This window comes from Diadema antillarum, unplaced genomic scaffold (assembly GCF_040938485.1).
Source record: "Diadema antillarum isolate AM-2024a unplaced genomic scaffold, OU_Dant_1.0 seq00002365_RagTag, whole genome shotgun sequence".
Taxonomy (NCBI): domain Eukaryota; kingdom Metazoa; phylum Echinodermata; class Echinoidea; order Diadematoida; family Diadematidae; genus Diadema; species Diadema antillarum.
In genome coordinates this window covers 123,866-195,954 of record NW_027272979.1, presented here as the reverse complement: position 1 = coordinate 195,954, position 72,089 = coordinate 123,866, and the positions used below count along the sequence as shown (strand labels likewise).

General features: G+C 37.4%; 1 protein-coding gene across 1 annotated transcript; it reads right to left on the bottom strand.

Annotated features, from left to right (window-relative positions):
- Positions 1-19,360: 19,360 nt before the first annotated feature.
- Positions 19,361-69,242, bottom strand: LOC139714656 (uncharacterized). Its single transcript, XM_071626335.1, has 14 exons — positions 68,865-69,242; positions 59,870-60,106; positions 50,576-50,685; positions 49,669-49,760; positions 40,590-40,622; positions 38,215-38,307; positions 36,728-36,844; positions 32,162-32,188; positions 31,576-31,812; positions 30,392-30,450; positions 27,169-27,281; positions 25,754-25,884; positions 23,955-24,225; positions 19,361-19,640 (listed from the first exon to the last, which is right to left on the bottom strand). Exons 1-14 carry the CDS (start codon positions 69,144-69,146, stop codon positions 19,361-19,363), a joined length of 2,082 nt encoding a protein of 693 aa, XP_071482436.1. The 5' UTR covers positions 69,147-69,242.
- Between the last annotated feature and the right edge of the window lie 2,847 nt (positions 69,243-72,089).

Below are 72,089 nucleotides of genomic sequence, written 5' to 3'. Positions count from 1 at the left end.
ATTTCAACTTTTATCTCATCAATCCATCAGCTATCATATCCTCATCTTTCCAGTGAACAGTTTTCTTCAGTTGTTGTATAGCAGCACGATTAGGAATCCGAGACAGTGCGAGCGAAGACATCTGCTTCAATAAATCCTTTTTCTCAGCATCGGAATTTCTCGAGTTCCTTGCAGAAAGAAAAAAAAAAGGCTTTTCACCTTTCAATTTAGTGCATATATTTGTTTTGATTGTTATTTTTGGTTGTTGGCCTTTCTTCCATGAACCACCGTCGTCACTGACGACTAGATTGTGGCTGCAACATCTTTAAACTAAAAGTATATATATATATATATATATATATATATATATATATATATATACATATACATTATTATATATGAGAGACATATTATCTTTATTTTGCATATCTGCGAGAACTTGGCATATTCGCAATCTGTATGCGTATTTGTTCTGATTTAACGACTATTGTAAAGAAAGACAAAGAGGCAAGAAGTGATGAAAGCTTACGTGACATTTTCCCAAAAGAAAGGTAGTTTTATAATATGATTTTTCTCAACAACAACGATGAAAACTAAACGAAAAGTTCACTGAGTATTGGGTGTGCGAGTATGAAACAACACGAAATTCCCAACCATCCGGTAAAGGTTCAAGTCACTTTCTAAAGAGGATAATTCGCCTGAGAGGCTCCTTTTTCTTATGTTCTTCTCCAGGGGCGAAAATCCGGGGACTAATTTTTACCGTCGAATCGCTGGTGTTATGGGACACCCCGTTATAGAATTCCGAGGAAGGCTCGCATTGTCTCGGGGAAGATTCTCTCTGGTTCCCGTGGGGGAAAAATCCTGAATGCGCGCTAACTCTACGAAATCATACCCTTCCTTCAACTCCGATAAGACGATGAACTGTCTATGCGAGTGCACCCCCCCCCCTTCCAAATTGTCTTGTTACCTTTTAATTCGCCCCCGCGTCTTGTCTCGAAGCTATCTGAATCTTCTTAATAGCAAATCGGGAGTCACTCCGGTGTCATCTTTAAAGGGATGGTATAGTATTTGTTGAGGTGAGGATTCAGCCTTTAACATTTTGCAAGATACTTAGAAACTACGTAGTGAAATTCTCAGACAAATTCAAAGATTCAAAGATGATGAAATTCGGGTTTACAATGGCTGAGATATCCAAAAACAAAATAAAATAAAGCAATCCTAATAAAAGGTGGGTCCTACCTTTTATTAGGATTGTTTGTATTGGATATCTCAGTCATTCCAGAACCAATTTTCATCAAATAAAATTTGAATTCCTCATAGATTCTCTTTCATATTTCATTATAGGTTTCTCATTATCTCAAAAAATCATCACACCAAAAAAAATTTAGAAACTTGTAGCCCCATCTCAGCCGGAACTGTACCATCCCTTTAAAGGCGGTGTCCTCGCAAACGGAAATAAGAGAAAAAAAAATGTCAAACAAACAACAGATGAGCAGCAAAATTAGTGAAAACAGTACAAGAAAGTATTGCAAGGGAAATTTCATCCTCAACCATTTTGATGTACGCATATCAAAATGGCCTATTAGGGCTGTTAGCAATGCGAAGGACTTCTCCTTACAATCTTTAAAACGCAAAATGTTAAGTTATTTTTCATGTATCTGTTATAAGAACGTTTTCATTTGGGTTCCTAGGCCCTAAATGGAATTAACCGTTTTTTTTGCTTGCTGAATGCGCACACAGTCTGTGATTGATGTATTACGTGATTAAGCCATGGAGCAGATGGATCTTGTAGAATCTTTGTAGAATAAGATAACTTTCATAATACGAGCAAAATTTAAAATGTTGCAATTACATTGCTTTTGCCATACGTAATCAACGTTTTCGTTAGGCATACAGGACGCCACGTGCGTTGACTTACTGACATTCAGGAAGTTCATGACATCCTTTGATGGACGCAATGGCCTTTCGAACATTACTCGAATGTCACAAATGTTTACTTGAACTTTCCACTTCTCCTCCCGCTGATTTCTTCCAAATAACTCTCTCTTTTTTTTGTGAGGTGTACAACCATGCACACACACACACACACATCAGATACAGACACAGACACAGACACACACACTCAGCAATGTATTATGGAAGAGTCAGAAGGAGCCGTTGAGCCATTGAGAGGATGGAAGGGGGAAAGAGGGATCTTTCGACTTCTCTATAATTCATAGAAGTACTTTCGCCAGCTTATGTATCGAACATATTATTCACAATGATGAGCAATTGCCCATTCGGCTGCGCACAGAGTGATGTGACCACTTTTCGTCGTCAGGCGCATCTTGATGAGGATTGTGCGCAACGCCGCATACTGTGTGCAGTATAATCTTGAGCAAAATTCACAGCCGCTGAGCTAGGCAAGGCAAACATCATCGGCTTTATTTGAGTGAATTGACCACAGGAAATCCACTCGACCCGGCCGGTACCTTCGTATTTTGCATCCTGTCTTCATCCTCTCCCCGCCTCCCTTTCGATTCGATTTTAAAATGCCATTTCCTTCTCCCCTGTCGATATTATTTGCACTGAGAGTGCACTGGGATTTACGTCTCTATAAATCACGCCTAAAGGGGGCGTTCTTTTTTCATGTTTTCGATAGATTTGTTTTATTTGATCGTTTTGTTTGATAAACTTACACATTAATATTTTGCTTCTCAAATGAACGGAAAAGAATATTATTATTGTGTAATCTAAACTGACACATAAAAATGATATATTCTACATGAGGCCGAATCCTTGGTTCCCACCAATACATGACACGTCGAATTTAATTCCATTAAATATATATATATATATATATATATATATATATATATATATATATATATATATATATATATATATAAATTTATATATATATGTATGTATGTATATATATATATATATATATATGAAAATTTGTAATCATTCGGGGTTTTTTTTATAATCTTGACAACGAGAAGACCAGGAAGCGCGAAATTAACAATTCCCGAACATGTCAGATTAACTGCTATTCGCGAAAATTCTGTACGCGAAAAATATGAGCGTAAAGACCGACATTGTTAAGTAGAAGGAATCCCTCGGGTGAGATGCGATTGATATCAACTTACGACGGATGCGTTAGTGCTCAGCCAGCTGGTGTCTCAAAAATTGTCTGTCTTGTCAATACTTCCTCGCTTCTGTCTTTCATTCAGTTCTTTTTTTCCCCTTCCTGTCTTAGCCAGGTCCCTCTTTTCAGAATAGTCCTGACGAATCCCCTTAACGTTTCTTTTGAATACCTACCTCTTTGTCTTGCAGCATCTTTTAAATGAGCAGGGCACAACCCGTTCATGGGCTTGTAATAACAATTCGGCATCACTACCGTGGAAGCGTGAGCGCGGTATCGTTTACCCGTTTTACCATGTTTGCGTGCGAGACGATTCAACCCATTCTCGTGAAGTAGCCCCAGGCCTTAGCTTTTATGTCAGGTGCAAGATCGGTCACATCTTTTTTGTTTCCTCATCCCGTCGAATAGCTCTCGGGGCTTAGCTTGTCAAAACGATTCGCTCGCCGATCGCGCTGTCAATTCCAGGTGCTTCTTCGACTATACATGAGCTGCGAGAATGCTGAAACGTGTATTCCAATCAGGTTTGTCGATCGGCGACTCTCAATTTCAGTAATATCAGGTTATCTGATATCTTCTGAAAGGGGTCAATACAGTTAGATCAGGATAGAATACACTAAAATTGTCGCGCAAGAGGAAGACTTACTATCTTTGTCATTGCAAGAGCGAGAACGAAAAAACAAAAACAAAAACAAAACAGACATTGTCAAATGCGAATATGATATATTGGTGGCTGTATCAATTTCAGCTCAAAGTTTGACGCTTTCGTAGAGCTAATCGTGGTATATACTTTGATTTATTTCTATGTCGCTGTGTTTTGTTACTCCGGGCAACGTGTTCATCCATTTAGCAGAGTCTCTCAATTAGATTAGCTGAAAGAGATAAATGTGCAGATGCAATCCATATCTTCTTCTCCAGGGAATGAGTTTTGAGCTGATTTCAGTTTTTTCATCCTTTATGCCTTTCTTCTCTCTGAATTGAAAAAAAAAAAGTAACTCACGAAAGAAAGATAAGTATGTGAATCTAGTGTCATGGAAACAGAAATAATAGTCGTTATGTAGAGATTCTATATTCCTTGAATTGTTAGGGTTATGATACACATATCAACATATGATAAAAGCAAATTGTTTTCAATATAATGATATCTGCCAAATGTCTGCATAAAAGGTAAACAAGTATTTCCTTGATTTTCTTGTAGTGTAAGGCTGAACACACAGAATCTCACTATATTATTTACTGGCAGAATGGCTTTTCTATTTAGTGGGTGTATGTCGGCCACCGCAATAATAATATGCTTTTCATATGTTGATATAGACCTACGTATTTCATTACTATAATCTTTTTATTTTCTTCCCACCCAGTTTGGAGGTGAAATGGTCAACCGACTGAGCTCTCCTCGCTCTCTGACCCTTGTTATCGCCGCTGACGGTCTGCGAGGGGTGGCGGCCAACGCGCTGGGCATGAGCGACGAATTCATCCAGGAGTCCTGCAAGTCCTTCTGCGCCGTTTGCTCGATGGAGCGCGACGACCAGCCCAACCTGCCGACGCCGGAGACCCGCGTGTTCCGCCTCAAAACTCGACCTGTCCGCCTTCGGCGTCGAGTTCCGCGTGCCGGACATCAGCCGTGCCGTCTTCTACCTCAAGATCTTCGGCACCTTTCGTAATCGGTACATGAAGCTCATGTGTCATCGGGGGGATTCGAACCTTGTTCGACAGCTTCGGCTCATTCAGACCCAATGGTGAGTAAAGACATATTTTCCTTCAATTGGGAGGTGGAAGGGATGTCACGGAGCAGCTTATGGTCTTAATACCGGTTCCATGACATTATCTGATATTTCCTCGACAATTGCTCCTATGAAATATCTGCACGCTAAGCAATATATAAATTCTACCCACACACATAACCCTAACGCTAGTCCTAACCGTCACAGCAAACTAATCCTAAAACCATATCCCAACTCTAACCCTAACCGTGAGTCCTTGAAGAAAATAATACAATAAAATACAACTGTCGCAGGAGCAAATGTTGTGTCACCCTTTATATTGTATCTTATAATGGTTTCAAGATGCATGGTTGTCATCGTCGTAAAACGTTTTTTTTTTTTTCCAGTGATGATTCGGTGCTGCTACATCCACTAATGTTGCTGCCATCTATACTAGTATACTACCACTTCTACTTGCAATTATGTACTACCGCTACTTTTACTTCTTCTGCTGATTACGGTAACTGTGATGCGGACGATTACGTCGGAAATTCAGGGTTTTTTTCTTCATTATGTGAAGTCTTCTCTTTCGTAGTATCTGTTACGCATCTGATCTGTTTCATGTTCTTTTTTATATGACTCGTGCCATCCCATACTTGCAGTTGATGCGCAATATATTCCAAGAGTCGTTCAACACGTACAAGACGAAGGGCGAGCGCAAGATGTCGGACGTAGAAGCGATGAAGTTACGCTGTAGCAGCCGACTAACCGAGGTCAAGATGTCATATCGACGAGAGCCGTTGGTGTACATTGAGGACGAGCACATGGTGGTGTCGATAGAGGGCGATGCAAGCAGAAGTTTCAACTACAGCTTAGGTGAGTTTTGCCCTAATAACCACGTGTTCACATTCATGTACTCACTTGGTCGAGCCATTCTGATAATTCTGGTCCTCTCCTCGGCAGTTCCTTTTGCATTCTTCTTTCCTTCGTCTTATCTCCTCATTCCTCCCACATCTCCTACTTTCTAAAATCATGATTTAGTTTCGAATAAGTTGAGAAGACAAATTGATGTATGAATGAGGTTTACATTTCTATAATCATTTATTTTCCCGATCTAGTTCCCTTTAATATTTTATGAATGATAATAACAAACATCATATTAAGCATTTTTAGTTTCAAAACTTCATAGGGGTATAGTGTCGAATTAAAAAGTTGCTTTGAAGTAGGTTTTGTTATCGTTATCGGTGTTTTTTGTTTGAGGACATGATGTCGATGATGTTTGCTGTTAAAATAGTTACAGTAATCATTATTAGAGGTACATGTAGAAGTAGAGAGAGAATACCAAATAAATCAGATCAATAGCGGATTCATAGTTTTTGTTTTTGTTTTGTTTTGTTTTGTGTGTGTTTTTGTTGTGGGAGGCTATGTGAACAGAAGAAAATATATTCGATGTATCCAGCAATGAGGAGGGTCATAAAAACATGATAGGCTGGTATTTATCTCTAGTGGGAGCAGTCATTATTGTTCTTCAAAATCGAATGCTATTGTTACAACACCAAACAAACAAACAAACAAACAAAAACAAACACAGAAACAGGGGGGAGTTGAATTCCTCTTCGTTACGATTTTTTTTTTTCTTTTGTTTCATTCTCGACCACCGTCTTGAAGGCTTTGAGCTCAACACCGGTCTGCGCGGGCCTCGAGTGCCTCGACAAGTTCATCAACCAGTTGGTCCTCGCTGACGGCATGGACGACATCGTCAAGACCCTCTCCTTCAAGTCCAAGTGCACGCAGAGACTGAACGACGACATGATCAGGCACAAGTTGCACTCCGAGATGAATCGGCACCAAAACAAGAACGACTCCCCGACGAGCGCAAAGCCAACGAATAAGTTTTTGGACGATTCGTAGCATATTTGACAACTTGGATATTTGTTGTTTGTATATCAACCGCCTCTCTCCTCTCTTCCGCGGTTTTACACAACTCTCTGCCGTCGGACACTTTGCGGGAACCTCGTGGTAGCCGCCCTATCTTTATAAAGGCCTCGCACCCCGAACACGGTAACGGCAATGGTCCGATTATTTGCTATGGCGCGCCAGAAAGGAAACCATGTCTCGTCTTTCTTTTTTACAATCAATAATTCGGTACAAAATCACCCAAAATTTATAGTCTTATATAAAAATCAAAAGGCAACAAAATCACCAGGTTGAAGATTTATTTTGTGAAAAAAATTATTAGTGGGGTAGTGATATTTGTCACAGAACCAGACATGGTTCCATTAATTGGCGCATCATAGCAAAAAACCGGACCGTTGCCGTTACCGTGCTCGGTGTACCGAACCCTTTAGGCCTTTGAGGGATATCGGCGCATCAAGCAAATTTTCACCATTGTGGATTACCGTCTTGATAACGACGGAAAGGGGTCGTTTCGTCTATCTCTCTCTCTCTCTTCAAAAAACACACACCTATTTTATCCGCTTGTCACAGAGGAATAGAGGGCCTTCATGTCATGTTCTTAGAGGCTAGATTTCTTGTCTTTCATTGAATGAAATTGCCAAAGGCAAACATTTAGTTTTTATGCTTTCGTGTGAATGAACTCATTTGCAATCAACTGACGTTGTTGGATTTCTTTTCCATTTTTCATCCATTTTCGTAAATATGATGACATGCAGAAAGCACTCGCACAAGGGCAGATGTAGATGGCAGAGCAAAAATTGATTTGAATAACCAATGTACATTGTCTAATAGCGTTGTGTAAGAATGATTTACTGATGATAATGAAAATGAATACTTTAGCTCTTACCACACAGGTTGTAGTACTTGAGAAAGTCTTGGGATATGTGTAATTTCGTCTTCTTTTTTTTTACTTTACTGTTCTACTTTTTGTTCCTTTTTTGGTTCTTGTTTTTCAATTTCCGAATTCCAAATACTGTATAATGGGACAATGATTTCACCGATTTTTACGGAGAAACTTTGAGATCGTCTCGAAAATTTTCATCGTTCTAGTTCAGTGACATATGGACGAGTTGGTCGAATACCGCGCACAAAATTGGCAATGGCGATGACAGTCATTGCCACCCGTGTATAAGATCTTGTTACCAAGATATTTGCAGAGGTTGTCTCGATAATTTTTGGTCATAATAAAGACGGATTTGTGAAGTAAAGTAGGGAAGCCACTTCTCTGCTCTCATGTCTCACCCAGGATAGTTTATGAGATGAAAATCGTAAAAACTTGGAAGCTGACTGAATAACCTGACTCAATATTCAACTGATTTGATCATTGGAAAGATGAATATAGTGGACATGATGGAGTTCCGATGTAAAGATTTATTTAATTGATGCCATTTATCCATAAAAACACTTTTCTCAAGCTTAAACGCTTCTGACATCTGACTGTGCCTTCATATAAAATCGTGCAAATTATAGTCGATAGTCGACAAATTCGGCACCATAGTCATAAGCGAAACACCTGGTAAATTGTTCACAAACTTAATAGGCTATACTTGATAATTGTATTGGTGTCTGTGTCCGTTACTATCGTTGAGTTGAGAAGTCTAAAGCGCCATGTTCATGTTGTATGGGACGTGTTACACTTCACAATGTTTTGTTTGTAATAATCACGTGTTTAGCTTGCTCTTTGTCATATAAGATATTGTCGTTTGGGCCTTATAAAGCTGTCTAAACCTCACGATTGTAGCGCGAATGCAAGGCATAATGATACAGCATTTTCTGTTTTTACTTGTGGATATATAGGTCCTACGTAATGATGTCTGTCATGCTGTCATGTCTAATAGAAACAAATGATAAAGCCATTCTGTTCCATGAGCTTTCACAGAAAAATGTGATGCAAAACTGATCTGTGTCAATATGATGCCTCACCAACTGATGTCTCTCTTTAATATTCATAATTTCCTGCATACTTTGACACGAACAAAAAGAACATGATTGTAACGGATGAAAGTCCTCTGGATGTTTAATCCCAAAGCAAAACTTGGTGATTCGTTGTTGCGCCAAGGCTGATATCGCTGCGCGACAGGGAGGGGGCTCATTTCGCAAGCTGTTCCTCTGCGTTATGGGATCATCCTACCCGGAAACTGTTGCTATATTCTCTCCCAAGAATCGGATGCTGAATGTTATTACATATCCGTTTCCTGCGTGGGGGCGCGGAGTGAAAGATGTCATACATCCATGTAAGTACTACAAGATACTGCCGAAGAAGCCAGGGAAGTAGCCTGACAAGTAATTTACTACATGTACCTTGCAAATGGCCTCTGAAATTTTGACCTTTTTACTGACGAGTCCTTTCCCCCGTTTTCATGGTGTTAATGTACACGTTGAGGATTATGTCAATGGGAAATACGACATTTGCAGTATGAAGGCCTATTTCTTTTAATTTTGTGATGTCACTATTGTACTTCTTTTGTAACCGTAGTGTGGTTGAGACTTGAATGATAGTACTCGTGAAATGGCATCTAAAGAATTGGTATTTTTTTACACAATTCCGTAGATTAACTCTCTTCATTGTAAACTTTGTATTTGCAAGCTTTTCAAGATTTGCTGCGGAAGCGGAGGAAGACTTCTTGGGGCACCATTGCACAACAGTTCAAAAAGATTCCTAATAATTAATAATATAATATAATTTTTATTTGTCTTTTTAATATTGAGAAATCGTAATGTCGTCAAATGCTTGGTGAATGAGTAACATGGTCGTTAGTTGCAGGTTAGGTATTGGGCAGAGATGTCCCAGACTTCCACAATAACGTATCTCACGAAGCCCCAAGAACAAACTGGAAAACTTGTACAAAGTCAATTTAATCCACCGTGTAAAAGGGAATGTTATACATTAAAGGTTGCTAATGGGCTGTGTACAAAACTTGCACTCATTTTTTTATTTTATTTTACTGTGCCGATACTTTCATCTGAAACGGGCTTGCAGAACAGAACACACGGCGTAAATTACACTCTCGCACATTATTATTATACACACATACATTCAAGTATCAATGCGTACAATACTAGTAATCGTATAACACCAGCATAAATGTGTCTTTTAGGCCTATAGGGCCTTCCACATGGAGACCCCTTATATACATCACTTTCATGCACCCAACTTCCAAAGTATCATAGAAAAGGACTGATAATACTCTTTGTTTCTAATGACAGAAATCGCTTTGATAAGTGCTTCCTTATAAGTGCGACCGTATGATCTGCAGATCTGCAGATCTCTTATGAGACGAGCTGTGTGTCGTCTGGCTGGTATAGAGCGTGTTGATGACACAACCATCAGACCTGCTCAAATTTCTTCTAGGTTCTCTCTTGGCTGTATGGCATTCACTAACGAATGCCTTTCTTGAAGGCTGGCTGCATTGTATCAGGACTCTAAACAGGTAAGCCCTGTCATAATTTCGTTGCCAATTTGGTGTTTGACAGTGAGGACCGGTTGTAGTTGAGTAATGTATACACGCATTAATGATTGAATGTGACCTTTTTTCCTTTCTTTTCTTTTTTTTTTTTTTTTACTATGGGGGAACGGATGAGCTGCTATGAAGTTTTCCTTATTGTACAATGCTTTTTACTTTGTAATATCAACGATTGTTGAATGATACATGCAAAGGTGGCTGCTTTGTGAGTCTGTTCGCTTGAAAAAAAAAACAACGACTTTTGTTTTTCGTTTTCCAATTCTAATTTTTGTCTCGACAAAGTTTGGAGACCTTGCATGGTATTTCCAAAGGTGATTGATGGTTTATCCTGCTACACATTTGCAAGAATATTCTATAGAAATACATAGCAATCATTGTTGGAACCTCCGCCCATGTACAGTGGACTAGTTTCGGGGTTCTCTGAAGAGAACTTGCCAATTTTGAACGAGACCAGCACGAATCTTATGGCACGCTGGCGTCATACTGTTCCGAAACTGAGCAAAGACGGACACCCAATAACGGCAATGTTCAAATTCGGCTCTTGATCGTGTCAACATCGGGTCGTTCGACCGCCGAGGAAGTTTCTCAGGATCCAGCATTAACTTCGTGAACAGTGGTAAAATCTTCGTGAAGCTATCGTGTTTCCTTCGTGTCCCCTTCGGGTAAACTTCGTAATAAAGATTCACATCGTCGTGTAGCCTTCGCATGTGGTTCCGATGTCATCGTGTGACTTTCTCTAGACATCGTACATTGATTGGCTATTGACCAAGTTCGGGACCAACTTCGTGTGAAATGAAGAATTGCATATTCTTATCGCCATTTTGTGTCAATTTCGGGACACTGTAACGACAAGGAGCGCACCTCCTCGGTGACGGTATTAAGCTTGAATAGGGTCGGGTATACGTGCTGATCGTACTCCGATTCTTGTAGAGATCAGTGATAGCAGATGTGTTAAATGTGTGAATCCGTGTGTGGTAGCAAACTCGCCATCAAGATGACGTGCATTCTGTCGGGTTCATGCAGTCTTGAACCCTGCCATGTTAAGCGCTACCAGTACACATGTAAGGACAGTGATACATCACTGCTCCGTGTCTGTTTAATAGTCTATTGGATGTCTCAGTCAACATATTTAATTTTTTGATAGATATTGACTTTTTTTTAAATATATATAATGAATCAGTCTTCGGTATACGGATGTCACGGACATGCACGGCCTGTGTTCTTATGGAGTTCTGTCATTGTCTGTATTATTTATATGTGTTCCCCTATCATAATTAATATGTATTTGTCTCATGGCCCTGTAAACTTGTATGTATCATTAAATTATTGACATCAGTAGATGATATGATACTAGTAGTATAAATGGTGAAAAAGATGTTCGTGTTTCTTTTTCGTGATGGCCTAAGTTATTGATTTGGATTTGTACGACAGAAGACTTAGTAATTTAATAAATTGATGCGATGTATTTCTGCAAGTGCTTTGTGTTTTTGTCTGTTTTTAATTTCCGTCCTGAAAGATACGAAAATGAATATTTAAAGCAAGGCAGAAATACTGATGCTTCGAATTAAATCATGAAAGTGGAGCAAATACAGTACTGCAAACTATTACTCTGTAACTTGCTAAACATGTGAGATCCCTACAAATTAATACAGGTCTTTAATCGATTTATTGACAGGGCTTGCAATGCTAGTACCCCCATTCACGAAAGAAACAGAAATACCACGAGATAAACATGGTGAATACAGATTTGACGACTGACATGCTTGAATAGCTCATAGAAGATGTATTACTTCAGAAGATTCAATGAAATATTATCGTTCGAAAATTGATTTTTTTTTCCTTAAATTTGATTTTGAAATGACTGAGATATCAAGAAAGTGACTCGCCTTTTATCAGGACAACTTTGTTTTCGGGTACCTCTGCCATGTCAAAGCCGATATTCATGAAATAAACCAGGTATAGAATATGAAAGAGCTTAAAATCCTAAGAGGAGTTCAACATTTATTGTGATGAAAATCGGTTGTCCCTCCCCTACAAATATTTCTTTATTGTTTAATGTATCACCGTCATATTTGGCACATAGGCAGAGCAAAGCATACTATACATGACCCAACATTTGAAAATTTCTCAAGGTCAACGATTGAGGGCACTATTCACCAAAATATAAAGAAGTGCATAGGAAATAAGCTGAAACCATGATTTTTCTTTATGATTTCCTTATCCCAGGATTATGTCTTCTACACACCAATCATTTTCATATTTACCACGACAGAAAAGCAAGACAAACTTAACTATTAATTTTGTTGTGGTTGAATTTTCTCAAGTTCAACACATGATGGCGCTATTCGTTACAATATAAAGAAATATAAGAGACCCTATGAAATATTGTTTGGGATGGGTACATAATGGGTATCAAATTTTATATTTCCGTAATATTAGAGTTTTGATTTCGCAGATTCATACATGTATGATAAACAAGATGATACTGCAGGCAAAATGTATATGATAACGTGATAAGATTTAAAATGATACACAATAAAAGGGGAGTCTGGAAAATACTGTATTTTTTCAATTACAGTATACCTCTCTTACATATCTATTGCTTCAAGCCTGTGTCATATGAAAAATAAAGAGAACAATAAGAAGACCATTTCAGGGTCATTCACAACCATAATTTCATTGTACTTCATAATGAAGTACAACTAATCATAATTTGTTCCTTTAGCAAAGTACAGCCAAGAAAACCCCATTTCATCCACTAAGTGAAATTGGAAAAGAAAAACATGGAAAATCTGACGGACATGGTTGTCAGTTTACGGTTGGCATGGTAACCAGGAATATCGGACATAGTTAGATTATATACTTATCAAAATGTTTGCAACAAAATTTTAGGAAAAGTCACCAAATGTGGTTGAAATTGGGTTAAGGGCGTAAATGAAAATAATATGGTAATGGGCACAATACCCGCCCTATACGGTTAAGGCTAACTTTAACATGCATAGAGGCATTGTACTTTTCTTCAATATTTATGATATTCAAAGTCCAGATGCAGAGCTGGAGAAGCGAGAGTTACACAAAACGCTGCACGATGACTTTAATGCGCTGTGCAGCGTCCGTACCGAAAAAAAAAAAAAAATAGCACGCAACACACCCACGCGGCACAATCATTTGACATTTAACTCTCAACCACGTATTAACGGCTTTACCAAAATGCAAATATCTAGAAACCGAGAGTTCAGTTTTCTTAGAAACAGTGCTTTATTTTCGAAAGGGAGAGAGATAAACGGAAATATAAAAAGTCCAAGTACAAAGAGGGTTGAAGTGCGTACGTCCGTATAAAACACAGGTATAGTTTTAAAATCAGCCAATAGACATTTGTGGATCACTTGATACATAAAATTATCAAAAATATTATTTCCATGATACATCATGTATTAAAGTAGCACAATCAGTTTCCTGCTAAAAAATCCGTTCACATTGTTCAGCAAGCTGTGACGTGACTCAACGGTTAAAGAGTATGAACGTTCTCGCCTACATCATAACGCATGTGTTGTCTGTTTGTTGTAGTAAATGGCACCACTGCAAAATTGCGCTTGCAAAAGCAGTGATTTCTTCTTCTTCTTCTTCTTCTTCTTGAGCTCCTCTTGCAAGTGACCGGGCAAGGCTCGATTGTTGCCATGGAAACAAAATGAATAATTAGGCTATAGCGGCTATGGCAATTAGGCTGCATTGACAAATATCACTGGAAATAACAAGCAAAGGTCAATACATAGACATAGCGCATTGCCGCCACCCCACATCCCCACACAACGCTGCAGTAAGAATTGAAACGTGTATATATTCTGTAATATTCCAATAAAAACTATGAGAGTAGCAAAAATACACCAAAACTGGTATAAAAAACTTAACAAATTTTGACGAATATTAGTTATACTTTTTTGGTGGTTTTCGCTCATCTATCATGATTATAATAGTCACACACACAAAGAAGACGTTGCAATATAAATGCAGCTAAACAGGAATACAAACGACCATTTCCGAGGATAATGGCTGAAGTGGAATCGAAATGATATCGACTTGTGCTAGACAATCAATTAGAATAACTTAAATGAAATTTATGTGAAATTATCATCATGTGCGTTTGATTACATACTTCTGGTATTAAAAGTGTAATCAAAACGTGACAAGAATTGCGTTGTTCAGGAAGACGGAATATAGGAATCTCTTGATTGGTCACTTTGAACATGTTGAAAGACTTTAGTATATCTACATTATGTACAGTATTTGAAATATATAATCATATAAAATAAATCTACCTAACTAGCACCATCATTATATACACACGTGTGAATTCGTTTGAACGTTTCACTTACATGTTATGCACTTGTTTCACAAGAAATCTGCCATCATTATCCTGCCAATCGACATAGAAAGTCTCATATTACCGATCATATAACTTTTTTATGTCGTGGAAAGAAATGATGTCGCGGCTACAACAGGAAGCAATACGGCACGCTGAATTTTGTATACATGCGTATATAAATAACAAATAATCGTTATATTCAATAACTTCACGAGTAGACCACATTCCCTAAATTAGCTTACGAACAAAGCAATGACCTAGCAATATGTCTTTAAAGAATATGACAAACCTTGCACCACGTGCCGTATACGTACACTCAGCAAAATAGAAAGTAAACGCTTTTTCAAGTTTAGATTTCTCAGAGAATATTTGGCTGAAAGCTAATGTATTATATACCATTATTGAAGGTAATTTAATTGGCTATCAAATTAGGAAATTGTAAATAATGTTTGGTTCTTGAAATTGTCACTTGGATTCTTAAATCACTAGATTAAAAGAAATAAATAAAGAAATTTTGATCATTTAATCATCTTTATGCTTTTTATTCCCTATGTCATTTGAAGTTTGACTTGACAGAAAATTCTTATTTTTCCCCTTTAGTTTCTCACTTTGTTTTTCTCAGAGGTTTTAAAGAGATAAAGAGATCAAAAACTTATTTTTCCTATTCCATTCATGTCTCTCATTGTGTTAAACTGGTCTTTTGTTGTCAATGTTATCGTGAAGGGCACTTCACAATATGTCAATTTTTGCAATTTTTAATTTTGTGCCATGGATGACAAAAACGAATGTGCTCACTCACGCGTTAAGTTTTCTTTTTAATTAACTTTTTAGCTTAAAAGCCAATTAAATTCCCTTCAATATGGTATATAATACATTGGTTTTTATAAAAATCTTCTATGAAAAATATGACCTCGAAAAAGTGTTTATTTTCTTTTTTACTGAGTGTATATAGTTGGATAGATAGATAGATTTCTTTATTTGCATGATTTGTTTTTCAAATTTGTATAACGTATATAGCAAAGCGACAATTGAATCCACACCGATATAACTGGTGGCGTTGATGTTGGACCGGCTAAAGAGAGTTCCATGATATACCCCACCCCATCCCCAGAATTGGTATAAACAACATAGTCATTCAGACTAAAGCATGGCAAAAGAAATTTTGATAAGAAACAGATGATAATTACTGGCCATGATAATGAAAAAATGGTATACAATAACATTAACAATAAGTTATGCATGCGTTATCATAATCATTATAATTTGTATCGTCGATACAAATGTATCATGAAAATCATCTAGCTTAATTATCATTGTTATCAAAAGTAGAAGCAGTCGTAGTAGTAGTAATAGTGACAGTATTGTCATAAGATCACTATAACAATACCACATATCATTCATCACCCATTTCGATTATCTTTGTTGACAATTTTACGCATGATTTTGTGTGCTTTAATTCATTCTGGGGCCCAAGCTCAATGAATACACAGAACAGCAAACGATGTTGTCTAGCTTTCATCAGTCTGACGTATGTTGTATCTGGAGTTTGAAGTAATGTTTTGATAGCTTGATGCAAAAATAAATATAAACCAATAGTAGTGGAGAACAGGCTACGTGTGGCAAGTACAGTCCCTGACTATTCTTAGCTTACAATCACGTGATCACACATAGACCAGTAGTGCATAGATTTCAATTCAGCGTCGACACTGCATATCAATGGCGATCCATAGACAAGAAAGGTTATCACACAGTGAATATAATGTAATTCATATCATGTATGATAATCTCATACAACTATGGATTGCACTTCTTTAATCTGCGTATCATATTAATACCCCTGTGACGTTTTGACTAACAAAAAGTCAAATAGGAGTTGATATTGTCAATACAAGTATATATTATCTATTTCTACAACATAAAAAATTGGAAAAAAATACATGTCATATATAATTCATAACTTGTTTACAAACTTTGGAAGTTCGCGTCTGAAGATATACATTGACAACACACTGGCTTTCTTCTTTTTTTTCATAGATTTGTGAAAGAGCTAAATGAAAAGGTAAGACAATTGCAAATGCCTAGCACACCATGTTATCGTGTCTATAATTCTCAGAAGGCAAGAAGACATAATTATTATATTCTGTAAATTGGCAAGAGAGGGCGTGTAGACGCATTTTCTTCAACCTGAAAAAAGTCATACACAACAAAGATACTGAGTCAAGTAATTCCATCAGAAATAGCAGAAAACATAAAACTAATGTAATTCTTTGATTTTTGCATCCGTGATAGTGTTTGAACTTTGATAGAATGACTTTAAAATAAAAGTCATATCGAAAGATAGAAATGTTAATATATTATATTATCTCTTTACAACTTATTCTTGATAACATCGAAAGAAATACATCAACTTCAAAAATATATATATTACTATTCGTCTACTTACTTGTATTTCATGTCTGCTGCTGCAGATTAACAATGATAGCACACTGACTTTTTTGCATAGTTTTGTTAAAAGGTAGATGAAAAAGCAAGACAGCTGCAAGTTGCGTAGCACACTATGTTATTGTGACGATATTCTCAGAAGGCAAGGATAGATAATACATGTACTAATATTATGAAACTTGGCAAGAGAGCGCGTATGGATGCATTTTCTTCGACTTAAAGAAAAATAGAAATCATACACAACAAAGATACTGACGCAGCTGTTCTCATTAGAAAGAGCAGAAAACAGACAACTAAAATCTTGGACGTTGTTAATAAGAATATTACAGAGATTATGGCAAAATGCAAATGAACCGATCAGCGCGTCACATTGTGTGTGCCTGTATACCCACTTGGTGGAATTTAATTAAGTAACTAAACCGCATTGGACGGTACCTCCTCTCATACACCTTTTACATTGTATTAGTGCCCCTTCATCATACGCTGCGAATCCACCATATCTCTAAGACTTTATGAACAAGGTGAAGTATGTGACAATTGTAAAGCTTTGCGAGAATTAACACATATACACTCGACTCATTCACAAGACTGTCACAAGCAAAAATAAGATTAATTGTGTCTTTATCCTTCCCAACGAGAGCACGACTCTCAGCCACGTGGCGACAAGCGAAATGCACCATTTGGATGTGTATTGGGCATTTATCCCGAACAAACAGCTTCGTATTCGGGCAATAAATTGAACTGGCGGCATTCACTGGCGGCATCCACAATACCTCAACCACAATCGCAAACTGCGATATGTGTTACCACTCAGAATTGCTCGAATAAAATATTTAAAAAATTCATACTGAGACGGTTGATATTTGACGATATCAATATCTGACAACCACTGTGGGTGAAGTACATAAGGAAGTATGAAGCTATAAGTTTGGTGATTTCTACCTTTAAAATAACAACACTATACTGCCGTGAATCCTTTCAACTATTCAATTGTAAGCTGTCATAATTCATTTGCCATGTACTCTCGAAAGAGTGAGAAAAATCGCCTTCTTAATTCAAATCTTCACCGTATCGAAGTCATGTAGACAGCAGCTCCTTGCCTGGATAGGAGTGTACCGCTTCAAATGCTAATGAATGGAATGTCTTAGATTAACTATCATAGAGAAAACAAAAACAACTTTACGTAAATATTCCATTCACGTTCGTTTACTTTAAAGACCATTTCGTTTAAAGTTTAACAAATGATACATGGATGTATCAAGCGAAAGCTTGACACGACTTTAATCTTGAAAGCATATGCTTTATCTTTCAGTATAATTTTCCTCTGACTGAACTTGAACTGAACAAGTCGTAATGTGCGCTGATAAAAAGAAAACTATCAACTAATAGATGGCGCTTTCTTCGTTCTCAATATGACATCCTGTCGAAGCTCTTCAGTTCCTTTCCCTTATCTAGAATGACATCACGGATACGATATCATCTCCTTCTGCGGCATCCTGCACCCTAACCTTCATGGAAACTTGGCAAACTTTAACACAATCACTTGTACTCCATTTTCACAACCTGCTTGTTTCACATCCGGTTGTGAAATAAGATACATTTGTATATTTTTCGGGGGGGGGGGGATTGTGCAAAGATTTATAAAGATCTACGACCACTGGGTCGTACTTGTTTGTATAGACAGCATGGCCGGATGATTTCCGACAAAGCCTCTACTGCAGTGTAAAACACAAAATTTAAAAGCAGTTAAAAAAATCCCGACGACGTCACCAGACTACATTGATTTCACAGGGGCTCGGATCACTGAACGATAACATTCTTCGGTCACGACCATTTACGGACTTTGGGAAACTCATCTCATTTCATAAATTCAAACCAATAAGGAGAGCTACTAATACAGTTGCAACTATCAATAGGACCATTGAGTATCACAAGAACATTCTTCCTTATAAAGAAAGAGAAAAAAACGGCACAATGAATAATTGACTTCAGCAATATTTTCATTTGGTTTGCATTGAAATACATAGAATGAAATATTGGTGCATTGCATGATACGATATCAAGTCATGGAGCCCTGCTCGTTTCATTTCTATTTTTTATGTTTGAATACTCCCTCTGAAGAACATATTACGATTAATTCGAATTGAAACTTTGTTTCACAGTTGAGCCATACGTAGCCAGTATTCGTGGCATGGAATGAAGCTAATACATTGCGAGTCCGGTCTTGGAATTGTCCCTTCACGGCTGGATACACACGAAACTGAAGAACGCACAAACACTGACGGCACCACATCGCTTCAGGGTGAGTGGAAGAGCGGGCGAGCCGTCGTCAATGCGGGAACAGTTTGCCTTCCGACGTCTGCACCTGAAGCTTCCGCCGTAGCTGTTTCCTGGTCGTGATCAGCCACGACCTTCTCGACATCTTGAACAGGTTCGACGTCCTGGAGACCCTGTTCGTCGCCGACTCCATCCTCGCCGCTCGGTTGTGATAGATCTCGTCGCTGGCTGGATCGGCATCGTCGCACTCTGCGTGATCCAACACGCTCATGATCGAACCGCTCTTCGTTGAGCCGTGCACTCCCGGTCTCACAAAGTCCTTTTTCTTCAAGCTGCACACAATATAGCAGCCGCACATCACCAGGAAAATGAAAATGGTAAGAGCAGAAAATGAAAAGGTGCACGTTGTTCAGTTGATAAGTTAAGTCAAGGTCAATGATACGGGGATGTACAGCGCTAAGCCAGGTTGACGCTTTAGGTGAGTTACGTCAGAAAGGAAAAGGGCGGGTAAGAAAGGGAACGCGGACTGATGTTAGGGGTGGTGATGGTGTTATGGGGTTTTCTTTTTCGGTCAGGGATAGTTTTCTTTCATGCATATTGCATATGTGATGAAAGACTGATAGAGAGCTGGGATTTGCCGCGAGATGGGGATAAACTGAAAATTTGGAAGGAGGTAAAAGTTATCGCCGACAAACGAAAAAGATAAAGCGACTGCTGCATTTCACTGCTTCCCATTTTCGTCACCAATGACGACCAGGTTTCCTACAGAGCACACTCTGGCTATATGTCATCACTTGTCACGATTGGTCTCTTAAACGCGCTCCTGGGTCTCCGCCTGAAGGAGCGGGACGACCGTGAAGACCCAGGCCGGTCTTGCGAGCTGGAAATGGAGAGGGAAGGAGGAGAATATTCAAAAGAATATGGGGTAGGACTTGCAGGTCAGGAGAAAGAGAGAAAAGACACATTTTATCTTCTTTCGGTAAATTTGGAAAGATAATTCGATATGCTCCAATTCCTTTCTAACATTTTAGTCACTAGACGCATCAGTTACAAATAATGATTACATTAGCGCCCGGATACTAACATTTTCGTCAACCTCACGAGTATTGTGATTATACAATAACATTGAGTTCGAAATTGTTAAGAGAGGCTTTCAATTTGGTCTTCGTTAGCGAAGTGATGCGTCAGACTCGATGTTAATTAAGATAAATGGCAGTTTGATTAAGGAAAATTCATCATGGTTAATCGGGCTTTTCATCATTATTCGTTAGAGTTTGGAAAAGTATACCCAGACAACTGACGTTATTAAAGGGACTACGAAGTTAATCGTTATTTTTGCAGTCGTGCACGAGGACTCAAGAGTGACGCAAAGCGGGCTATAGTGTTTGAAAATACTCTGGTGATGAGTACAGCAAGCAGTGAGATGTTGACAAGAAACTATCACTTTCACAATCACTGTTTGCGTGAACAGGAGATAAAGACTTTCTACTTTGGGTTATTGGTGCTGTAGCTAGCAGTACTAGTAGGGTGAGGAGAAGGCATAGCATAGATTAACTTTTTTGCTTGTTGTTGTTTTAGCAATCGGGATTAGGTATTAACCCTTTGTATGCTTTGAGTGACGATCGGCACAGAAAGCCCCATAGCGTTGCACACACTGTCCAAAGTCCCTAGCATAGAAAGGGTTAAGCAAGAAGCGGGGGTATACGAGGGACACACGTGCACAGAAAATGCAAAGCAGAGTATACTATACGTTCGGCGTGTGTTTTCAAATCACATAAACACACACAATTACAAAAATACACACAACAACCACACACAATGAAATACTCGCGTGGCGTCAGTGCAATACAACACTAAACTACATTGGTTGTACTAGTAATCACACGCACAAGTTCAAAGAGTGTTCGAACTCCTACAAAATGTCTGGAGTTTGTACACATCCCGTCTGCGAGTGAGCGTCACAAAATGTGACGACATGAAGCTGATGATAATTATGGGTATCACACGCAACTCTTTTTTTTTTGGTTTGATATTTTGTGGGTTTTCCAACACGTGACGAGGTGATACTATAAAGGTAGAAAATCTTGTTTGTCCACAGAATGTGTTAATTTCATATCAAAGCGTGTGACACCCATTAAGAGGACAAAGACAGTAATTTACAAGTTAAATGGCAGTTGTCACATAAAAACGAAATCAAAGTACTCCGAATGACGAAGTACCATTTTCAATATGCATGAAATATCTCAATGCAAATGCTCTGATAATAACAACGAGAAAAAAAAAAAACAACGTTTGGTAGATCATAACAATTATCGCTAGATTCGAATGCAGGTGTATATACATTGTCCGAGTTCCGAAAGCTGTATGAAGGAAAAAATAATCGCAAGAATATGGCATGATCCATGACAATGTCTTGGCATTTTCTTTTCCACATGCTAATTACGAATTTCTGGTCAAAATAAGTTGAACAAAGCCATAATGTATGTTTCTTTTAGGATGAATTTGGCAAATGAAGCAAGGAATGATTGCAAACTGAAAACAAAAGGCTTTTAAATCAATCAACAGACGGTGAAAAAAATGAATAGAATTGTATGCTCCGTCTCATAAGTCCGTGATTGTATAATTCAAAATAGGAAAGGAAAAAGAAAGAGAATATGACATGATGTATTGCAAGCATAACCTGCAAGATGATTACCTTTATCACGTGCCAATAATATAATTTCTGGCCAAATAGGTGAAATGATAATCACTAAATGTCACGAAATGAAATTGGGTAATGTAGCAATGAAAAGATTTTAAAATACGAACACAACGAGTAATTTTGACGAACCAAAATTAATATGAACTGCATTCGGAACTGCAATGAAACGTGATTTATGTGCATATGAATATATACGTAAAATGAATGATGATTGCACCTCATGGAGGTTGCATGAAACTCAGAGTTGCAATAAATACGGATGAACCTGCAGTCAACCGCGTGAACTTGTTCCAATATATATATATATATATATATATATATATATATATATATATATAAGCTCTTAAAAGTGTGTGCAATGTGGCATTAATCAGCTCATGAAAACGGAAATATTCGGTAAGATTAGTATCTTATATTGGCAGAAAGTAAGAGGTTACAAGGGCAAAGAGTTCTATAATCGTGTAAGTTTCATGCACTAAATCATTACTAGCATAATACATGTACAACACATTGCAAACAACTAAGCTAAGTGCTTTTTTGTTGTTGTCTCCAAAACTTGCTTCGTTCACTTTTTTTCTATTTTGTCTTCCTCTTTTTTTACCTATTCCGACTTTCTGGTTTCCGTCACTGGGAGCTGGGTGTAACCTCACTGATAGCTTCCTAAGGTTTGAAATGATATACCATGACAACCACACAGTAATGCATGCAAAAGATCGATAAGGTAAATCATCCACGGCAAACTCATTGTATAACCATGTATTCTAGTCCTTTATGTCCTTGCAGGTCTATCATGATATCATAATCAAGTCGTTACACCGTGTGTTGTAAAACGGATCGGTGGTGCAAACCTCTTTGGGAATTTTAGTCACGGAGTAAAAACACAAAAAACACACGTTAAGTGTCTGGTGTGGGGGACTCGGAGGGCTGTGTATTGCGAACGTAGCTGAAGCCAGAGTAAAGTAATTGTACGGTTCCCAACTGATCCACCGTACACGGTTTGCCGCCTTCCGATCAAAGTGCCTCAGGTTTGAGCAGATACCGAGAGAGGATCGTCGAACTCGAAGTTTGTTTCAGCGTTGGTAACGTCGCCTCCTACTCTAAAAAGCTTTTAGTGTCAACTTCTTTACTAGGCAACTTTTTTCATACCCGACCTCTTTCTTCTTCTCTCTATTCACAAAGACGATGGCAAACGCCCTCAACTGACTGCACTGTAAAAACATCGGTGTTAGATTTAACACCACGGGTGTTAAATCTAACACTGGTCAAACTTCAATAAAGGACCACACCCACAGGTGTTAAAAATGTACTGTGATGGTGTTGAAAAGTGTTCACCTGACACTTCGTGGTGTTAATTTGACACTGTACCTGGTGTTATTTTGACACTGTACTGGTGTTAATTCAAAAATGACACCACATGGTGTTGATTTGATATTTGTTGGTGTTAATATCAATGTTTTAACACCCGTCCAGCTTCAATAAGAGACCACACCAGCTGGTGTTACTTTGGTGTAAATTTATTTTCACATTTTTTCAAAAATCTAGTATTCTAATGTAAAATTCTTGATCGTCTTGTTTAAATTAAAAATCAACAAGAAGTGCAGTTACTTAGAAACTCTTCAAAAAACAGTTTAAAATTTGGAAATGACACCCGGAGGTGTTAATTTAACACCTAAATTTAACACCAGCTCGGTGTTCACTATTTAACACCGGACTTTTTGCAGTGTGTGTTGTCTAATTCTGTCCAATGCCCAAACTCTAAATGATTCGAAAAGAAATCACGGACGCCCTTCCCAACCCCCGATTAAAAAAAAAAAAAAAAGCATGTCTGAACGCACGAAGAGCCCAAAGGATTAACTACATATTCTGATACACCTGTACAATCCCTGAAAATATGGAACAATACATTTGTCAATGAAAAACGGAGAAGAAAAAAAAATAGACCTACCATTTATGGATTGCCATGACGATAATGGTTATTGCCAATATTGACGTCACACCCGCAACGGTTGATAGCACTATCGTTAACGTCTTTTCGGCCTCGTCCGAGCGGTCACCCTCCCCGTCACCCGCCTCGGTCGTGGGCACGATCTCTTCGATCTCGCGCCCCTCGAGAGCAAACAACGTGAAGTTTGTTGTGACGCGCAACGAAGCTTTGATGCTGGCAAACTGGTAGCCTAGTGACGTCAGCAAGAGACCCTGCGTGAGGTAGCCCTTGTCTGAAAAAAGAAAAATTTAAAAAAAAATACATACAAATTACTTATCTCACGAGAGAGGTCCGATACAATTTTCTGCAACAGATGGAAATTCTGATGCCAGCTTCATACACCATGTCAAGTTTTACACAATTTCAGGGGCCAGATTTCTTTGGTGAAACGTTGCCTTCACTTGCTTAACTACGTTGTTGTTATTTTTTTGCCCGTACATAATTAAAAGACTGTTCCTCTGTTTTGAAAGGGACGAAAACTTTAAAAAAGAAAATGACTCATTAGTTTCTTAAGGGCCTAACACGGAAATAGATGTGTAGAATTAAGACTCTCATTGCACTAATGGTATTCCACTAGAAAAGCAAAGATGACCGAAATGATCATAACAATGACATCGACAAAGAACAAAAACAATGTTGGTAGCACCTTATAATTTTGACGACGATGATGATGTAAATGACGAAAGTGATAAGTAATGACAAACACGGACGACAGCTCCTGCTGAGTCTTGATCCCAGCAGAAAAGTGTAACTTGAACATCTTAATTTTTTTTTTTTTGGTGATATTCCGGGGGGGGGGGGGGGGGGGGGGGGACAAGGGCCGCTTAGTTAAAAACAAGCAAACAAACAAACAAGCAAAAAAAAAAAAAACTGTAATGTGGGTATTCATGGCTGGCCCGACTCCTTCCACTGATCACAAGGGTACGTCAGAAACCAAGGAAAAGTGTCGGTCAGCAAATTATTAAGCACATTAAAGAGTACACTCGAAGGTAACGGTCAACTCCAGTCGATATTCTTCGGCTGTGTGTGTATTTACATAGAGATCAGTTATTAAGCTGTACACAATTCATCACGGAGATTTTCGAATACAAAATCCGAGTCGGGCTAGCCTTCCCACTCCCATGGTATCCCCAAGCGACCGGGCTTTTAAAGGACACCAAAACCCTAATTTTAATGTGGATTGAGTGAAAGGCTAAGAAATATGACTTTGAAGACATCAATGAAAGTTCGAGGAAAAGTAGACAAGTCATTCAAAAAAAGTTATGAATTTTCAAAGTTTTGGTGCCGCCAATACCTGGAATACTGGTTAAGGAGACTATTCATGACTTCATGACATTATTATGGACAACAATATAAAGAAAACACAAGGAAAATTCCACAAGATTTCATTTTTCATGTTAAGGGTATTATCATTCCTTCTGCTCTCTGAAAGAGGTCAGTCAAGTGCTCTTTTATTACCCTAGAAAAGTGAAAATAATTATGTTGATTTTTTTCTTCATATTTTCTTTATATTGCTGTCCAAAATGACATCATGATTTGTAGTAGTCTTCTTATCCAGCAATGACGGCACACAAACTTTTAAAATTCATCACTTAAAGTGAATTGATCGTCCGATCTTCTTCAAATTTTCACTGATGTGGTCTACTAATATTGCTGCTTTCACTCAATCCACATTTGTAGTCATTATGATTTGGGGATTTGGTTTCCTTTAAGCTGCTCTGATCTCCTTGCCTAGGGTTCTTCCGCATATGTATGAATACCTGTGCATATTGGTGAGTTTCGCGGGGGGTGGACCAGCATATCAACTTTGAACTCGTTGTCGTTGATACGGACGGGGAACCCTTCGGCTGCGCGCACGTGACTTCCGTTGATATAGGCCGGTACTTTGGTCCTGATGAATGGGTGAAAAAGAGGCATTTAATATTTCATTAACACATAATTAATTGAAAGACTGTTTTACACGTGAAATTATTGGCAACGATAAGGGATCAATATAAAGAGAATATATCTACATCTACATCTATATCTATATCTATATCTATATCTATATCTATATCTATATCTATATCTATATCTATATATATATCTATATCTATATCTATACCTATATCAATATCTATACCTATAGCTACAGCTACAGCTATATCTTTATCTATATCTATATCTATATGCACATCTATACATATACCAATATAAGGTCTTATTTACTCAGGATAGACTCTTCAGTGTTGCCACTGCTCTACCAGAGGGCCCTGCTATTATTATTATTACCCTAGCGTTGCCAAGTACCCATTTGTACATCTGGGTCGAGAGGGACATAGTGGGTAAAAATATCTTGTCCAAGGACGTAAGCACTGGGCGGGATTCGAACTCGGGTCCTCCGATCGGGAGTCGGGAGTCTTATCCACTATGCCACAGCGCCCCCACAATATATTTATATCTATATCTATATGCACATCTTTGCATATATCAATATCTATATTCATATTTATATCTACATTTTTATCTATCTATCTATCTATATCTACCTACCAATCCTCTGTCTATCAATTTCTACACATACACATTTCTGTGTATTTGTCTTTGTGCGAACACAATACAGAGAGAGAGAGAGAGAGAGAGAGAAGAAACGATAGGTAAATATTGTTTATATCTTTCTATTTACATATCCGCCAACATAACATATAATATTAAAGACTAAAGTGTGTCCACTTTGATAGTGCCCAGGCAAACAATCACAGCATATCACTATAACCTGGACAATATTTTTCATTACTTTGCAGCAAGACGCAAAAATGTGGTGACAGTTGTAGAATCAAAGAATCAAAGACGATAAAAGACAGTAGAATAGATCGCATGTGATAGAAACACACAAGCCTACAGTGAAGTGTGTAAGGAATTATTGAGCATGATGAAGGTTTGATGGCAAAAGGAGTTAACTCCATTCTTGTTTATTTGAAATATTTGCAATTAAAGCTGCTAAAAATAGAGAAACAAAAAAGAAAATATGTGGGGTCTTTTTATAGTCACAACCTCAAGAATATTCCTTGGTATGTAAAAAGTGAGGAATCACTGGATTTTTTTTTCATTATACTGATGGATTTACTTTACAATGTTGTAAAAAGGTGTTAACTCGTTTTGTGACCAAACTCTTCTTATAAAGGAAGTGAGATACCTGTTTAAGAGAAGATTTCCCACTTGGAGACAGCACTTCGTGGGGTACTGTGAACAATAGGCGTTTAACGCCATTGCAATGAGTGCTTTCACCACAGATTTACTGGCTTCCCACTGTAGAAAGGAAAACAAAAATACATAGACAACAGACATGATACATGACGAATTACGCAGTAATAACTAAAGTTGTTATTGTCTTTTTTTTTTCATTGCACTCTCTTTCTCTTATCTATCGAAAATCTTTCACTAAAAATTTTCAAGCTTTAGTAAATCGATAAAAAATGAATCTCAGAAATGGAATTCTAGGTTTGGCGACTCTCGCTAATCATGGTCGACCCCATCCCCCACCAACCCACCGCACCCATCCCCCCCAAAAAAAAAAAAGCGCAATATCTTGTATAATATGGCAACATTGGTTTCCTGAGGATTGACAAAAAAGCAAAAAAGTATTGATTACCAAATCCTTATGAATCCTGAGAAATGAAGGAACTTTGCACATGCATATGGAAAATAAAAGCATGTTTTGACTTTTCGGTAATTACCCCATGAAGACGAGTAATCAAGAGGTATCTCTAGGAAAAAGAAAATTGAATCTACTCCATTTGCAGCTGTTACCATTACAAATACAATGGAAACACTTATAGCTGTCTCTGTTCAACAACAGACTCTTCGTTACAATTTGAAAATAAACCAAACTGTCTATACCAAACCAAGTTGGTGGCGCTGCTCCTTAAATATTGGTCTTGATATTCAGTCTGCTCTACAGCTGTGATTTGTATAATTGTCAAGATTCTAAGTTCCTGCTACAGGTGCATGCGTAGAAGTCCCCATTGACATTTGGCAGCTATGGGGATTAAGTGATCATTAACCTCCTTTTTTCCCCTCTGGTAATATAGGCATTTCCCCTGGCTTAGCGGAAGAGTGTTCCTCTTCAGATCTCTGTTGTCAATGGGACGTCTCAAGCGGAAACAGTCCGGATTTACAAATTAATCACCCCATACATCTACAGCCGGGGTGATGGCAAAGTTCGAATAAAAAAGAAAGAACAACAATGACAGCATCAGAATACGCCCTAGTAATTTGAGGTGCTAATGCAATGAAAAGAGTGGCGTGCGTGAGTAGGGAGAAGAAAGAGTATATAACGGTAAGGAAGTGACATTTCTACTAGGGTCTATCAAGAGCCGGAAAATGACACAGATGTCAGAAATTCGCCTAGAGGTTAATGTGAAATTCCAGCCTGTATTCGAGATGGCTGTAAAGGGATGCTATAGTTTTGGTTTAGATGAGAATTCATCTTTTAACTTTTTGCGATACAATAAACCACTCTTAAGAAATATTCATGAGATTAATTTTTAAAAAAAAATGAAAATCGGTCCAAAAACAACAGCCATTTCAAAACATATTTCATCAAATAAACTTTTAATCTATCTTAGAATTGTATGCTCTTTGATATTTTTTAAAGTGGTGTTTAATTATATCGCAAACAGTTGACACCTAAATCCCCACCTCAACCAAAACAATACAATATTAATCGAGTAGAGTCAAACAAAGGGAAAGTCGCAATTTCAACAGAATAAAACAAAGAATCAGCACGTTATGGACATAATTTATAAAGTTTCACCTGTTTTTATGGCATACTGTTATCAGTAACAACCACATAAATGCAAACGGTAAGAGGTTACGATTGGATATGTTCCCTCATCGATCCAGGCATAAATCTTCACCAAATAGACTACTAGTACCCTCTGCATTAGAATGTTATCAAGTAGAAATATTTTGGATTGAATTAAAATCAAAATTGAAGATTGTTGTTTCAATAGCCAATTAGCATCGTTGACTTGTAGGGTAGGCTTGTATAGTTGCTATGTCATAGACAGATAACATGAATTTCATTATATATATATATATATATATATATATATATATATATATATATAAGACATCTTCATCTGAACTTACTTGCAACTGTGGTTGAGAGTAATATCAACAATCAGTAAAAACTTGTGAAAGTCTAAAATTCCACAACTTTCTTGCTTTAAGTCCAGTATTTTGATGAGTTTTGAGATGAACAATTCTGTTCGTTCGTGGTGTTTGCTCAATAATAATTGTTATGGTCAAGTCATAAAATAATTTGGAATTTCTGATTGAGAGCTACCCGACTTGTAGATAGCGTAGGCCTTTACAAGTCCCCATAACTACATCACATCCGAAACCACCTACATCGTTTTGTCATTCCTACAACTGTGAACATTGATGTAAAGCGACCTGGCAATGCACGTATGATATCATTTATTATTTGTCAGGTCGTCAACTTGAAAGGCGAGTTTTGATTTCACCGCCACAACTACCTGGCCTAACAGTGCCTAACCAATTTTTCATACCTCTTTTTCCCCTTAAGATTATTATGTATACAAAGAATACACGTGGTCATGGATTCTATAACTGCTTCAGTTCTCCAGAACTCCAGTTCTGCAAAGACCAATGTGCTCGTGGACTTGAATCGACTTTTATGGCTTTCGCTACTCAACGCTCAAATGGGACAAGGACAGGCAAAGCAATTAGCGGAAGGAGAATTGTATTGTCTCGGAAGTAACGACAAGTAAAGTAGGCGGTAGCTCCAACGTCCCGACAGTCATGTACATGTGCATACAATGTTAAACAATTCGAATTAACACTCTTAAAACATCCGAGTCAGAACTGACCCGGAAAGGGTCCGTCGGGGTCACACCCCGTCCCGGGACAGAAATGAAAAGGAATGGGTCAGATATGACCCCATTCAGAGTCATGAATTGGGTCAGGGTGAACCCATTCCGGGTCTTCATGACCAAATTCCAAGTCATTTTTGACCCGGAACGGGTGTGTCCCCAACGGACCCGATTTTCGGTCAGTTTTGACCCGGATTTTTTTTAGAGTGAATGATCTGTGAGTTTCCTCAGTCACTCTGAGGTACAATGAAATTCACAACAGTTGTACAAAAAAATGACAATGGTGATAATAGTAACAGTAATAATAATAATGATAATAATAGCAATATCAATAGTGATAGTAATGATATTAATAAGGATACTAGTTCTACTATTGATAGTAACGATAATAATAATACAATATTGAATCGATATTCAATATTAACTGTGAGATTATACAAAAACAACAAACAACCCACTTTTGAAAAAGAAATGTGATAAAAAGGGAAAGGAAAAGCATTCCATATCAGTAATTTGTACCTGATTCATGTTCCCGTTCAGATAAAAAATGACGCCATGGTCCAGCTCTGTTGTAATGTCTGCAAAAATATAAAAGGTTAAAATCACAACAATCATATAAAACAAATATTGAAGAAGAAACTTGTCTATGAGTTAATGAAAGCACTCACATGTTTTTTAGACAAGCTGGTTTTGTCGTTAACAATGAAGGACAACCAAGAAAGACTCTGCGCGAGAAAAAAAATGAAAAAGAAAAAAGAAAGGAAGAAAGAAAAAGAAAAAACAAGGAAAAACAATTCAATGGGATTTTCTTTATTTTCAGAAATTATGACGGTTGATTAATAAAATATGTCTAGAACTCGAATGACAAATGCGCTTATAATGAATTAAAAATGTCTGTTCAAGATCAATGACATTCAGTTTAGTGTGCATCAATGACATCATAATCATCACATAAACGCAAACAAGGCAGGGTAAAAAGTAAAATGCATGAGTTGATAAAGCAACATTATTGTTACGACATCTAAGGAAAAAGTAAGTGGAAAGACGTCTTGAAAAGAAAACAGCAAAGCCTATATTGGTATGGGAAGGTTAAAGGAAACCAAAACCGAAAGAGAAATGTGGACTGAGTGAAAGTAGCAACATTAATAGAACACATCAGTGAAAGTTATAGGAAAATCGGACAATCAATGCAAAAGTTGTGAATTGTTAAAGATTTGGTGTTGGATGCTGGATGCTGGTGCTGTATGAGGAGACTACTAGAGTTCCTGACGTTATATGTGGACAATGATATAAAGAAAATATAAAGTGAATTCCACAAAAATTCATTTTTTTAATGAAAATTACACATTCCATCAACTTGATACTGACATATGTTATAGGTAGTAACTGTTCCCCCTGCTTTCTGAAAGCGGTTAGTCAATTGCTCTTTCATTATGCAAGAAAACTGAAAGCATGTCGAATTTCCCTTATAATCTTCTTTATAATTCTTGTCCACGCATGACTGATGTCATAAACTCAAGTAGTCTCCTCATCCAACGGTTCCAACACCAAATCTTTAAAAGTTCACAACTTTTGCATCGATTGTCCGATTTTCCTAAAACTTTCACTGATGTGTTCTACTAATGTTGCTGCTTTCACTCAATCAACATTTCTCTTTGGGTTTTGCGTTCCTTTACAGTTATTCATCACCTGTCGCAACTTACGCTGGCACTCGCGACCCTCGTAGCCTACAATGCAGGCGCAGCTGCAGTCGGTGCCGCGTACAATGCCGTTCTTGCACTCCCGGTCCACGCATGGAACTTCCGTGACCGTCGGCCGTTTGCGCCCCTGGCCACTTGCCGGACCTGGAGGCGTGGGCAGGTTGGAGCCCAGTACGGAGTTCGTGGCGAAGGAGTCCGTGACTGCTGGGGATGACGTCATCGGCGGATCCGTAGGGCGGACTTTTGAGACAGAGGAAAAAAATATGTAAGCATTATTTTTACTATAAATAAAGAAATCTCTTTATGAGACAAGATATTGATGTATCTTCCAAAGGAGGCGGCTACAAGCAACCGATAGAAATGCACGAGGGGGGGGGGGGGGGGAGGGGGTATACATTCATGGGAATGAGTGTACATTCTGGCTATCTATATGTCATTTAGAAACATCTTTCGATCAGTGTTTTCATTTCATCATTGCAAACAAAAAATAAGGAATTCATGTCAGCATGCAGAGGAAGGGCTCCCTCTATCGACAGTTCATTTCAAAGGTTATAGCCATCTGATCTACAGGACTGAGGGGCAGACTTACCACATGTAGTATTTCCGTCCGCCGGAGCTGTTGGAAAGTTGAGGAGCAATAAAAGATTGGTAAAGAATCACATTGAGTATCACTTTACATGAATAAATCGATCAATTATGTTCTGCTATAGGTAGTATCAAAATCACTACTGCAGTATTATGATAGCAGGCAAAGCCACTTGAATACCCACGTGATTATCTGATTTTTTTTCCCTGCATGCAATGATTTTAATGATAAGTTTATATTAACTCTATACAAGAATTTGAATACTACTACGGAGTATCTCTCGTTTCCGATATATTAAGTCCTGGCTGACAGTTTTGTTCAGGAAAATTTATTGTAATCAAGATTCTTTAAGAATTAATCTTTAAAAACTTAAAGATTTATGGATAGGTACGGGTGGATTATTATCACTTCCTGTTCCCCTTCTTCCTCCTCCACCACCCCCCCCCCAAAAAAAAAGAAGAAGAAACAAACAGAACTAAATATCAAAGTGTCAACTGAAAATTAAAAATCCAATAATTACGCATATAAGAACAAACGTATAATATTAATATCTGTAGAAATTTCGAAATCACTTTCATTTCGTAGCACGGATGTCCAGTATTACATTAAAATCCTGAACGGGCAAACAGAACAAATCATTGCTTTTCCATAAGCATGCAGAACAACCGATATGACGAAACAATTACGCATAGAGTCAATGTACCTTCATCAGTATAAGCACAAAAAGGACTCTAATCAAATTATAGGTTATGCACAGAGCTATAGACTTTCTGGGTTCTAAACAGATGAACACCATTGCCTATTTAGACTTTCATTGGTTACGTGTCTGTCTGATGGAGCGTGCTAACTGCGAGTTAACCCCCTATGGGCAGATGACGCAATCCTTTCATAATCATGGATTAACTAAGTTCATATTTGTATTCTCACTAGCCCTCACTCTGACAATGTGAGAAATGTGGCTGAAAACGAGAGTACTGCCATTATTGGCAGCTTCCGAAAAAAAAAATCTACCCGAGAGACAGTGAGAGGGTAAAAAATAATATTTCTGTTCATTAAAAGATTCCTCTGGTAATTTTAGAACATTAGTGGTTTGAATCATGGCAAAACCGCAATAGGTCATCGTACCTTTATATTCTCACAACATAACACTGCCTCTGGTTTCCATAGTGACAGCAACCACGGGGGGAGGGGCGTGAAAAAAAATGGGGGCTTGTTCGACTGGTTTTATCTATACTTGGAAACATCATACTCGATTAATCATAAGATACCCCGTGGAGAAGATGCCAGGAAATAATTAATCAGAAGGTCCTACACCTATAAAGTATACGCATGACATTCTACAATGCATCTTTCATGCAGGTTAGTGTCACAGCCAACAATGATTATGTTGTATATACCTTGTCACGCATATAAAACCACGCCTTTAATAGAGAGGCTCGATTAGGGGTTGAGGACTATTCTACAATAGTATCAGCGACCAAGTGTCTTATTGAAAAAAAAGGATCAGGTACAAGCGAAGAAAAAAAAGTATGAGAGATAACAAAAAATCAAGTATGAATTATATGCGTATTGTAGTCGTGTTTGCGAATTACAAGTCGCATTATATTTTTTTTCTTTACGCTCGAATTAAGCATGTCCTATGCAATAGTCTCCCGCAGTATAAAGGAGAAGAGTCACTCTGTATCAATTATTTAATTCTTTCCTTGTCTCATCTCTGACAACGGACCCCTGTGCAATTGACATTCCTTTCTTTTTTATGCTTTTAGTTCTACAGTTCTATGTTACCAGAGTATCGATTACCTCAGCAGAAAAAATGGGAGAACCACGTAGATTATTTTCCAAGAAAATTTTCATTTGTGAGAGTTGAAACGAAAACCACTGCAGCTCCTTGAATACACAGTTTCATACAGAGCACAAGAACTTTGCTTGTACTCCACTACACTGCCTACGCACAGATTTGATGCTTTCACGCAAACCGGAAAAGTGGAGACACTGATCGATAAGGTCAAAACCATTTCGAATCTCAAGACGAAGAACAATCAATCAAACATAATACTTCGTACTAAATGAAACATTCCCAGGGCCCTGTTTTTGAAGAGTTAAAATTGATAACATAGTTGATTTCAACTGTAAGTCTGTGGCAGCCTGTGTGGTAAGGAAATTTAAAATCGATCATAATCCCTTTCGATAAAACGGGGCCCAGGACCTGTAGATGTGAGTTGTCACTGTCTGTGATTAGGTTTACTGCTTGTGTTTTCAACTTTATCTCAATAAACAATGGAATTGTAAAATACAAACACGATAAACTGCCATGCACCATGGCTCACGAAGCTGTTCGCACTTGAAATTATATAAATTTGATAACAATGCATTTTCTTTATCATATTATCGTCAACATTATGACACTCTAATAAATAGACATGGGCCCTACATATTACTATCTGTACGGCATGATCCGTCTCCGTCTGAAAATCCACAAAATAATACATACAAAAATAAGGAAACTGATGCTTTGCGATTGTAGCGGGTATTCTCCATGGTGAATTATACATACATATGTGTGTATATATATATATATATATATATATATATATATGAGATATGATATATATATATATATGAGATATGAGAAAGGAAGGAGAAATCGGTGCGTAGCTTTGACATCATTATTCCTCTTACTGTTCCTCCTTTTTGGAAAAGCGTAAGAGTTGAAAAATTGGTCTCCGCCGGGGATCGAACCCGGGTCTTTGGCATGGCATATATATATATATATATATATATATATATATATAAACACAACGTTTATTTTATCTTATCTTTTCTAAAAGAAGAGGTTTATGAAACCCTTTGTAGCATTCCATGCATAGCACTTTCTATATTTTTCAACATTATAATTTATTGAAGACGTTTATTCATATGGTTCTGTAATGTTAATGGATTTCTTCATTATATACCTCTCAAACAAATAGTATATAGTATATGTATTATTTTACCTTGGCCTAAAAGAAATTACTGTCGAAGATCATTCCTATAAGTCAGCATAATAATGATAATCTTTTGCCTCCTTCAAGATTAACTTAAAACACAATCCTAAAGGGTCATCTTAGGTATAGCTAATGGCAAAATTTATCTATTATCAACGGTCATGATGGCTTATGTTGTATAGTCTCTACCGTACTGTACTTACTTCTTCACTGTCTACACTTAATTCTATCTCTTCTGTCAATGTAATTAAATTTCAAAAATTATTTCCAAAACTGGGCTTCATGGAAGACCAGATTTTAAAATCGTTGTCACTTCTGATGATGAGACTACCCGTTGTACATTGATGTATAGAACCATTTATCTTGCATGTATTCGTATCTGCTCATTTCTGACACAGAAATAAAAAAACCAATATATCATTCTAATAATTTTCATCATCTTAAAATATATTGATTATACCGATGTAGTGGAATGTATCATATAATATTATACCTTATTATCTAATATTATGTATCATATACATCATTATAAAAAGCTACTTCACTATAAAACTATTTCATTATGAAAAAAATATGTTGAAATAAATAATACTAATATCTATATTATATGTCATAGTTTATTATACAATTATCATATCATATTATATTGTTGCATTCACTTACAACAACATGATGCTTGCCCACAATCATGAAAGTAGTCTCTTCGATTGGCAACGCCAACGATAGTAACTTTGTTTGTGTGATTCCTGCACTCTCTATTGACGATTAAAGTGGTTTTCGACTCTCGATCAACACAATCGTGGTTAACTGCATGACAATCAGCCCTCCTCCCCGACACATCATGCTTGGCACAAACTATACGAAGATACACCTTGTTATATACACTGTAAAAACATCGGTGTTAGATTTAACACCTTGGGTGTTAAATCTAACAACGATCAAACTTCAATAAAGGACCACACCCACAGGTGTTAAAAATGCACTGTGATGGTGTTAAAAAGTGTTCACCTGACACTTCGTGGTGTTAATTTGACACTGTACCTGGTGTTATTTTGACACTGTACTGGTGTTAATTCAAAAATGACACCACATGGTGTTGATTTGATATTTGTTGGTGTTAATATCAATGGTTTAACACCCGTCCAGCTTCAATAAGGGACCACACCAGCTGGTGTTACTTTGGTGTAAATTTATTTTCACATTTTTTCAAAAATCTAGTATTTTAATGTAAAATTCTTGATCGTCTTGTTTAAATTAAAAATCAACAAGAAGTGCAGTTACTAAGAAACTCTTCAAAAAACAGTTTAAAATTTGGAAATGACACCCGGAGGTGTTAATTTAACACCATAAATGAGCACCGAAAATTTAACACCAGCTCGGTGTTCACTATTTAACACCGGACTTTTTGCAGTGTAGAAAGCTTCCGTATGTGCAGTGCGATGTTATAAATCACCTCGGAAACCTCAGATTTCTCCAACTGTGTCACGTTCAACAGGAATTTAAAAAATAAGGAAACATCGACAAAAAAAAAACAACAACAAAAAATAATAATGAATGAAACAAAAAGCAAAGGGAAGGGACGTACTGCAAACTTGGCACATCTTCGGACAGTTTCGAGGAATTTGCGGGTGTAGTTTACAAGTCCATTTGCCGGGCCAGCCGGGTGATTTCCCGCAGAGTGGATGATTATCCTTGCATTCTTCTAAACATTCAAAGACAACAACATCAAAAGATAATTAATTAAAAAATCACTCTTTCGTCATGCGCTTGAGTTTACATAATTTGATGCGATTCATAAACTTGCAAACCTCTGTAAGTCGACAAAATTAGCTGAAGGATTTTGGTAAAGGACATAAAAATATTTCTCTCGCAAATATTATGTGACTTTTCATTTTTTCGACAAAGCCATGCTTGCATAATATAAACCATCCTGTTCTTCCGTGTCGTGAGATAATTCGCTGTCACCCTAATTAACAGTGCATGCAACATTATACAACTCATAGTACTTGACACAGACAACGGCATGATAATTCAAAAGATTCTTACATTTTAGAAATTAGGAGTCCATTTACTTACTGACGACGCCAAGAAAATGCAAACAGATAGAAACTGAAAAGAGAACTGGGACAAGTCATCTAGGAATAGTTATTTAAAAACTAGATTATTTAGCCAATCACATTTGATCTGTCTCTTTAACACCACTGAACTTCTAAACCGTTGCCTTCTGATTCACAACACCTCACGCTGTTTAACGTTGGGCGGTCTGGAATGTGGATTTTTGCATGCCTCCATATTATATTCTTCCACGTCACCGTCAACAGTCTAACGTTACTAAATCACTTCAACAAGATTTGGTTACAGAACTTTACAGTGCAACCATGCAACACAATGCAGCATTTGATTTGGACTCCTTTAGTTCGGAAAAATTGGCTGTATCTCAAGTATCGGTTCATTCTTTACAACCTGAATAGAGGGATTGTAAAAAGACCAAGGGGGGGGGGGGGGAGGGGGAGGAGGGGAGGGTATAGGGTGGATTGTGTGTATGTGTGCGTGTGCGTGTGGTTTTGTGGATTTGCTTTGGTCATTTTTTTTTTTTTTGGGGGGGGGGGTGTAGTAAGAAATACATTAATTTAATGTGACTCTTGACTCCAAATCGTACAGAAGGGCAGAGAAGAATAAATATTCAGAAAATGTAAAAGCCCAGACTCAAAAGTGTTTACCGCTGTGTTGTTTATGCATTCACGGGAACATTGCGCAACTATAGTGGTGTGGTTGCGAAAACTGACAGATCTGCGTGATAATTCTGCTATTAAACGACCACGCATTTCAAGTGGCTCTTTCGAGATTCAAAATACGCTAGCATTATACCTTGGTCGTCAATGCGGATACCTGGACTATTAACATTATTAAAGTGGGGACAGAAAGATAAGGTTGCTGGAATTTTGTACTTTTTCCCCTTCATTTATATTTGCCGAAGTCCGTGGTGTTAAAGAGAAATGGAGTCAAATCGCATAGACGTGCATGCGTAAAATTCTCACACTATCACACGTGATAACATTTAAAATGACGTACTTGAACAATCGGTCCCGAAATAACCACTGGGGCAGGTACAAGTGCAGTTATTTTCGTTCAGCACACCGCCGCAGTGACAGACCTGTTTGCATTCTGTGAAAAACAACAACAACAATAACACAAATAAGCATGCACGTTATTGCTGCTTGCTATGGTATATAAGATTTGACGCTTCGAGTAAAACGCCAGTCATACATGTTCAAATTGTTTAAATTGACCTCACTCAACAGGTAGAGCAAAACCATTATTGCTGTAAAACCATCTTAAAAGTGGTATGAATCTGACTAAACTTAGACAATAAAAGAAAAACTCAGAGCAATGCTCAAGTTTTTTCACGTTTCTTCCTTGCAGGGATTTGCAGCCATAACGGTATTTGAAAAACAATTTGATGAGGTACTATCATTGCTCTACAAGTCGCTTTGTTAACGTGCCCGTAAATTTGCAAAATAAAACAACAAATCATACCTTTTTTGAAATGAGGAAAAATTAATGCAGAGGGGTAGTAACTTACAGTGACTAAAGAGTTAAAAGGACGTCAATAGGGTTTTAATCGCGTGATGTTCGTTTTGCCGAAAATTCATTAATCCAAAAATGATAATAAGGTTCGTCATTTCCAAGGTCCGTCCATCCGAAAGTAAAATGAGGTTCGTTAATCCGAAAATCAATGAAAGGTGGGTGCCAATGCACCTTTGGAATTACGAACCTTATTTCATTTTCGGATAAATGAACTATCGGAATAATGAACATCACCCGATAAATCATCGACCAAAGACGAGATCTCTCTTTAACCCATGACAGAGATGTGAGACAATCATGTCACGGTCTCATTCCATTTGCATAAAGTGGTTGATTGCGGCCGACAGCAAAACCGATAGAAAACGTGAGAAGCTTTCAGATTTTACAGCATTCTTATTTGCATTCTTCAGATTGTAATGAAATTTGTTTCATTGATTTTATCTTATTCACTGTCTTGTACATAAAGCGCCTTTTTATTTTGAGGAACGCTACAAATACAAAAGTGAAGTGGATGAGGTATTGATACAGGCCTAAACTCATTAACTTTATAGTATAGAATGCACTTTGTTTCTAACAAGAGAAAGGACAGGCTCTTAAAAAGAGCAATAAAGTAATTTACCGAATAAGTGTGTATTATGTTAACAGATCAATAACGCAATAGAATAGCATTTTATGAGTGCTGTTATCTATGGGATTCAGTAACAGACAAGTCAGATACGTAAAAAGCAATCAAGGTACTTAATTGAAAATTCCAAAGGGACTCCAAAGAAACAGAGAAACAACTTTGAAAAGAAAATAATTGAAGGTCAAAACATTTTCAAAACCTCTAATTTTAAAATGTTATTTATGTTTTAAAGGGTTTCCCTTTATGCGTATCGGTGATAAGCACAGGTAAATTAATAAAACTTCCCGCCATTATAATAACAATCATATTCACAAGAATAACAACAATATTCAAAAGATACATATAAACTTTTTTAAAGTTAACTACGTGCAAGACTATAAAGACAAAATTCTGCATTTTAAACGAAGTAAACAAAGCGCCTCAATTTCCCCTTGCAATGTCCCGCTCATCCGTACCTTTAAGAGTGTGTCAGAAATGTTGAACTCCAGAGCGTTCCCACACATCCGCAAAAAATAGTCCCCCATGACGCTATTTTTACATATTTCGGTGTTTACCTCTATTTCGAGACTGGACTGTAGGAAACAACCTCGGTATTGAAACAAATTCTCCTCTCCTCCTCCGTAATTATCTTCTATTCCCCGGCATTGACTTATCAAAGAACAAAATAACGCCCCCTCCTCCCGAATCTGTTTTTCCCCCGGCCCCTGACTTCCTCTCGGATGGAAAGAGTGCTTGGATACTGATGGCGGTACGTCAGTCCCTGTACCCTTGTATGTAACAAGCCATGCATGTTATTTTTATATTGTGTGTTTTTTTTTTAATCCTCTGACCATAGTGACTCACTGCCAATAATCAGGGTTGTGATGAAAGAGAATTAACTGTCGGACGATAAATAATACAAAGATGAGTAATGTACTGATTTAACAAATATTCTCTTAATCCAATCATGATGTGTGCGCATGATAGAGTAGTTACAAAGAATTCTGGAGATTTGAACAAAATTTAATGAATGTGGCATGGTCATGCTTACTTTTTTTTCTTTACTCTGCAGCAAAACGAGGTGGCAACCGTTATTCAAAGTATTCAGGCACATATCGGATATACTGAAAGAAGAATTTACCCTAGATCATTATCATGTGCACTCTAAGGGAAAAGGTATAAGGTTAGCATAAATTGGAAAGCAAGAAAAACAAATTTTATATTCGTCACGAGAAAGGAATGAAAGCCTACTTACCGCATGTAGATCCAGGCGATGTTGTGCAGTTTTCTGAAAAGTAAAATGGAAAATAGAAATGGAAATAGAAATGAAAAGTGATGAGAACCACCGAAATGATCGTTACGTAACTGATGGAGATGTGGTTGTCCATGAGAGTTCAAACAACCCATTAGTGCATCATGGCAACATTTTGGAAGAGATAAAGAAAAGCCATCAACAAGACAGTGTCTGTCTGACATAATCATAAGAACTCATCATCTCCAAAGGGTTTCAACACACACACACACACACACACACACACACACACACACACATATATATATAAGTAGGCATTGTTTATCTATTGATAAGTATTCATTTATCAATTTACTAAAGTATTTTTATATTTTTAATTATATATAGAGAGATTGACGAATGAATAGATACAAAATCGCATTTCCAAATCTGTCTAAATTTGTTAAATATGCCCTTCATCTTCGATATTTATAGAGCTGAACATTTGTTATGAGTTTGAAAGTTAATAGTATAATACTATGTTGTATATCGTATAATATACTGAGTACGTCTAAACTTTTAGAACGCTGGGTGACAAAATTACCTCATGTCACATCACGTTAACTATAATCTTCGGATGACATAGCGCAGCTCGTCAGGATACGGGGCGGGTGCGTCTATACGGGTTTTACGTCATTTTGCGGTAAGCCTAGCTGCTTCTTGGCGGAAACGTAGAAAATTACCGGAGTGCGCAATTACTTCCGGTGCAAGGGGCGAGAAACTTGCTCCTTCGTAAATGACTTGTAGCTAAGGTCCCTCCCTCCCTCTCCTCTTTTCCTTATCGCTACAAACTTAAGGAACTTATCTTTACGGTGCAACAGAGTCAAATATCCCAATTACGGCACTTCGTCCACTTCACGTACGACATTTCAATAGTGTGATGAACACTTTAGACGGATTTGCGAAAAAAAAAATGTGTATCCTTCTGCTTATCAATGAACCCCGCCTTTAATGTTCTGAGTAGTCACCATTATACCCATGCAGTATTAATTGCAAGGTGCGCTTTTACATTGCTTTATCGTAGAATGTCATTATTTGACGTTACACTGTAGAAGGCAAGCCTCACCTTCAATATCACTGCAGATTCTGATTGACATTGACTGTTTAAATTGACACCATCATCAATATAATCATAACTATGTCATGGTTGTGAATACTATTATCAAAAAGCAGAAGAATCGGCGTGTTGTGCATGCTCTTGTTGCATTGGCACTAACTCCGTTTTATGTGTTATATGTGTTAAAATATACACATACACGCAGCGGCAGATAAGTCTTGCAGAGTGAGTAATATATTACCGGTATTCTCAAAAGTAACTTCAATTGATTACTTCATTCATTCATCATTTTCAATCAATAAAACATGCATACATCAAAAAATTTAACAATAATACGATCAAATATGAGATGGCACTGTGACAGAGAAAACAAGGTTATTAATTAAAAGGGTTAATAAGAAGGTAATGGGCCTTTTTTTTAAAAAATAACTCCGGGAAAGTAAGTACAGTGCATTTTCTTTTCTTTCTGTTAACCATGATTGACAATATATAGCTATGAACAGGGAGGTGGGAAGATCTCTTCCCACCTCCCTGCTATGAATATTAGACTTCAATTGCCCCTTCATGCCACAGGCTGAATTTAGTCCATCATACCAAGCACAACGATGAAAATGATTGAGCAGTTTAAGCTACTTTTCAAAACCAAAACGAACAAAGAAACAAAACAAACAGTAAGGATGCTGAAACACGCACAAGCATTACTCGGTGCTTGAGGGTGGCAATACTCATTGTGACGAAACATGCATGTTTGTACTGAGCAGATGGATTATAGGTACCATTCCTGCGGGCACATGCTATGATTTTATAGGTGAGGCCTATATATGGTGAATTATGATCATGATCATGATTATGATCATGTCTTTATGTTACGAAGCAATGTCTGCAAAGTTGCCGTACAAGGTAATGAAGATAATGATAATGATGATGATAATGATGACAATAGTGATGATGATGATAATAATAATATCAATAATAATAATAATAATGATAATGATAATAATAATAATAACAATAATAATAATATTTATTATTATTATCATTATTATTATTATTATTATCATTATCATTATTGTTATTATTATTAAGAATAATATGATAATACATTATCATTATAGTACTGGACACACATTGTAGGTCATTAGCCGATTGCTGTCTCGTTTGAATTTTGAATAGGAAATGGTTAACGCAAGGGCGTGTCCGACAGAACAGTATATGCACATTATTTAGTGATTACATGCCTGAACTTTGATCAAAGTTTCTTCAACGTTTTAGAGTTTAAGATTAACAAGCAACTCTAGAATGATAACATTAATCAACTTTAAAATTTGGTAAGTTAACCATATGCCACAGGCACCTGTGTGTGTGTGTTTTTTTTTTTTGTTTTTTTTTTTAGCGTACCGAGGGCCGTTCAATTTCATCGATGATCATAATAAATTGAGATATCATGAATTCTCAATACAGTAAAGAACTATATACAAAGAAAGAGCGTGAAACTCGTGTACCCCTTTCAAAGTCCCTATTGTCAACTCCATTGTATTTCGAACGTGTGTTAGAAACGACCATGAGCGTTTTGTGCCTGTGCCAAAACTGTTTTACCATTATATGATAGAGAGAAGGGCAGGGGAAAGGGGGAAAAGAGTTGGTGAGTGGGGGTCCCGCGCCCTTTCTTTCCTCTCTGGGCATTCGTCTAGCCAAGCCCCTTCCTCCTCTTCCAGACTTGACAACGAAGCGAACCTGCCCCCCTCCCCCCCAAAGAAGTGTGTGTCCCACATATAAGAATGAATGTCAGTCGTTTTCTTGAGGGGTACAGATATACGAGAGCGCGCTTTAGTAGAACAGTTGGCCTCAACCCAATCATGTGTGCTATTGTTGAGGAGACAGCGAGTACTGAAAGGTTCCCCGGTCGTTGCTTCCTTTGCTAGAGCAGCTGTCAATGCGGCGGGAAATAAAGATGTGTGACATCATACAGGGGGTATCCAACTTGTTTTAATAGAACCCGTACCGTCCGTTGGGAACACGGAGTTTGTCTTACCAAATGCCAGCGGTCACCTTTTGTCTTCTACAGGGCCTGATTAAAGGGGGTAAATGTGCAATTATAGCCCACGCTAAAAACAACAACCTTTAAAAGTCTGTGTATCTCATATCCCTCAATTATTGCGTCAATTTGAAGGGAAACAAAATAAAAATGGCTACCTTGAAAACATAATTTCAACCCGTAATCAAAGTAGGGCCTACGCGGAACTCAGCGGTTACTTCTGCCAACTTTCAAGTTAAAAAAAAATAGTGCAGCATGCAACTTCATAGCGTTATGACGTTCATTTTCATAGTTACGTCTCCATTATTATGATTACTATTCGATAAGATTTTGTTTTTGATATCAGCACCTCGAAAAGCTGGAAGAAGAATCACCACCTCTGAATTGACCACAATCTGCATTTTCGAGTTGACTTGGACAATTATAGTAAATCAAACAAACGATATAGTGTAAAAAAGGAGTGACATGAAATTACAAAGTGACATCTCGCTAGAAAAGTGATATCGGTCAGGGTTACATAACATAAATGGGGTTTAGGTAAAGCAATACTACCGACACCTTATTCGAGACTTCCCTCCATTTGCACATTCATCTTCATTAGATGTTGAAAATCAGATATGAAATCAAGAAGAAATTTATATTCTCCATAATATTGCTATAGAATTGAAATGACTCGCGTAAAACGGAGATATGATGATTTCACGACACCCTCCTAACATATTTACATCATTACAATTTCTATTTTTCATAACCGTGATTGATATTACTAGTTCTTTAAAAAAAAAAAATGTCAAACTTCGAAATTCTTATTTCTGGTCTGATTTTAGTGAAGTCTCACGTTCTCTTTGCTTGACTTTACTCTTCTTAAAGGCATTATTTACCATTTGCAGATGAAACAAAACCCAGCATTTGTGCTTTAAAATAGTTCTAAAATGTGAGCTAAGGGATAGAAACAACCACTGTAAAAATTTGTATAGGTAAATTCGATGTTAAGTATTGTTAAATAAACAAAATGTGAACAATAGTTACAATAAATATGTTTCCAGACTAAACCGTCTACAGTTACGGTTCATCGAGAAAAATAAAGATATCTCCTTGCATTTTAGACTTTATCACGAAAATTTTATATGATAGGATGTTTTGTGGTACAACAGACCTACACATGTTGACATTTTTTAAATCACTGTTCCCAAAGGTAAACAGGACCTTTAAGTAAGTATGTGCGGTGTTTCCCCTCAAGACCAAACCCCATTCAAAAACTGTGAACCGCGTTAATGCTTACATTCGAAAGCCCACTTTGCAATCAGCTCTCGACGGAGGACTGAATTCCCGCCAAGTGATGCAACGTGAAACTTGGCAAGCAATCTTTGAATCATTCATATTTTCACACCATCTACCACTCTAACGTTTAACGATTTTTGGCAGTGGAGATGGTGAAAATTTAATCGGTGCCTGGAAAGTTTGGAGACCACAGCTTCTACGTGCCAACGTCTGTTACAAAATGGGTTTGCTATTATATTAATGGAGGTCATAATATTATGCTGAATCACTACACGGTCATTATTCAATTCGAATGATGTTTAAGGTACGTTTGCGACAGACGAGATAACGTTGTATCTTGAAACTAACAGAATCAAGGAGCACTTCTCTTCCTCATTGCTCAAATGAGGACAAGTTTATCATCTTATTCTCTGAAGGTAATCTAGGGGTTTTTCCCTTTTTCGCTCTCTCGAAACATGCGTGAGGTACTGTTCATATCCCAATGAGGTACCAAGTGATACCTCGACCTTGTTCATACCTTATAAGGATGCTGCTGTGGCACTGGCTACACAACTGCTTCCTTCAACCAAGTCCCTTCAAACTGTGGTGATATTGATTAGTTAGGTTAGTTATAGGACCTTTTTGTCTTAGTTTCTTTGTTTCATCCATCTAAAATGAATATTATTCGATCGATCATATAATTTCTTGCATTACGTGTGAGGGGAATGCACCCTACAAGCCAAGCTTTTTAGCATTCCTCCCCATTTCCAACATTTTTGTATACTTACATCAAACAATTTTTCTGTAAACTTATTCTTTATTTTGTATTATGATGTAATCAATGTATTATATTTTTGTAATATATTTCTATGTTTCTGTTGGAAATGAAAAATAAATGAATGAATGAATCAATGAATGATGAATAAATGAATGAATGAATGAATGAATGAATGAATGAATGAATGAATGAATGAATGAATGAATGATATTAACCCTCTCCGTGCAGGGACTTTGGACAGTGTGTATAAGGCTTTGGGGTTTTCTGTACCAATCTATATACTCCCTGCACACGCAGGGTTAAGAACGAACGGCATGTCAGTCACGTTGTGTGTGGCATGTTTCCGCACACATTGCGTTACTACACAAACTTTGGCAATTGACCTATAATAGAAAAACACAATAACGGCTGCTGTCTAGGCAACAGCTCTCACTCGGTTGTTGTATGGTTGCCATGGAGGCACTTATTCGCTTGATTTCCATGTAATCCATTTTTCTGGCGTCTCGGAATTTATGCTCCTTATCTAAAACATCATTCAAGGCACGTCTGTCGATAATGTCATTATAGTTGTGCTACTTGGTGGTCGTGATTCAGGCTCGTATCAGACTACACTATGTGAGCAGGAATCACAGGGCGTAATTCCAAGTTGATTGTGACAGGAATGCAGTCTCAGCCAATTCGTCTCTTGGCTCTTTCCACTTCTCTTCCGTGAAAGAAAAGGAAGATACACTGCAAAAAGTCCGGTATTAAAAAAGAAACACCAAACTGGTGTGAAATTCCAGGTACTCATTAACGATGTTAGATTAACACCTCGGGGTGTTATTTCAAAATATTAAATTGTGTTTTGAATAGTTTCTTAGTTACTGATTTTGAACATCAACAAGACGATCAAGACGATCAAGAATTTTTCGATAAAGTACTTGATATTTTGAAGAAAAGGTGTAAACACATTTGCACCACAGTAAGACCAGTTGGTGTGATCTCCTATTGAAGATGGACGGGTGCTTTAACATTGAAGTTAACACCAGCAATATCAAATCAACTCCACGCGGTGTCATTTTTTGAATTAACACCAGCGCAGTGTCAAAAATATCACCAGGTACAGTGTCAAATTAAAAAAGTGACAGGTGAACACTTTTCAAATAACACCATAACAACATACTTTCTACACCTGTGGGTGTGGTCCTCTGTTGACACTTGATCGGTGTTAGATTTACCACCAATGGTGTTAAATCTAACACCGATGTTTTTGCAGTGTAGAGCAGCTGAAGTACAGAGAACCTTGATGTATTAGGCATGAATGACCACTACGATTAACGTGTCTATATTGTTTGTGTACCATACTTGTATATCATTCGTCATCGGAATTCAACAATTCTCTCACCTCATTATGATCTATTGTTTTATTGAGTTGGAAAGTGTTGGAAATGTGGTTTGGAAAGGATTTCATCTTTCTTTCTTTCTTTCGTTCTTTCGTTCTTTTCCTTGCCTGCCACTTGGGTTGAAATCAACGTACAAGGGAAGGAATGAATACAGGTAGCATTATGATACTGAATGAGACGAATTGACACCAGTCTATCATGATACTTTGTAGCCAAATGCCCGTTTCCGGTGTACTGATTTATAATTGATTAATTCCTCACGTAACACATTCAAGACACAGTAGGTGCTGTAGATGGCCTTTAAAACACGTTTTTGTAAATTCTATCAATTTGATGATCTCATGCACAAGGCCTCCCGGGGGTAATGTTTTGCGATATCAGGTGTAATTAAGCATTACATGAATCAGAATGGACAAGTACCATAGGAAATGCCCTCCCGCCCGATTCCTGTGCCTGCTGTCTTGGACAAGGAGGGGGGAGGGGTGAAAATTCTTGACCTTTGGTAGTTGCCAACTTAATGATAAACAAAAACAAAAAATGATATAGTCTGTTAGAAATTGAAATGGAACACGGGATAGTTAGACGTAGAAAACATTTCGAATGTTGAGGTTGACCAAACACACCCATTTCGAACTCTAAAATCCTGCTAGACGTTTCTGCATACAAGGGATTAATAGCCAACTCGGCTCTGCAACATGGAACTTCCTAAATACACGGCCTGTTTTCTGGAGCAAACCTAACATTACCAAGCGCTGAGTAGACGCCAGGGGCGAAAAGTGTGGGGAAAATATCACCTAGTGATGTTACCATATTTTTAGTAACGAGATTGGCGCGATGGAGGCACGGAAGCAAGGTGTGTTGACGCAAGCAGATAAGCAATCTCTTATTGTAACGAGAGGTCCTCTCCGGCGGAGAGCGCGCCAAAATAGAGCGTAAACTAGTGCAGACAGTGGTACAACGCTAATGCGAAAGGTGAGGCATCAATTTAGTCATCGATTTTTTGTTACAATTTCGAATGATATTCAGTACTCAAGCAATGACAAGTACAATAACCAGAACCATAGCAACATGTCAATGCAACTATATAAATATAGCTTGCAGGAAAAGTACCTTTGAGAGTTCATTACACAATTAACGTCCAATTAACATTCTTTTTAATATGTATATATATCGCATTTTTAAATCTTACCGTGACATGCCATCCCATGTTCGAATTGCTTTTACGAAACGACGAAAAATACATAAACACATAATAAGAACAAGTTATCATTAAAATCTTCCAGAGTAGGAGGTGCAAGAATGTCAAGGAACTTGAAAGCTTTTCTTCTTTTCAAGAGAATGTGACATACGTCACAATCACGTTGACGACGATACCATCACATCACACATTCTCATTGACTTGCACAGAATCTTAATGAATATATCGCATTTCAATCAAAATGAATTTAGTCAGCGCTGACAATTTCAGTAAAATCCTTGGTTTTGATTGGCTGAGAAGCTCTGGTCACTGACTGTTACTATGGTAATTGTCAGTGACTGACAACTTGTCAGCGCTGACAACTTTCGTGAAACGGTACCCTGGTCTTTGATAATCAACGGAAATTGATAATGCAGCAATCAATCTTTCTCAAAGTTTGTCTCTTCTCCGGGCTAAAGTATAACCTACCAAAAGAAGATTTTAGGGGAGATGCTTTATTCAATTTGTACTTCATTCAATATTGGGACCGGTATCACCCTGTTTTATGGAAAAATGTGAAGCTATGATATTCGCGATTTCAACAACTGTTCAATTAAACGTCTACCACTAATCGTCTCCACAGCATTTTAAGTCCATCTATAGTGAAGGTAATTCGAACGATAGTGGCATATCATGTCTTTGCACTCTAAAGACGCAAACAAACAAAAACAAGAGAGACACACACTGCAAAAAGTCCGGTGTTCAATAGTGAACACCAAGCTGGTGTTAAATTTTCGGTGCTCATTTATGGTGTTAAATCAACACCTCCGGGTGTCATTTCCAAATTTTAAACTGTTTTTTGAAGAGTTTCTTAGTAACTGCACTTCTTGTTGATTTTTAATTTAAAAAAGACGATCAAGAATTTTACATTAACATACTAGATTTTTGAAAAATGTGAAAATAAATTTACACCAAAGTAACACCAGCTGGTGTGGTCTCTTATTGAAGCTGGACGGGTGTTAAACCATTGATATTAACACCAACAAATATCAAATCAACACCATGTGGTGTCATTTTTGAATTAACACCAGTACAGTGTCAAAATAACACCAGGTACAGTGTCAAATTAACACCACGAAGTGTCAGGTGAACACTTTTCAACACCATCACAGTGCATTTTTAACACCTGTGGGTGTGGTCCTTTATTGAAGTTTGATCGGTGTTAGATTTAACACCCGTGGTGTTAAATCTAACACCGATGTTTTTACAGTGCATGCATGGGTAAAACAAAGCAAAAGCAAACTTTACATGATGTTAGTGCATTTTAGCTAAACATGAACTTTATAAAACTCACTGCATAGATTGGCTTCACAGGTCCCTTGCCCTGATTCACACTTTGTGCAGCTTTGGCCTTTGATGTACGGTTTTGCCCCTATATAATTTCCTCTGCAAAGGAAAAGGGTAAATAATGACGGTTATTACCAACACAACAACAACGAAAAAAAAAGAAAGAATCATACTGTACAAATTCTACTCGGGTTCGAATTTTTCACCCTAAAGCAACAAATCACACTGCGTGGGAAAGAATTCTAGTGACGCAGAGCGAAGTAAAGAATTCCCAAATGCGTCAAGGCAATATGAACTTATGTTTCTACACAGCAAGAAGTTTGTTTTTCACATTCACCTCACATGAAATACCTCAACCATAATCCCATAAACTGCGGCTGTGATTCATATACCCCTTTCACACACAAAATATGCAACCACAAGTTGCACGTTCTAAAACATGCAAAACAGTAACCCGGCCCGCAATATCAGATCTTCTTAAAAGAAAAAAAACCTTTTATAACTCAACACCCCCCTGTCAGACATTGCACATATTATGAGAAGTGTTCATTTTATCTCTTCCGTTTTAAAATCATTCGATGCTTCTCAGCATGCAATAATCTCGGTGAACACAAACAAGTTTACAAAGTTGGAATTGGGCTCGGTCCTTTGAGTACCCCCCCCCCCCCATACGATAATCAGTAGAAAGGAGTAAGTGCAAGGAAGCAAGAACTTCAGACATTGACACTTCCTCTTTTTTGTTTTCTTTCATTTTGAGTCGAAGGAGGTTTTGTCAAACTCTTCTCTTGGAATCAAAATTTTCGCATGATAAATTGTTGTTGAGAATTATACAGGCATTTTTTCCATAGAGCTTTTACACGACGCCACATTTAGTTCCCGGAAGCGATGGATTAAAGTCATGATTGTATACTCACAGGGGAGAATAATTGCACGTCACAAACCAGCCCCTTCGGTTCCCCGATCCCTTGATGTTGGGGCATAAGTGCATCCCGCAGCCCACCTGTTTTGACGACGCCCACATCAACTGTATGGACAGAGAGGGAGAGAGAGAAAAAAAAAAAATCTTCCTTATATTTCATCACATTTTTGTTGTTGTTGAAAGTAACGTAGTATTAAAGGAAATCCAAACCCAAAGAAAAATGTGGACTGCGTGAGAGCAGCAAACAAGTTTTGTTGTTTGAACCGCTGGATGAAGAGGTTATGGTGTCATGTGTGGACGATGTATAAAGAAAATATGAATTCCACCAAAAAAAAAAAATCATGAAAATCACACATTCCACCAACTTGATACTGACATATGTTATGGGTAGCAATTATTCCCCCTGCTTTCTGAAAGCGGTTAATCAAGTGCTCTTTCATCTGCTAGAGAAGTGAATTATTGTGGAATTCGCTTTATATTTTCTTTATATTGTTGTCCACACATGACGTCATAGCCTCTAATAGTCTCCTCATCCAGCGATTCCAACATCAAACTGTACACATCCATAACTTTTGCATCAATTGTCAAATTTTCCTCAAACTTTCACTGATGTGTTCCACTAATGTTGCTGCTATCACTCAATCCATATTTCTCTTTGAGTTTGGGTTTCCTTTAACCGTCACGCTTCGAATAATATACAACCCATTCTTGCCGTTCCTTGCGTCACTATTGCACACGAAGTTGTTGTTTGGTTTTTTTTTTTATTCAATTGTCATTTCAATGTCAAATATGTCTCTTGGCGAAGAGGTGATGTCAGGTCAGCATTATGAGGGTGGAGACACAGATTTTCTTGATCGAAATCGACATCAAAGATTTTGCTTGAAGAATAACTTCTCTCGGGGAAGACCACCAAATATCTACTTGGAAATTATCTGAAAGATACGTCACAAATCATACGACCTATACCCCATAGCAATTGCAAGCAACATTTATTTGTCATCATAGAAGGTTTTAAGGAAGTGTATTATCAGTGCAGGCTCAACATCAACATCAACATCGAAAGGTAGGGAGATTACATGTAATTCTTAATGAGGGAAAGATAAAGGATGTCTCTAATCACGTCTTGATAGCGATTTCCTTGACAGCAGTTGGTGTCAAAAGGGTGTTGAAGGAATGATTTATTAGTAACCATAAGGTGGTTATAGAGTGTTTGCACATCATGCTCGACAAGATTTATAAGAATGACGTCCCTTCATACATGACCAAAGTAGCAGAAGAGTCAAGAGGTGTCTGGGTAAAGGCTTCCTTGATGAACATTAGGTATGCATATTCCAAGGATTGCAGAAAGCTTTAGTTGCTTATAAGGCAAAACACAAACAAACAAACAAACAAAATCTGTCTAGCTAACGTGTGACTAGGTATTAGGAATTAACATTCATTTTTTTTCCTTTCTATCTCCACTCAGCGAGTGGTACTTGAGTAAATCCCCTTAGTATGTCGTATTGTTTAGATAATCAGTTTTGAGGCCATTATCCTCTCCTCGTCAAGCGTTTGCTTATGATGATGGTCTTCTGAATTTCTGTTATATTTAGAGTTGCTTTGTTTGTCTTTTGAACAGCTGTTACATGCCATTGGGATTTTATACTTGCATATATATATGCATAAATTAACGCCTGCTCGTATATATCTTACATTACTATGGAATAATGTCGCATATTTGAAGTAATCATTTAGCTGTTTCAACTGTTAGATTTAATTAATATTGTACTCGAGTAGTTCGTCCAACTGACTTTTTGATACATTTATTTATGAAAAGAAATTCAGAAATTAAATTAATCAATCAATAAAACATTGAATTGCTAGTGAACAGAAAATGATATATATTCGAAATTATATTTATTTTTTTTTCAGGTAGCTTCAAACAGAATCGGATACACTTAACAGCTTAGTACTTATGTACATAATGCAGCGGACATTTGTGTGTGTGTGTTTGTGTGTGTGCGTGTGTATATGTATATTAAAAGAAAAATCCCGAAAAGGATGAATCCATAAAAAATCCGTAAATAAAAAGATGCCTGTATACTGTTACTGTCTTTTACTGATAAATGGCACAACCTGAGGCCGATTGACATCATTGTTGTTGTTATCTTTTCCTTGTTTTTGTTTTGGTTTGTTTTGTTTTTGTTTTAAGTTTTTGTTTTGTTGTTGGTTCTGTTTTGTTTTGCTTTTTGTTCTTTTTTGTTTTGTTTGTTTTTTGTGTGTTTTTTTTTTTTTTTTTTGCTGCAGCTTCTGCTGCGGCACCATTCTACAGATAAAATACCCCCCCCCCCCAAAAAAACACAAGAAAAATGCAAAGTAACAATGAGATTTAGTATTCATTAGAATCGATTTGCTTCAAGGAAGTGATGTTTTAGGCAGTTTTTTGACAAGAGGCTATTGATGATCTGTCACGAGGGAAAAGGTGTGGAGACATGCGTCTTGACAATTATATTCTAGATATATACGATCGTAATACTCTAACCCACGACTCAAAATGTCAACCTAAGCAGTTCAATTTTTTTTTTTTCAAAATAAGCCCATCCTCTGGAAAATAAAAACACAAGCAAAAATTCATGACGACAATCAATGCTAAAAATAACCATACTTGACAAAATAATGTACATGTACTGATATAGTAGCTTGCTGGGAAGTGACCTGGATGTATAGTTATCTGCACATCTAAATTGTCTATGGAAACACCGTAATCATGTCATTACGCGAAGAAGAAAAGAAAGGGGGGCCATCAGTTTGTATAAAAATAACGTTACAACGTGAGCTGGTTCTGTCTACCTTTACATGGTGGTCAGTTCCCTGGACAGTATACACACAGGAAATGAGGTAACATTGTAAAAGTATTCACAGATACTGGATTTCTGAAAGGGAGTGTGCTTTCTGGAGATATCAGCTCAGGCATATTATGCCCGTCACTTTTTTTTTTTCCAAATTAAATTCCTGAAAGCAACTTGACGACAGGAGGGAAAAAAGACAGCATAAAAATGAGAGAAAAATTTACTATTTCCTATAAAGACGAGTCGGATTTTCTTTCTTTGCTTTTTTTTTTTCTTCCAGTGTTGATATCTACAAATTACTGGCGATTTTTACTTTTTTTAAGACTAAGAACGGACCAAATAAATACTCCGACCTAAAGACCTCATACTATATATACAAACTGGACAAGGCAATAAAACAAATCGGGTGTAAATATCTTTAAACAATAAGTCATACCAGCTTGGCAAGATATAATGATCTGTTGTTGATTAGGGTGAATCACTTCACAAAATACATTTATTTTGAGGCCACGTGTAGGCACGCTTGATTTTAAATTTCAGGTTTATTCAGAACATTCAGAAAACACGTGCAAGAATTTTGTGTGATGAAACAGTAGTCTTGCTTGAAGTTTGCTTTAACTTTCAAGACCGAAGTGAAACATGTTAGTTTACTTAGATAAACAAATTGAACCACTTTGGAATACGGCGGCGTCGCTAGTGACTGGAGTGATCTGTCTGAACGTTTTAAATGTATCAACCATTTGTCTAGTTCATCAGATCATAAGAAAATTATTTGTGTACTAGGACCACTCCTCTTTATTATATACATCAATAACATAAGCAATACCACCGATGCATTTTCTTGCAGGTTATAAGAAGGTGACACAAACCAGGGGCGGATCCAGGAATTCTGTAAAGGGGGGGGGGGGGGGCGTAGCTAATATTTTTGGTGCCATTTCTTTCATGTCATTTTTTTATTTTATTTCTCTTGTTTTTAAGGAAAAATAAAGGGGGCGTGCGCCGGTTGCGCCCCCCCCCCCCCCCCCCTCTGGATCCGCCACTGCAAACATCCTTTGCTCTGGATCACGATTTACTCTCATTATGTTATTACACACGCAGGGATGCCAAGTTCAAAAAATTTTTATGAGTGAGATTTTCATGACTCGGCATCGCTCGGCATCTCGGCGCGCGAATGTGCCAGCGAGCGAGGGTGTGGGAGGGGTTTTTCCCCCATGTGGCCACCCACGGTAGGGAACGTTTTCAATTTTTAACTCTTAATGGTGCGATCAGGACCATTTTTACTTATTTTGAAAGACAAAAGGGAAATGTACCTTCAATTGCAACTATCAGTTTAATCTTTTGAGCTATGCTCATTATTATAGGCCAAAGTTGCAGACTTCGCCCGATGCGTGAGAAAAATGGGTGCCAAGCGTGAGATCGTGAGACGGCCCCTAAATGCTTGAGTCTCACGCAGAATGCGTGAGACTTGGTAGCTTTGCACACGTATCACAACTTAGGGTAAATAAGAGGTTTTATGCTGATGGACTCTTTGTTGATATTGAAAAATGTAATCATGCAATGCTTTTTAGATATCGCCTACGATCTCCAGATCTTACGTATTTCTTGGAATACATATTGATTCAAGAAAGACTGCCGTTCGAGGAAGTTCCACATGAGTGAGGTTGAAAGGAGGATTTCACCTCGGTATTTTCAGTAAACTTCCAAATATATCGCAAAGTAAAGTTTATCGGATATGACATTGTACTCTAGTCTCACTCTTCAATTCCTACCAAATGTATCTTGGTATCGCTTATTCCTGACTATGATAATAAGAATAATTGTTATAATGATCACATATATATATATATATATATTCGTTATTATCATATATATGTTTATATCAAAACTTTCAAGAACTTTTAAGAACTTTATGACAACACGTATGGTGCTCTGAATGAGTATGTGACTGTGTTTTTAGGTGATCCGAGAACCCTCTCGGATCACCTTCTGTATCAGTACTGATTCTTTTTTTTTTTTTTGTATCTCGATCTATCATAATTCCGTATGTTAAACTGCATATTAAATTCATGAAGGGTTGAGGTTTTTTCTTTTTCTTTCTGTTAGAGTTGAGCACGTTCAAAATGAAAGCACTGTTATTTGTTCTTAAATGCATAATTCGCATAATAATATGTTGATTGGTAGAAACTTTTCCATCACTCTCTTCAAGTTAGATTTCCCATTTGCACTGAAGAATAAACAAAACGAATTTCTCGAAAATGCATACAGAAAGTAACCACTATATGGGATCTCCCGCTGTCTTTGATATCAGGTATATACTAACCATGATAACCATCAATTCATAAATCATAGAAAGCGATAATATTAATTTGGCCTTCAAAAAGTATTGCTTACGATTTCCTTTCAAATGAAAATACCCCCCCCCCCCCCCCCCCCGACCAAAAGAGGAAGGAAAAAAAAAACTTGGAAGGGGAATTACGACATAGAATCCATGGTCAAGTGAGCTTAATAAGAACACTCAAACACTCATATTTATTACAAGGTCGGTTCTTTTTTTTTCATAAACCCGGGATTCGCGTCGGATACCATTTCTAGGAATGATGGCCATTCCATATGGTCTGGCTCTCCTCATAAGGGACACCTCTCGGTGTTTCCGCAAGTAGTGTACACAATGGAAAGCCCGAGAAGTGAAACGTTGTGTTGCAAGGGACCAGAAACCGAAACCGGATTTTTTTAGAAGACTGAAGTCCACAGCGCAACACTCTGACCACTCACCAAAGTGTGTTACGGACATAAATAACCACAATGGGCAGCTCTCCCAGTCCATCCTCTTAAACCCTGACCTGCTTTTTCCGTTTCGATTGTAAATGCCAAGTTAAAACTACTTGGGTTTCTTGCTAAACGCTCCTTCCACTCTGATTTCAATTCCCTTCTTGTAAAAACTATAGGCTCTGATCGCTTATCTTACCCTTCTGTACGCTTATCTTACGCAGAATATTCAGAAAATTTGGTTAACTTCTCATTAAGCCTGTGTAATTTGGAAATCCCCTAAATACTCACCTAATATAGCTGTCGTTCACAATTGCTTAATGTACTCGCAACTGTAAAGTTACATTCAAATGGCGTCTTGCTTTTGAAGACTAGTCTTTATACGGAAGTATAGGCCTAAACTCTGTTTCAGATATTCGGCATCAGCTGCATCTATTAACAGCAAAATGTCTCTATCGTAAAAGAGCTGAAGTGATATCTCTGACATTAAGCGTATAAAATGTAAATCATTTATCTACAAGAGATGTTAGTTACGCCTCAAAAGACCCGGATGCTCCTGATGAAAGATGGAAACAATATTCATCTCGTCTTAACGTTTCCTCGTCTTCTCGCTGTTATGCATTCCGAAATTCATTTCCATTTGACCAATTTCGACCTTCTTTCAAAATGGTAATGATATACAAATATGCTAATATGATATTAATAACAACAACAATAATAATAATAATAATAATAATAATAATAACAATAATACATTATTATGTAAATACAGATTTCATCCAAAATAGTTTGATCACTACTGAACTAACGAATATCTATAAATTTCCCTCTTTGATGGTATTTCTATGTCAATCTTTTGGAAAGTCACACTATTAGTTTCCGGATTTTTTGATGATTAATAACAAAATCGAATTGAAAAGAAATTATCTATATATCAGCCTCTCAGCGAATGAAAAATACCACTGTGCATGCCAAAGCATTCCTTTCCGGTGCAAAAAGCAACACTCGGATCAAGTTAGTTTGAATTAAATTTAGAATTTAAAATTCAAGTGAAGAGAACACAGTGAAATTTGTAATCCAATTATGACATGATAAATGAAATTATTAATTGGTTACAACCATGAAAATTAGACGAGGCAGTGACGTTGTAGCCCCATATGACAATGATCTCTCACAGTTTGGTTTGCACAGAACACATTTTGGGGCAAAATTTAGCCACCCTAACCCCTGCACAGGTCAGCAAGAGTGAATTACCATTTTTTATGAATAGTTTTGTATCAAACTGAAATAGAATTTAAGCGAACACTCTCTACTATATCGGGTAAAATATCTCAATAACCCTTTGTATGCATCAAGTGACGTTTCTAACAGAAACCCCCACAGCGTTGTACACCCTGTTTTTTTTTTTTTGTGAGTGTCTGCGTGTGCGCACGTATTATTATTTTCTTTTTAATTAATCTAATCACGATCATTCAGGAAAAAGTATGCGCTGCCTGTGGATTTCTTTTACCATGTAAAGTTAAAAATATATAATTTTAGTTCCCTAGTTCCCTAACTGTTCTTCAATCGAAATATATTTAAAGACAAAACTACTATGACTGTATTATGAATTCTTAAAATCAGTGTGATTTGAAAGTCTTCACCCATGTGCAAGCGTTATGTATATTACCTTGTATGACTTTATATGAAAATTATTCAAATTTAATTGAATGTAAAACGATGCCTAGTTATTCACTACGTTTGCTAGTTCAACATCACAAAATCACAGGATCTTCATGACGCAGAGAAAACGAGAATAAAGACACAAATTTGATAGATTTTTTTGCCCAACGGTGGTACATCTTGAATTCTTTCTATAACCAATTTAGTGGTCTTAAATTTATTTAACTATCAAAATGCACTTAACAAAACAAAAATACATTTAAATCATTATGAGTATTCAGCACTTATATCATGGCAGATTTGATTGCATTTTGCGTTTATTGTAGATTTTAATGTTTATACACACACTAAAAATTAAAGGTTCAAATTTGCACCCTATTTGTCTCTATAGCAGCACCCTGGGGTGCACATTTGCACCTTTTATTATGCAAGTAGAAAATTAAATCTCTTAATATTTGTATTAGTACCTACAAAGATGCAGACATATCCATGAGAGTTTAAGTTTGATCTTACGAGTAAATACTTGGTACTCGTGGTCCAAATTTTCAATTCACAATGCATCAATGTTTAGGGTGCATGTTTGCACCGTTGATTAGCACAAAACTGAGGGTGCAAATACGCACCCTGCAGGTTCAAAATTCACCGTATTGCACCTCTATGGGTGCAAAATAGCTTATTGGGATGCAAAGTTGCACCCTATAAGGTGGATGTATGAGCGACAATTTTGGGGTTCAAATTTGAACCCGTATTTCTTAGTGTGAATGCACTTGTTTCGTGTTAAATTCATATTTGTATGTTTCTATCTAAGATGGGGAAATGAATGAATGCTTAAAGACATTATTTGAAAATGAATGAAATGAATGGTTATCAAAGAAAATAAAATGTCAAGAACTGTAACAAAAAAAAAATTGAGAACCACAAGCAAATCTTCACAGAAGTTGAAAATTAATATGTCATCCCAGGTTACGTCTACTTTGGTCCAGTACCAGCCCACAAGCAAGTGAATTTCCCCCGTTGTTTCCATGCATCATTTACACTGCCCAACGAAAGCGGTTATCACTTTCTAGGCAAATCTCTGTCCCATTGAATTAACAAAGTAATGTAAGTCCTCTTGGCGTACAACCGGTTTTTTTAATAGCAACAATCAAGAGCTTTTACCATCGGTTTCGGGGTATACAGTATATGCAAAATATATAAACATCATATAATTAGGATGCCATATCGGTTTCAGTAGACTACTAGTATCTATTGTACTTTGTTATTAAAGTGAGATGTTGTATTTTTACGTTTGCCAAGTATTTCATTCATTCGATAGAGCCTATATAGATCCTTTCACCTTCACTATCCATATTCTCTCTCAGGACTACAGAAACATTGCTGTCGTTAGATGTTTACGAACGCACTTATGGTCTATAGACTGTCCATGCAATAGGACACCAGGGGTCAAATTACAATATATCATTGATGATCGTGTGATAACAATAAGAAGAAATTACCCCGCGCGCGGCGGAGAATGACCATTGTAAAATGGCGCCTCTGCATGTTCACGTGATTACGCAGCACACGGCAAAGATGGGAATTAGAGATCCTGATTTTTGCTACTATTGAGAGCGACGCAAACGTGAAAGTATCAAACCAGTCTCATAGGCACTGTCTCGCATGAAGATGGACATAAAATTTATATTACAGGAGAGAAGAGGCAAATCATTCACTTTTTGAGGTGAATGTACATTTGCATGCACTTTGTTTGATAACCACCGAAATTTAGGCACACATACAAACACACACTTTGATGCATAGACACACACAACGGTACATGACTGTAGTCAAAGGTAGAAAGGCCAGTAAACACACATGGACATACGTCACTGCTTTAAGACTTACTGAAAAACACATCCAACCTTTGTTTAAAATAAAAGGCAACAACAACAAAATTGTGGAAATACATAGACTCAACCCACATAAGCACCGAATGATTATCAAAGCTACGCACAGTGAGATTGCTTTCAAATAAATGCGTGTGATATTCTTACTTGTGTATAATAGCTGCACTGGTCGCCCGTGCAGCCATTGGTTTGGTAGTTGTAGTGGCGCCTCTCCTCGTACCAGCTCCGCACGGCGTCAACACCGGGGTTCGCCCCCGCTCCCGTGTCGTCTCCCAGCCACACATTCTGGCCGTAGTTCACCGTCACCGAGCCGACCGGGCCGTGTCCCCACGTGCAGTTCTGTGACCAAGCCTTCGCAGCTTCAGCCAGCTCGTCGTTCCACGTCTTTGAAAAAAAGAAAAAGAATTCATCATCGTTCAACATATTATCTAGAATACCAGTTTAGTCTACAACACATTTAAACATGTTTAACAGTAGCCGTAATGACCACTTCTTTTAGACATTGCTCAAAATTGTGGCAGCTGACTTAAAACAAAATGAAAAACAAAGTAACTTTGCTAAATATAAAGCTGCGTAATCATCCATTGCAGAATACACACAGACAAACAGACAGAGAGAGAGAGAGAGAGAGATACATATTACATAAAAATAAATTTATGTTTTTACCAGTCAGATATCTATGAACAAATACCACTTTGCTGGTAAACCGTGCCCTAAAAGGTGTAATATACGGGGAAATTAAGTATACTGGTGAATTCAGGCACTAATTCATTATTTTCTTTCACTTCTCACATTTATTGAACGATTGCTCCCTCCCATTTTTTTGGTACACTTTTGCCGGTTCCATTTTCAAACAGTTTCATCAGAGACACTGTTTAACATGTCTCTTATGAATAGCCCAGACTCCTTCAACTTGGAAATCGTTTAGCAGTGCGTAGCTGTCAGAAACCTTGAACATAGAACATGGCTTAATAAATGATTACTGACTGTTTCCACACAAATCAAAATTGTGATAAAAATATACATCCAGAGATCAATGAATAGTAACACCTAACTGAACATTCGTACGGACTTTAATGATATTTCAATAATACAAAAGGGATTTAAATCAGTCATGTAAGTTACAGCATATTCATATTAGATTATTAAGATTATGTGTGAGGGAACCTACAGAAAAGCAAATATTTATCGTTAACGTCGATGTAGGGCAATTTGTCAGTCAGTTGCAAAGCAAATGCTTGTTGCTAGTAGCAGAAAAGAAAAAGTCAAACGCAATCACTCTCACACACGCGCGCGCGCGCAGACACATACAAATACACACACACACACACACACACACACACACACACACACACACACACTGCACGCACACAAGTAATGACGACACCCAGAGAAGCGTGTGTGCACACATAAAATAAAGACAACAAAGAGAAAAAAGAGGGGAAACATCAACAAGACCGTCCTAGGTATATAGCATTATTGAAAGTAGAAAATAGTGTGGGTACCTGCAGCTATACGAGAGAAAAGAAAATACATGTATGAAAAAAAAAAGTTGGAAATGAAAAGATGTGAACCTCTTCAACAACCTTGCTAAAGATTTTACATCAATGTTGATTCTTTTTTCAATCATCTATTGGTTCGTGCTGTCATCAGTGTACTGCAACAAAAAATGTGTATTTTTAAGCTTACGTTTGACTATAACATCCAAGTACTGATTGCATTTTATCATTTAAAGAATACCGACCTTTAGGGCCATTATAAAAATAAATATTTCGGAATATTCGGAATCTAGTTTTTGATGTCACTCTGTCTTGTTGAATATTTCGTGCTTTTTTGTTATTCTAAATATAAAGACTCCAGAACTTCCGGCAACATTCACAATTATTCAATTTGCGCATCAAAACTCATAAGTTCATTAAAAAACAAACCATTTATTTTCAGAATATGACTCTCTTCTTAGAAGCTACAGAAACCTATTTAATATTCATACGTGTAGTAATATTTATATTGTGAATATAAAAGTTAGATATGCCATCGCAATGTTGGATGGAAGTGTGCCATCTATACATTAAGAAAATGAAATTACATTTGTGGCAGAAAATATAGTTTGGCATACACGTATCATCACATTCGCTTTTCATGCATGACAGGTTGAATTTTGAACAATTCTAATTTACTTCCTTATTCCACGTTTCCCTCTTTTTCATAATTTTATAACACAACATGACCTGAACACGAGCACGTTTGGAATATTTCAGGTCATGAATGATAAAAAAGAATTTAAAAAAAGAAATGAGATGTACATTACTAGTTTGAGTAGTATTAATCGAATATTCAAATAGTTTTCAAATACGGTATACAGATTTCAAATACAGTATTCAAATACGTTTTTTTGATGGTGTTTTTTCGAGATAATGAGAAACCTCTTATGAAATATGAAAGAGCATAATTATAATTCTAAGAGGAATTCAAATTTATTTGATGAAAATTGGTTTTGAAATTGGCGAGATATCCAAAACAAAGTAATCCTTGATCCTTATCCACCTTTTATTAGGACCACTTTGTTTAAATTTGTTTTTAGGTATCCCAGCCATTTCAAAACCGATTTTCATAAAATGGTAAATTTTGAATTTGTCTTCGAATTTGTCTTTGGCTTCCTAACATTTCAGAAAGTGGTTTCTAAATATCTCGCAAAAAATAAAGGCTGAATTCTCACCTCAACCGATACCATACCATTCCTTTTGGAATAAACAGCTGACAAACACACACACACACACACACACCTGTAAACGTGCTAACACGCATGTTCATTATGTCCTATTCATAACTGCAGACTGCTAAAAATAACATCTCAGCTACATTTTGGGTTATGAAATTCCGCGAATACCATTGCAGAGGAGAGCGAAATCTCAGGATGATTTCTTATTGATTTAAAAGATAACAAAAGGTATGGGGACTTTACGTGAGAGATGCATTGTAACATTGATTACGCTTATGCAGTATAGATAGCGTTTGCTACATGAAGCACAAAGTAGTTCTTAATTTGATATACTTGAGGGCGCATGTGCTTGTGAACACTTGGCGCCTTCAAGAAGTTTCCTGGTAGGAACACTTTACCGGGAATTCCTCCGGAAAGGGGAATAAACCAAACTTGAAACCGTGTAAATAATTTTCGCAGAATTATGTCTAGGCGTCTTTACCCATTCATCAACGTCCATTATACTACTACAATATTGCTGCGGAGGTGGAGGAAGGACTGTTCTCTGCCAGCTTGGCATGCTGCTCGCTAAGAGCATGTGTACGATTCATCGAAACTTTGGCAACATTTGATAAATCGACGGGCCAGCACGAATGCTGCTTTGTCAGCGTTTGTATTGGATCTGCATATTGAATGAATTACAACCTCAACGACGTGCTATATGTAAGCACGGAAACGCGGAAGAAGATCTGTCGCTCATTTTAGCTGAGCCTGATTGCCTCAGACATGGGGTATCTGCTTTTTAATATAAATATTATTGTTATCATTTCATTTCATTCAAAAATATTTTTGTACACGAACAGAGTTGATTCAGCCGTTAAACCAATTTGAAAGTAGCCGTCCGTGTCATACAATTATATTAAGGTATACTGATTTGATTTAAAACGAATGATTTTCATGGATTCCTCTTGCTTGTTTCATTGTTGATGCTGCTACTGGTGCTGCTTCTGTTCAACGCTTTATGATAGCAACTGTTAGAGGTGGAATGAAGGCATTGTATGACATTAAGTCAGCAAACTTTGCTTCAGGTCAGGCACTTGATCGCGGTATAGAAGGGCTGCGTTGTCTGAAATTGCCCCATGCCATTTACTAGCTACCTTCCCTGTTCACATTAGAGTCTCTTCCCCTTTACCTTTGGAATTGAATCTCATTTACGGGGGAAAATCGGACGAACTAAAAAAAAAGAAGGTGAATTATCAACGTCTTCTTCGGAAGAGGATATTAGATTGGAAGTGAGATTTTGGCATAAGATGGTAAAGGAAAAATCGATGGGCACACACCTAAAGGTCACTTGCTAAGAATCAGTTTCCAAGGGGATGTAAGATTACAACACCGTCTTGACTGCCACGCAGTTCACACGACGTTCGCCTTGGAATTGACAAGAATGAGACACTGAGAGACAATTATCAAGGAATATCTGAATATGGAGTACTAATTTGCATATGCAATAGTAACAGTGTGGTTCATTGCTATCAACAGAAATACGATGCTCGTAGTGGGCTTACACCTTTAAATGTTTCTGCAAATAAATGGCGCTATATAAAGGCTGTTCATCATCTATATTTTCCATAGATAATTAAGAATGGGGTGTGGTGGATTGGAAGGGGCAAAAGACATGCCATATCACACGTCGCATCATTGACTTTAAGTCTCATGACCTTTTTGAAGACAACGTGAACTTTTTTTTTCTAGGAAATTCACACAGCAGGTGGATATTGGCTCACTCTTGACCTGGCATGATAATTGGAGAAAAAAATATATTCTTTTTGGAAATTTTGTATCTCCCTTATATATCTGTGCCTCGGAGAAGGATATTAAGAGTAGTGCGTAAATGTTATTAATTTCGAAAGAATGATCAACTTCTCGAATTCTGTGTGAGATAGGGGAAAAAAGAGTGATTGTGAACGCTGCCAAGAATTCTTCTCTTCTTCCGCGTGGTTACATTGTACATTGTGCTATTCTTTATTGAATTTACGAATTACGAATGACGACATGTTGCTACGTCTTGCTGGATTTTGTTGTTAGGCATTCAAGTCACGTGTATGTGTGCGTGCTTGTGTGCTGGGCAAATCCGTGACAGGATAGGCCCTACTTCGTCGATTGCACTTCATAATGTTTATTGATTCACAATAAAATTCGAACAGTTATGACGACATTTCATTGTGAAGTTTGCTACACTGCACTTAAAATTGAATTCCAAAAATCAAACCGAATTTAACTCACTTAACTATGTGACCTGGTAGAATTGGCACTGTACTGTCGTATATGAGATGGTGACGGATGGTATAGTATAAGTTGAGGTGAGAACTTTTTGTTAAGAAACCACTTTATCAAATCTTAAAAAGCACATATTCTAAAAAGAACACAAAGTTCATTTGATAAAAATCAGTTTTTGAATGGCAAAGATATCCAAAATTAAAGTAAAACAAAGCGTTCCTAATAAAAGGTGGGTCCCATCTTTTATTAGGATTGCTTTATTTTTGATATCTCAGCCAGTACAAAACCAATTTTTGTCAAATAACCTTGAATTCCTCTTTGAATTATATGCTCTTTCGTATTTCATGGGAGGTTTCTCACTACCTAAAAAAATCAATAAAAAGTGTTTGAAACCTCAAGCCCCACCTCAACAAAAACTATACCATCCCTTAAAAATAAAATCGACCATCTGTTGGTTTGTTTGCGTTCTTTTTGTTATATTATATTGAAAATGGAATGCAGAAATAAAAATGAATTGATCTGACCTGAACTTTGTTACCTAGTAGAATTATTAGCTATAAATAATAATTATATGCTTTTTTAGTTTCTTTTTCTCTTTTCCTCTTCGTGGTCCCCTTGGTATCAAGACGAAATATTTCTTTTGTTTTTCCAATTTTGATGCGAACCAAATACGGTTAGTCTTTTGACTTTTATTTGGTGTTTTTCTTTAGTAAAGCGGAAATTGAATTTGACTTTGAAAAAAAAAAGGAATTTCAAATGACTTTGGCTCTGCATTGAAGTATGACATTCTAATAAAAAAAAAATACAACACCCTCTTCATCTCTTGGATTGTTTGTTTAGTTTGTCGGTTTCCCTACTACAGAGCACGAAGATTGACAGACAAGGGATACAGCAGACACTCCAATGGATGATAAGATTAAATTGATGCGATGATGATCATAATAGCAATGATTTTAAAAAAGTTTGTTTGTTTCACGGGATTAAAAAAAATGATAAGATAACAACAATAGTAATAATTCTCATAAAGACGATGATAGCGAAAATGCTCATAGATATCATAATTATTTAGTTGTAACAATAGCCATTGTTATTACTATTATAACAATATTTATCAGAAAAAAAAAAGTGAAAAGAAAATCAAATGGGGTATGAATTTTCTTCAATATGTCTCCCTCTCTAAAAATGAAACTGTTGATCATACATTTTAACAAACATATTGTCAAAAAGGAACCAGCAGGTATCGAAACTGTCATCTACTGCTTTCCGGACGGCGACACTACAATCAAGCTGCAATCTTACAAATTTCATTTTGCAGAGGGAGACAAATTGAAGAAAACTCATACCCCATATCCTCACCCCCTCTGCTCAATAATCTCTTGCTTTCAAGAAAATCAAATTTTGCAGTAGAACACGACGGCTATTATAGTCAGCCTACATTCTATACCACGAATGTGTTTTTGGAAGGGATTTGCATATTCTGTTAACAACGTGCAGCTGTGAATGAGTAATGTGTAGCGGCTTTGCGATAGGATACTTTTTATAATAACAGCCACCTTTACAGGAAGGTTTAATGGGATGGTACAATTACAGTATTGGTGGAGATGAGATACCAAGAAAACACTAATGAAATAAATTAGTACATAGCATACCATTCTAAGAGGAATTCAAAGTTTATTTGATGAAAATCGGGTTTGGAATGACTGAAACATCCAAAAGCAAAGTAAAACAAAGCAATCGTAAAATAGTGTGGGTCCCACACTTAATTTAGAATCGCTCTGTTTTGGATATCTCAGCCATTTCAAAACCAATTTTCATCAAACAAACGTTGGATTCCTTATGGAATTACATGCTCTTTCATATTTCATAAGAGGTTTCTCATTATCTCACCAAAAAATGTTAAAAATCTGAAATTAGGTCTCATCCAAAATTATACGATCCCTTTAACACTGATAGTCATCTACACCAAACGTCCAGGTGCGCCATTAAAACGGGACCGATGCACACTGCATAATTATTATCATCGTTGTCTTTGTGTACGATGGTGACTGGGCGAAAGTAATTTTGATTTTTTTAATGACGGCTTTTTTTCCGGGGGAGGAGAGGGTGGCGCCGGAGGGAAATCATCGAAAGAAACTGTCATTCAGTCAATCTCCATCCTTTTGTTTTGTTTTACTTTTGCATCAGCTTATATAGTTTCACACCTTATAGTTCACACATGACACTTATTAGTTTACATTCTCCAGGGTCCTGTTTATGAACAGTCAAAACTGATTATATAGTTGATTTCAACTGTAAGTCTATGGCGGCCTGTGTGGTAAGGAAATTTAAAATCGTTTTTATCTTTTGATTTAACGGGGCCCAGAAATAAGGAGAACACCTATATTTCACATCATAATTTGCAGGAAGAGCCCATGGAAGGGCAGACATTATTGTTGTTGTGTTGTTGTGGCTTTGTATGTTGTGGTTAAGGGGCGCTTCATTCACATTGGAATATTTAACCCTAAATCTTAATCAAATTAACTATTTCACATTAGGAGCAATACCAAAAAAAAGAATAAAAGTACTTTGTATATCAACTCTCTGGGCAAATTAAGTTAAAAACGTACATAAGAACAATAACTTTAACAAAAATAATGCAAGTTTCTCCTGTATGTATGTGTTAGTCGTTAGTTCAGTCTCACAAGATGACTTCTTACTCTTTATCCAGCTTCCGTCTTTAACATTAACTTTGAAATATTAACTTTGGTTTTCTTTTTATCGCTCGATTACCTTCTATGGTATATTGTAGACTTCGCAACGGGCCAACAGGTGATTAATAAGATCGTGGACGTGAGCGAGGGGAGATATCATGATCGTCATCGCTGATGAGTGTTCACGTGTATAACCATCTGACAATGAACTCTTCATTACCACGATGAGCCGTGTGAATTTTCTGAATGATTTATAGTGCGACTTCGCGTTCGGTTTCCACTTCAGCTACGTTGCGATTTCTGTTTTTGTTTTTGTTTTTCCGACTGTTGTTTTGGCGTATGTTATAGGCATGTCATGGTGATCAGTTTTAAATGCCTACCTCGAACAACATGGCGGAGTTGATTTAAGATGAAACAATTCTTTCTTTCAAAAACATGAAGTCACACTTCTTGAGGCTTGAAGGATCGTAAATCTAAAATTTGTCCTTGTCTTGATCAAGTATTCTTGGCGTCAATAGTTTATGCGTTATTTATCTACTTTCATATCATAATTTAATGAATATCAAATGTTACGTACAGAATATCTGCATTTCAATATGTTACTGTTCGTTGATCTTAAATGATATTCAATACAATTAGTACGTTTTTACAGAAGGTAATCCTGCCTTTAAAGGAATTACATGACTTCCTTCTTTTCATTTTTAAATTTGATGACACTTCTATCGATCTTTAATTTTGATTTTTTTTTTCCTTTCATTTCCTAGTAAAGTACGCTTCAACATGGAGTCGCATCATACTTTAATGCACTGGACTTATAGGAACTTGGAACCGTATCAGAGCCGTAACATTAAACATTTTGCTAGGTAAACTTACAGACGACAGAACCCAATTACTTGTGCAAAATGTAAATGATCCAACTTAGTGTATGTGACGTTAAGATAGACGTGTATAGATATAAAATAGAATCATACTTGTCTGAGTGTCACACTCATTCAGTATGGGTCAGGGGCGGATCCAGCGAGGACCGCAACCGGCGCACGCCCCCCCCCCCTTTATTTTTCGTTGAAACAAAAGAAATAAAAAGAAAAAAATGGGGGAGGGGTGCGTGCGCCCCCCCCCCCCTTTAATTTTGTAAACACGCCCCCTCTTTACGTAATTCCTGGATCCGCCCCTGTGGGTCCATTCTACACTATTCTTGAAGCGCAAGGTATGTGTGTGTTCTTTTTAGGGGAGGGGAAATTCGTCAGAGAGCGTGTGATTAAGTCCAAACAATTTTGTTTACAACGTTCAAAATGAATTTTTTCTTTGTTGTTGGAAAAAAAAAAGAAAAGCAACGGTTGTCCAGCGCAATAAAAAAGAAAATTCATAATAAATGAAAGAATAAGTCTGATACGTCATAGTACTGATATTCTAGAGAAAGCGGATGCCACGAAGACTAAGTTAAGCATCCCCGCACCCCGATTAACCCATGACTTACCAAATGTTCCATATTGGCGGCTGGCGGGAACACCGTACCCCGAAATTCATTGTGTAAATTCAAAATAGCAGTTTGTTGTGCGCGCGAAAATCCCACGGACCGCTTTGCTCTAACGTTCCTTAAATCACTGAAGGGCTTGTTCACTGACAGAACATCCAAAAGTCTGTGGGCTGAGACCTCGTCGCTGAGAATTCTCCCAAAACTCAGCGACATCGTCAGGAAGAAGACGTAGGCGACGAAACTTGACAGCGACTGCTGGCGACATGACCCGTTCACATCCATCGTCACAGGCAGGCAGGCAGGCAGGCCAGCACAACACGGAGGTAAAGAAATCCGGCCGTAGCGATGTCCGTCCGCGGTCTCTGACTGCCCGATAGATGGACGTGGCGGTGAATGTTTTGTGACGAAGAGAGACAGGGGGAAAGATAGAGGGAGAGGGAGAGAGAAAGAAAAATAGAGAACTCTTGTGCTGTGATACGAACAGACAGCAAGGCTTACTTCCCCCTTTTAGCGGATACCCCTTCACAAAGTATGACTCACTTCACTATCAACTAACTGCTTCGAGGTCCATGTCAGATGAATGGAGATGTATATAAATATATATGAGAGAGAGGAGGGGGTGGGGCTAGGAATGAGAACACTTGTGTTTGAGGTTCTGCGAGGTCAGAGAGTCTAGTTGATTTCGACGAAGCGGTAACGTTTTAACGAGAATTTGCGAGGAACCCCCTTGTATCATCGGGCTTGAGAAGAAGGCCTGTTCACAGCATTACTTGGCGGAGCAGCCCACTGCAGACGACCTGTAACACAACGAAGATAATGAAGAACATTTCAGGTACAATTGAACAGGCAGAACAATCGACTAAAGAATGCACAAATTACGGAATGGCGACGTTTGACAAATTCGGTAACGACAGAGCCAAATTTTGGTCACGTTATGCAAAGTGAATGAGGTGGTGACGTCATCAGCTCACAAGTTTGCACCAAAATCAGACAAAAATGCCCATTTTCAAAATCAAATCTGCTTGAAGAAATTACACCCCTGGTGTCACAGTACACTACAGAGTTGAGTTTGATGATGGTTAACATGCCGGGGGAGGGGGGAGGGGTGATTATATTGACGAAAAGACGTCATTCCCTTTTTCATATGCCGAACCAATACATACCTTGTGAGGCGATGACATGTTAGTCTTTTTTGAAGTTTTGTTTTCATCACTGTGTAATCGATATAAGTTTTGTGAAAACTTTCGGAACTTTCGAATAATTTTCTTTTTTTTTTCGGTGGGGGTCTGATTCAGTGGAATTCGGTTTATCTGATCTCAGTATGACTAAAAAAAAAACAACAACAAAAAACAAAAAAATGCTCACGTAAACATGGAGTGGGGAAATTCCTTCATGCCTTCTACCAACACCTGAGCTGCAACGAAATTCTGAAGGTTAGCCGCAGTACTTCACGTACCACTCAACATAAATGCCAAGATTCATTCACACATCTCATTCCCATTACGACGAAAGACCTCTTGAGCCCTCAGGCACGACAGGTTGGAAATTGGAAAGTCTGGGCTCTTCTGATTGGCTGATGGCCAAACCACGTCACTCCCTGGTATGACTTGCAATCAATCACAATGCCAATAGCACCAATGTCTTTCTGACTCTTGGAGCACTCATTTATTTTCCCCTGACGACCACGTGATCTACTAAACTGAAGAAATCTGGCATGCTGGCTTCCTAAGGCATTCGACGACTAGATGCAAATACATGTGTGCGATTTTCCTGTTTAAACTAAAAACTAACACCTATACTCATTGTCCAGACAGCATAACGATTTTTTTTTTGCATCGTTTGAGTTGTGCTCTCGAACACAATTTCAACTTGCACACCTCTTGGAATTGAATCTGTACCATGTAGTTATTCAGCTGAGAAGTATTTAGCAAACTCATTTAATGAACATTGATCCTCAAGTAACTCTTACAAATGGATTAAAATCAAACAACCCAAATGTAAATAAATTTCTTGACATTCGAGCATAACGTGAGAACGTGTTTTAACGAGGGAAATTTGATGTACAACGCAAAATTTCTGGAAACTATTATAGAGGAGGTGAGATTGTCATAGCGTAGCGAACTTCCCATTGGGACAACTCTTCACAATAAATGCTTTTTGAATGAAAGGAAACTGATGACTTCAGTTCAATTCAATTCAATTCAATTCAATTCAATTCAATTCAATTCAATTTAATTCACTTGAACCCAATTCAAGTTGTACCTTTCGAATAAAAAACTAACAGTGCGCCAAACTACACAGTAGGAAGTGAGGATGCACTTGCTGAATCAAAACCGAATTCAATTCAATTCAGTTCAGTTCAGGTCAGTTCAGTTCAATTCAATTCAATTAAATCCAATTCAGTTGAACCCAATTCAAGTTGTATCTTTCGAATTAAAAATTCACAGTGCGCTAAACTACAGTAGGAAGTGATGATGCACTTGCTGAATCAAAACCGAATTCAATTCAATTCAGTTCAATTCAATTCAATTCAATTCAATTCAATTCAATTCAGTTGAACCCAATTCAAGTTGTATCTTTCGAATTAAAAATTCAAAGTGCGAAAAACTACTGTAGGAACCGAGGATGCAGTTCCGACTATTGCAAGGACGAAGAGGTGATGGCAATTATTGCCTCTCTTATTTTGCATAATTCAATTCAATTCAATTCAATTCAATTCATATTTTCATACTTCTAATTGATGAATATTACATCATAAATAATTGTACAAATTCATTTACCTTATCAACAATGTGCAAGAACAAACATATCAAAACATGGGGGAAAGAAATATGTCATAACTCTCCGATCATAATATAATGTCCGAGATTTTAATAGAGTATCGTGTTGCGTCATTCCTAAATGAAAGTCTCGCGCGGGAATACTTTCATGTTCATTTCAAATAATTGGTCCCCTTGTGACCAGCACGTGATGTTCACAGCGACACACATTACAGTCCTATACATGCGCTTCTTCACAAGTATGGCTATGTCACTCCTTTCCTTATTTCCGACAACAAGGAGACCATAACCACAACAAAAAAATACCGCACTGTTTGAACCACTTTCAATTTATTGTCGTGATTGTTGGGTATTTTTTCCCTATAGGCAAGTTTATGATAGGCTGATCAGATGTTGGCATGTCTTGAATTCAACGTCTAGTCTTGTTCCACGTATTTTTTTTTCA

Excerpts from the sequence above, each read along its gene's own strand:
- LOC139714656 (XM_071626335.1), bottom strand. The coding sequence starts at position 69,146 with ATGGATGTGAACGGGTCATGTCGCCAGCAGTCGCTGTCAAGTTTCGTC. Across the intron at positions 50,686-59,869 it reads AGTGCAGCTATTATACACAA|TTGATGTGGGCGTCGTCAAA; the intron begins GTAAGAATATCA and ends CTGTCCATACAG. Across the intron at positions 40,623-49,668 it reads CTGTGAAGCCAATCTATGCA|AAAACTGCACAACATCGCCT; the intron begins GTGAGTTTTATA and ends TTTACTTTTCAG.